At 39.4% G+C, this 72089-nt stretch overlaps 2 protein-coding genes across 4 annotated transcripts; both read right to left on the bottom strand.

Annotated features, from left to right (window-relative positions):
* Positions 1–14877: 14877 nt before the first annotated feature.
* LOC114030693 (squalene monooxygenase-like) lies at positions 14878–49799 on the bottom strand. Its single transcript, XM_027845564.1, has 11 exons — positions 49426–49799; positions 32137–32389; positions 26660–26840; positions 24502–24598; positions 23398–23511; positions 23140–23311; positions 20002–20097; positions 18520–18662; positions 18015–18111; positions 16221–16308; positions 14878–15397 (listed from the first exon to the last, which is right to left on the bottom strand). The coding sequence occupies exons 1-11, from the start codon at positions 49714–49716 to the stop codon at positions 15208–15210; spliced, it is 1722 nt and encodes a 573-aa protein (XP_027701365.1). The 5' UTR covers positions 49717–49799; the 3' UTR covers positions 14878–15207.
* Positions 49800–61807: 12008 nt separating this feature from the next.
* LOC114030619 (zinc finger protein 572-like) lies at positions 61808–68248 on the bottom strand. Of its 3 annotated transcripts, XR_003567643.1 has the most exons (4): positions 68115–68248; positions 65452–65565; positions 62999–64772; positions 61808–61966 (listed from the first exon to the last, which is right to left on the bottom strand). XR_003567643.1 is itself a non-coding variant. In XM_027845471.1 (3 exons), exons 2-3 carry the CDS (start codon positions 65528–65530, stop codon positions 63310–63312), a joined length of 1542 nt encoding a protein of 513 aa, XP_027701272.1. In that variant the 5' UTR covers positions 65531–65565; positions 68115–68248; the 3' UTR covers positions 61808–63309. The 3 variants fall into 3 exon arrangements, 2 of the variants coding, with proteins under 2 accessions (XP_027701272.1, XP_027701273.1); XM_027845471.1 differs by having other exon boundaries at positions 61808–64772; XM_027845472.1 differs by lacking the exon at positions 68115–68248 and adding an exon at positions 66917–67745 and having other exon boundaries at positions 61808–64772.
* Positions 68249–72089: the final 3841 nt, after the last annotated feature.

The raw sequence follows: 72089 nt of genomic DNA, 5'->3' as shown, positions 1-72089 counted from the left end.
TCAGCTCTATAGTCCCACCTTCTGCAAGAGTCCTCTTCTAGTCTTCCTTTATCTTAGTGCCTTCAACTCTGAGATTATCTCCAATTTATCCTGTATATATCTTCCTTGTTCATAGTGGTTTGCATGTTGCCTTCCCCATTAATTGGTGCAGCTAGAAGTGCCAGGCCTGGAGTCAGAAAGACTCATCTTCCTGAGTTCAAATCTGGCCTGAGACACTTACTAGCTGTGTGATCCTGGGCAAGTCACTTAACCCTGTTTGCCTCAGTTTCCTTATCTGTAAAATGAGCTGAAGAAGTAAATGACAAACCACTGTAATATCTCTGCAAAGAAAAACCCAAATGGGGTCATGAAGAGTCAGACATAACTGAAAAACAACTTAACAATAACAACAATGTATATTTGTCACAAGGATTTTGTTTTTCCTTTTTTGATGGTAGAAGGGAGAAGAGATAGGAGGGAGAAAAGATGGATTTTCATTCACTGAAAAAAAAATGAAGTACATTTAAAAAACAACAAAAACTATTTGCGATTGGTTAAAAAACAGAAAAACAAAGGAATAGAATAGAGTAGATAACCAAAACTTAGAAGCAAACAGATACAGCCTGAGGTCTCATTAACGCAAGGACACAAAACACGTGGAAAAGAATTATTCGACAAAAATTATTGGGAATATTAGCAAGCAGTTTGGCAGAAAATAGGTTTAGAGAAGACTAATATCTTATATTCCACAAAATATTCCAAGTGGATAAATTATCTAAATATGAAAAAAATCACATCTTAAAAAAGAAAAAACTTACAGAAGAGTGGAAGGTTGTTTTTGTTTGTTTGTTTGTTTGTTTTACAACGTTGGTTAGTGGGAGAATTTACACCCAGACAAGGTATAAAGGCAAAAGACAAACCATTTTGATTACATAAAATTTTAAATCTTTGCATGAATGATTCCATGCATCCAGAATAAAAAGAGAAGTTATAAATGGGGAAAAGATTTTTAAATTAAGCATCTCTGATAAAAGTATGACATGCAAAATCTTTAAGAAATTGACACAAATCTCTAAATCTAAAAGCCATTCCCCAAAAGATAAGGGATCACAAGCATTTATTAAGTCCATACTATGGGACAGGTACTATGCAAAGTGCTTTACAAATATCTCAATTGATTTTCACAACAACCCTGGAAGGCAGGTGCTCTCATCCCCATTTTTACAGCAGAGGAAATTGAGGCAGACAGATTAAATGACTGACCCAGGGTCACACAGCTAGATAAGTGATTCAAAGATATGAATCAACAGTTTTCAAAAGAAGAAATGCAAACTGTCAACAATATTTAAAAAATACTCCAAATAGTTAAGCCCCAATTAAAATCCAACCTGATACAGAAAACTTTCCCCCAATCCCTCTTAATTCTACTGCCTTCCCTCTGTTAATTATTTCCTATTTATCCTGTATATAGTTTGCTTTGTATATTTTGCTTACATGTTATCTCCTCAATTAGATTGTAAGCTCCTTGAGGGCAGGGACTGTCTTTTGCCTCTTTTGTGTATGTCTCTACTGCTTAGCACAGTGCCTGGCACATAGTAGGCAATTAATAAATGTTTATTAATTGATTATTAATAAGATGAATACAAATTAAACCAATTCTGAGATATCATCTCACATTCATCAAATTGGTAAAAATGGTAAAAGATGAAAATATTCACTGGTGGAGAGACTGTGGGAAGATGGCATACTAATATAGTCAGTGTTCTTGGAGATATGAATTGATAGTGTTGAAGTTCAAGGCAGGTTTTAAGGTTGTCTCAAAAGAATTCACAGATTCAGACCATCTCAAAACCAAGAAAAAGCATCTATTGAGAATTATGCCTCTCAGAAAGAGGGCTGTGCTCCAAGAAGAAACAGGCCCCTTGGCAGAATAGGATAGGGAATTTTACAGAATGAATGAAGCTAATTACATAACAGAATATATGAATATGCATTGCAGAATATATGATTATTAAAATAGAAGAAGAGTTTATTAAAATGAGGAAGGGTCCTCACCTTAGTGAAACAGTACACATCATTACCCATAAGGCATAGAAAAACCCATTGCAGAGTGGGGGGACACATTTATGTATGATAATGGTATTATGATAAACCTTTCTAGGTCATAAGTTCACCTTAAGACAATTCTTTGCTAGTACTGTGCAATGTCCACTTAGGCTGTGATTTAGTGGTCAAACATCCTGGTCCATGTCCTGTTGGTGTTGCTTTCTGATAGGCTGGCTATTGTGGTGCTGTCTGAGGCTAAGTAGATGATGTGTTTGAGAACATGGGCACACCTGCTATTCTAGTGAGGCAGTGAGGCATATGAGAAAGTTGTAATATTGAGTCTGGGGGCAGTGGCTAGGATTCTATCACTCTCCCCTCAAAGAGCTGGGGTCCAAATTCATTAGGAAAAGGGATAAAGGTCTCGGCTTCTGTAGCGTCTTCAAACTGACAAGGAGCATAGAGATGTCCCTGCCTCAGCGATCCCAAAGGGGATGGGGAAGACGGGTGTAAACTGCACATGAGCCATGTCAAGGGGATGTATTATCGCAATCGGGGGCTCAGGTTTCTCCTGCTGCTTGTCTGGAAGTTGAAGAGGTCAGGCTGGAGAAGACAAAGCAGACCAAGAGATTTAATATACAAGGGCCAAATAGTAAAAGGAGGAAAAGAATGAGAAGGGAAGTTAAAAAGGGAGATAGAATAGAAAGTAACCAAGAGCCCCAGGTGGAGGTGGTGCCACCAGAGATTAGGTCATGATGCAGTTCCTTCATCCTTCCTGGCTTCTCACGTATTTTTTCAGTCCTGAGCTCAACCTGATATGAATTATTGAAGCACAGACAACAAGATGCATTAGCAACAGCACAGACTCCTCCTTCAGAGGCCAAAAGATAATCTAGGGCCATTTGATTGTCAAGGACCACATTGACCAGAGAATTAAGAGATTCCTAGAGCTCAAGGAGTGACTGAGAGGTCTCCCTGACCATATTTCCAAGTGTCTGGGTGATATTAGCAAGTTCCTCCTCATGATCTAGAAAAATTGCAAAGCCTTTAAGAAAAGGTGGAGTAGAGGCAGGTAGGTGGTGCAGTGAATAGAGCGCTGGTCTTAGAGTCAGGAGGACCTGAATTCAAATCTGGCCTCAGACCAAACACTTGACACTTACTAGCTGTGTGACCCTGGGCAAGTCACTTAACCCCGATTGCCTCACCAAAAAAAACAAAACAAAACCAGAAAGAGTGAATCTGGTGAATCACTTACCAATCAGAACAGCAGGATCTCCAGGACAAGAGTTTCTCAGTTAAAAGGGTTAAACTGTAATAATTTAAATAATGAACAGGGACTGCTTTCCCTTCAGTGCTCCAGGCTCAGCCTGAAATGGGAGACATGAATATGCTTTTTCTTTACTTGATCTCAATCCACATATTCCTCTTTAAAGGTAGCTAGGTAGCTCAGTGGATAGAGTGTTGTTCCAGAAGTCAAAAGACCTGAGTTCAAATTCAGCCTCAGACACTTCTAGCTATGTAACCCTGAACAAGCCACTTTCCCTCCATCTGCCTCAGTTTCCTCAGCTTCAAAATGAGGATCATAATAGCACCTACCTCCTGGAGCTGTTGTATCAAATAAAATAATGTTTGTAAAGTATACTTGGCTTGGTACCTGGCATATAGTAGGTGTTTAATAAATGCTTATTCCCTTCCCCCTTTTAGTATGCTCATCTTGCCATTGAGTACCATTCTAGAATCTTTTCTTCTACTCACTGACAGTCTATCCATTCTGCTTAAGTAATGAGAAGGGACAGCCTCAGTTGGCCTTCCTAATATGCCTGGTCAGGTAGAAGGCCCCACCCTTACTCCTGTTTCCTTTGACTTCCTTGTGCCCCATCTGGCTTTGTTGAGAAGAAAGAAGAAACAGTTCTCTAGTGGCGTGATCACAGTTTAATATAGTCACATGTCTTTGTGAAGCACTTTCTAAGGTATTTTTCATCTTGGTGTTTTCTTAAAGGGGAAGGGAGGAGCTGGGACCAGCCCCGGGATTTCATCTGGGGAGGGGGCACCTGAGGAGCAGCCTCGTCTACCAAAATGGGTAATCATTTTCTCTGGGACTCGTGGAGAGCTGCCTGGGGTTTGTGAAAAACAAAATCTACCTTCAGTTGTCTCCACTGTCGGTGTCTCAAAGCTTCTCGTTTTACTGTGTGACGGTTCAGTGTGTTTCAGAGCTGAATTGTCAGTTTTTCTGCCAACTAATTTTTTAACTGCACTGGCTTTCTTCTATTTGAGTAAAAGTCCTGGTTCTCTCCTCTCTCAACAATTTAGCTGTGTATGTGAAAAACACAAACATTCAGTTCTTTCTGTAGCAGCCATCTCAGATCCATCGGCTCTCAGACTCAGACTGCCTTGTTTTAAAGAGACCCTACTCCCTTTTCAGTTTTAACTGTTGAAGGACACTTCGTGGGCCATTCTGGAGCATTTCAGGGATTTTCAAGGGTAATTTTGACTTATTACACAGAGTCTGCTCCTTGGGCACTGACTTTAGAACCTGACCCTTACATAGGATAGGATTCCACTGCAGAGGATCATGGGATATGGGATTAGAGCTGAAAGAGCCCTCAAAAGAGAAGGAAACTGAAACCCAGAGAGTGTGACTGTCCAAGGTCATGCAGGTAGTAAACAGCAGAGCCTGGATTTGAACCCAGGACGTCTGACTCCAAATTCAGCATTATCTCTACCATACCACACTGACAGAAAGGTGCCATATATAACTAAATATTCAGAGCAGCACTCCAGTAGCAAGACCATCGACTGGGGGAATGGCTGATTATGACACAAGAATATGATGCAATGTAATTGTGTCATAAGAAATTGTATGAGGATTTGTAGCAACCTGTGAAGACTATTAAATAATGCAGGTCAGAGAAACGCAGGAAACCTGCTGAATAAATGGCTATTTTTTAAAAAAAAAGCTACTATGTGCTAGGCACTATGCTAAGCAAGGCCACATGAAAAAAAGTAAGACACAAATTAGAAATTCTGAAAACCAAAGGAGAGATTAATAAAATTGAAATTATGAAAACTATTGAACTAATAAATAAAACTCAGAGCTGGTTTTATGAAAAAAGTAAAACAGCCCCTGTCCTATCCTTCAGGTGTTTGTATTCTTATGATATCTAGGGGGCTGGGTGCTAGGGAAGGGAATTTGGGTCTGTGGAGTCTTAGAATATGAGTGGAGAAGTAGGCTATTACATTTTTTTTGAGTGAAGATTTGTATTTAACATGTTGCAAATTTAAGTAAAAAAACAAAACAACAAACAACAAAGCTCATGTCATCTGAATCTGCATATTTTTCTTTCTTTTCCTGCTTGGCAGCTACATTAGCAATCTCCTCAGCAGGGGCAGCATCAGCTACTAGACAGGTCTTGCAACTTTGACATTACAGATGAGAATTTCAGTGTTGACATTGGACAGGGTCCTTGCAAATAAACCAGGTCAGAATGGTTTGACATTTACATCTGCTGCTCTAATGCTGGAATTAATTTTATCCTCCAGCACTGTGACCTCAATGCCAATATGAAGGATGAGGGCGGAGTGGATTCAGGCAAATTGGCCATTTCACATTCTGAGCAAAGGTTAACTGTTGCTTAGTGCTAGATACCTAGCCCAATGGGACCTTAGTTTCCAAGGAAGAACTGAGCGCCTTGCAGGCAAATGAAGAGAACACATACCCTTTCCAGAAGCAATGCTAGAAACTATTTGATTACTATTGCCAAAGCAAGAATCGGCAAGCACTTTTATAACAGTAAAAAAGTGGAAACAAAAGAAGTGCCCATCAGTTGGGGAATGGCTGGACAAACTGTGATAAATGAACAGTAACAGAATTTTATCATCCTCTAAGGAATATGAAATATGATGAATTCAGAGAAACAATCACAAGACTGATTTTTTAAGAAATGCCTACCACATCTGACAGAAAAGTAATGGACTCATGCAGATCATGAAATATACATTTTCAGAGCTGGTCACTATATTGACTTTTCCCCTAGGCTGTATATATTTGTTACCAGGCGAAGGCTGAGTGGTGTAGATGTAGGTGGAGACTGGAGTTCAACAAAGTTGGAGACATAGATCTGGTAGTCATACAAATAAAGAGGATAATTGAATCTATAAGTACTGCCGATAAGGTCGTTAAGGGAGAGTGGTTTTAGAGAAAGACCAATAGCCAGGAGTGACCCCTATGGTTAAAGGATGCATCATTGACGATGATACAGAAAGAGACTGTGGAGTGGTAGGCATGAGTAATAATGATAATAATAATAATAATGATAAGCTTATATAGTGCTTTATATGCTATACATATGTGTAATTAAAAATAAGGGAAGAAAAGAATATAGAATTCTTTTATCATCATTTACTGACCTTTCATCTCTCCTATGCCTCATTGACCCTCACCGTCCACCCCACCCTATTCTTCCAGGCCATCACTGCTACTCTGATATCACTTTCTTCCCTTGACAATCTAACTCTATACTTAATCATTTCAATTATATATGTATATATGTGTGTGTGTATATATAGATAATCTATATAGATACATGTACCTATATAGATTATAGACATATATCTATTGATTTGCTTGTAATATATAGATTATAGATATTGATTTGCTTGTAACACAGATTTACTTGTATTATATAGATTATAGATATATCTGGTATAATTATAATATTCTATATATTAGATATACAGACATATATAGGTATATATATATATATAATCTATAGAGATATACAGATACAGATCAATCGATTTGCCTATCCTCTTCCCCTACTATTATCCACTTCAATACTGGATTACCCCCAAAATCTGCCTTCTCCACTCCTGCTGCACAACTGCTAAGCCCTCCTGGTGCTGCTCATACCTTGCTAACTTGGTTCACTACAAATTGACGTTATAGAATCTCATCTGTGAGCTCACTGCTACATGGCAGTCCTTTTATTCTTCCTGGATTGACCCCTGAAGAAATGAAATTGATTCTCAATCTCACACCCCTCAGCAGTTTTTCAAAACCTTTTCTTCTCTCTTTAAGTCAACAGCAACAGCTCCTCAAACCATTCCAGATGAGTGCGTTCTACTGCACTGATAATGGAGTATTTATTGTGAGCTTCCTCATCTCCCCTACTCCACACCTCAAAATTCCTCAACATTTATTTTAGAGTAGAATCCTCCTTTCCTGTTGTGTATGAGGAAGAAATTACTGCACTCCTTACAAAGGCCAACAAACCCTCTGCTTGTGCCTCTATTTGGGGGAGCACCTGAGTCAGCATGCTCACTGCTCTCTAAGTTCCTCTCCCAACTTGCTGGACTTCTCCCTCTTACCCTTTTATAGGTACCTCCTCCATCCTGCCTGTATCTGATCATCATCTTCCCTTCTAGAATGTAAGCTCCTTGAGGGTGGGGACTGTCTTTCATTTTGCTGGTATTTGTATCCCAAGCATTAACAAATGCTCGCTCTACCTATCTATCTATCTATCAATTTATCTACCTATATTCCTTTCTTTTTTCTTTCTTTACCTTCCTTCCTTTCTATCTCTTTCCCTCCTTCTTTTTCTTTCTTTCCCCTTAATCCCATCCCCTCTCGTATTTTCCCATTTTCTCCAAAAACTTGCCCCATTTATCATCACTTCTTTCTCATTTTTACCTGTATCATTGTTAATCCTGGCAAGTATGCTAAGGTCTACCCCATCCTTTAAAAACGTTCACTTGACCATGCCAGCCCCTCAAGCTATTACCTTATATTTTTCTTTTCCTTTTACTCTTTTCTCTTCTGTTTCTACAGTCTCTCCCTTGATCACCCCATTCACACACTTACACTACCACAAGCACCATCAGCAGCAGCAGCAGCAGCAGCAGCAGCACCTGCAGCAGCAACAACCCTTAATCTCTCTCCTGAACTCCAGCCCCATATTGTCATCAACTGCAGAATATTTCCTCCTGAATACCTGGTAGGAGGGATCTCAGACTCAACATATTCAAAATGATTCATTATCATCCTATTTAAATCATCCCTTCATTCAAATTTTCCTTTATCTAATGGGAGTACCACCTTACCAGACACCCATGCACATAACTTGGAGTAATCCTTGACTCTTTCTTCTCTTTCACCTCCATATCCAATATGTCAGGGTCTTTTGGTCAGTCCTACTTCCATAACAAACATCTCTTACATCTATCCCTTTTTCTCTACTCAACCATCAACCTTAGTTCATGCCCTCATCACTTTTCCTTTTTTAAATTGTCTCTTTGATTTATTCTTTAATTGTGCTTTATTTAACTAAAACACTCCCAAAAAGAGCACCTCCATATACACAGAGGAACATAAAAAGAGGATTCTATATAAAACCATGAATCTCCATTTCATACCACTTGCTAAAAAAATTATGTAATAAATTGTACACATTACTTTCAAAACTACCCTGCTTGCCTTACCACTTTTCACCTGTATAATAGTCTACTAATTGATCTTTCTGCTTCTAGTTTCTTCTGTCTCCAATCCATCTTGCACACAGGGGCCAAAGTTAGCACATGTCTGACCATGTCATTCACCTCTAAAACCTTCACTAGCTCCCTATTGCATCAGATAAAATAGATATCTCAGTCCAAAATTTAAGACCTTCCACATTCTCACTACCACCTTCCCTTTCCCATTTGATGTCATACTTGTCAGAATTGCTCTATCCATTGTGCCACCTAGCTGCCCAACTTTCCTGAGAGTCACTAACAAATGATGTCCATCTGACTGAACAGTTATAACATTTGCTTTTCCCTCCTTTTATCCTCACACAAACACTCTGTTGGTGTTTCCATGCCCCTCTTTCAGATTTTTGGATTTTGACAGATAAATACCTAATATTATCAGGCTTAAATGTGATAATGTATGTAAAGTGCTTTGCAAACCTTAAAGGATTCTAATGATTTATTCTTCTTTTGAACAGGTATACCCTTTCCATGGGGGCCACCTTCCAGTGATTCTGATCTATATCTTGCCACTGGACCCAGATGGCTCCAGAGGAGAAAGTGAGGCTGGTGACTTTGCACAGCCCTGTCTCACATAAAGGCAATTCACGTACAAGTCAAGACACCATCCTCCTGTTGTCATTAGCCCTCTTTGAGAAGGAAGGGCAAACAACAACAGCCTTTCCATTGCCATATGTAAGTCATGAGTCACCATTTCACTAACTTTCTCTTTTTCCATTAAAATCTCAAGTCTACTTTATTTTCCTTATTTGGAATGTAGGGGTGTGTGTGTGTGTGTGTGTGTGTAAATGCATTTAGATCTTGAAGTATTGTTCTCAAACATTTAATAAGCACCTACTGTGTGCCAGGTACTGTGCTAAGCACTAAGACGGAAGAAAGGTAAAAGACAGTCCTGCCCTGGAGGAGCTCACATTCTCATGGGGGAAACATGTAAATAATTATGTATAAACAAGCTATAGACAGGATAGATTGGAAATAATCCACAGAGAGAAGGAACTAGAATTAAGAGGAATAAAGACTTCTTTTTTAAAAAATTAGTTTATTTTGATTTATCAATAATCACTTCCATATGCTTTTGAGTTTAAAATTTTTCTCCCATTTCCTCCTCACCACCCTCCCCAAGACAGCACACAATCTGAAATAGGCTATACATTTACATTCTTCTTAAACATATTTTCACATTAGTGATGTTGTAAGTGAAAATTAAAACCAATAGGAGGAACCATCAGAAAGAGGAAACAAAACTCAACAGAAGAGAAAAAAAATAGCAATTCAACTTCCATAGTTTTTTCTTTGGATGTGGACAGCATTTTTCATCATGAGGCCTCTGGAGATGTCTTAGATCCTTGTATTGCTGGAAAGAGTTAAGTTTATCACTATTAGTCATCACACAACGTAGCTGTTATTGTGTACAACAGTCAGTTCACTCAGTACCAGATCATACAAGTCGAGAAAGACTTCTTGTAGAAGGTGGGATTTTAGCTGTGACTTCAGGTAAGCCAGGAAGCGGAGATGAGGAGGTAAAGAATTCTATGCGAGGGGGACAGCCAGTCCAGAATCAGGAGATGGAATGTCTTGTTTGAGGAATAGTAGGGAGGCCAGTGTCACTGAATCGAAGATCATGTAAAGGAGCATAAGGTATAAGAAGACTGGAAAGGGGGGGACGTTAGGTTATGAAGGGCTTTGAATGTCAGGTTTTATATTTGTTTCTAGAGGTGCTAGGAAGCCATTGGAGTTTATTGAGTGGGAGCAAAGGGGAAGAGGTGATGAAGTAAACATGCTCTGTTTGAAGATCACCTTGTCAGCTGAGTGGAGGATGGGTTGGAATGGGGAGAGAACTTGTGGTGGGCAGACTAATCAGTAGGCTATTACAATAAGTAGTCCAGGCATGAAATGATGAGGGCCTGCACCAGGGCAGTGGTAGTTTCAGAGGAAAGAAAGGAATGTATGCAAGAGATATTACAAAGCTAGAACCAGCAGAGATAGGACCTGGCAGCAGATTGGATATAGGGGGTGACGAGATAATGAGGAGTCAAGGATGACACCTAGGTTGTGAGCTTGGGGGAGGACTTGGAGGATGGTGGTGCCCTTGATAGGTACAGGGAAGTTCGGAAGCAGGGAGGGTTTGGGTAGAAAGATGATGAGTTCAGTTTTGGACGTGTTGAGTTTAAGATGTCTACTAGATATCCAATTTGAGTTGTCCAATAGGCAGCTGGAGAGGTCAACAGAGAGGTTAGGGCTGGATAAGTAGTGTTGAGAATCACTAACATAGAGATGATAATTGGTTTTTTAAAAATTAAAAAAAAAAATTTTTAAATTAAAAAAATTTTTTCTCAATTATATGCAAACAAAAACTAACATTTGTTCCTCAAAATTTTGAGTTCCAAATTCTCTCCCTCTCTGAGAAAGCGAGCAATTTGATACAGATTATACATGTACTCATGCAAAACATTTCCATACTAGTCATCTTGCAAAAGAAGTCAGACCAAAAAAAAGAATAATGAAGTTTTTAAAGTTTATGCAAAATCTGCATTCAGATTCTTCAGAAATATAATTGGGGCAGCTAGGTGGCACAGTGGATAGAGCACTGGCCCTGAAGTCAGGAGGACCTGAGTTCAAATCCGACCTCAGACCAAACACTTGACACTTACTAGCTGTGTGACCCTGGGCAAGTCACTTAACCCCAACTGCCTAAGCAAAAAAAAAAAAAAAAAGAGAGAGAAATAATATAATTAATTCTTTAGAGATAATAATTGAATCCATGAGAAGCAATGAGATCGCTAAGTGAAATAGCATTGAGGGAAAAGAGGACCCAGGTCAGAGCCCTGTGGGACATTCGTGGGTACTGGGTGTGACCTGGATGAGAATTCAGCAAAGGAGACTGAGAAGGAATGGTCAGACGGGTAAAAAGAAGATCAGGAGAGAGTAGTGTCCCAAAGATCCAGGGAGAAGAGAGTTATCAATGAGAGTGATCAACAATGTCAAAGGCTGCAGAGAGGTCAAGAAGGATGAGGATTGAGAAGAGGTCATTAGATCTGGCAATTAGGAGATCATTAGTGATTTTGGAGAGAGTGGTTTCGGTGGAATGATGTCAGAAGCAGACTATAGAGTTAAGGAGAAAGGAATGGAGAGGAAGTGGAGACATCTACTGTAGTTGGTCTAAAGTGTAACCACAAAAGGAAAGAGAGACATGGGGCAAGTTAGAAATGGAAGGATCAAGTGAGGGTTTTTTCTTTTTTTTGAGGATGGGGAGACATTGGCATGTTTGTAGGCAGTAAAGAAGAAGCCAGTAGACAGGGATAGACTGAAGATAAGTGTGAGAGTGGGGATGACAGAAGGGGCAATTTACTGGAGGAGACAGGATGGAATGGGATCATCTGTGCATGTGGACCTTGGCAAGGAGGAGGGCCGCCTCTTCATGTGAGACAGAGGTGAATAAGACAGACAGAAAACATCTGGTTGGTGTGAGATGAAGAAGGGAGGAGCTCTCAAAAATGGTTTCACTTTTTTTTTTCCAGTAAAATATGAGGAAAGGTTCTTTACCTCTCTTTATACCATTCTTTTTTTTCCTGTGAATACTAGGCATTTCTTTCACTGCTATTCACATATAATCAGAGGATTATATATTTAGAGTTTAAAGAGAACTCAAAGTTCATCTAGCTTAAGCCTCTTATTTTGGGAGGCAGCTAGATGGCACAGTGGATAGATAAAGAGTCCTGGGCTTAGAATCAGGAAAACTCAGTTTAAATTCAGCCTCAGATTCTAACTTGCTGTGTGACCCGGGATGAATCACTTAACCCTGTTTGCCTGAGTTTCCTCATCCGTAAAATGAGCAGAAGGAAATGGCAAATCACTCCAGTATCTTTGCCACGAAAACCCCAAATGGGGTCACGAAGAGTTGGACATGACTGAACAAGTGTCTTATTTTACAGATAAATGAAGGCCATGAAGATTAAATAACCTGCCCAAAGTCACTTTGGCAGAGATGAATTTGAACTCCCATCCCTGGATTCCAAATCTAGGACTCTTCATTCTACTCCATTGTGATGGACTCTGTTTTGTAAGATTTGTAGATCTTGGAATTAGAAAGGACCTCAGAGACCATCTTATCCAACCCTCCCACTCCACATTTCTCATTCTAATCATGTTATTCAACATTTATTAAGCCTTAAGAGTAAGGCCTGAAAAATGGGGACCCTACCCTCAAGTTTACATTCAACAGGGGAGGGATATAATTTGGTAGCACCTGAGGCACCCTGAAAAACAACCTTAGGTTCAAAGTATTTTGTGGGCCTGCATCTACTTCAAAACAGCTGTGATGCCTGACGTGTTCACTTTGATGCATCAAGAGGACACGATTGTTTCAAAATGAAATAGTTCAGTGCAATAGCAAAGTAAAAATAGAATACCTACCCCATGCACTCGGGGCACATTCCCTCTCCAATGAACACACTATCAATGAGATGAGTGTATGTGCAAAGGGCTCACCCACGCTGGGGCAGGAGTTTTGAAGGGGCACCCATGCAAAGAGCACACGAGGATGAGACACACACAAGTAGAGGTCATTTGCCTCTAACAGGTGCTGTATAGCCTTGCATCCTGAAGGCCTGGCTTCAGGTCTGTTTCTTCTCTCTCCTGGCCTTCCTCACTCTGGTACACAGAAGCCTCAGCTGAGGTGCTACCTTTATTCCTCTTTAACTCTTTTAAAAGGCAGACCTTCACATACAGCTGTCAGATTAAGAAAGACTGACTGCACATTTTGGGAAAGACAAGGCTAAAATGGTGGCCCAGCTCTAGGTCAAATGATGGGAGTCAATGGAGATTAGTAAGACAGAGGCTTGGGACAGATACTGTATTTCCTAGAAGGTAGGAGTTCTAAGGCTAACAAAGTTTAAGCTCTCATTAGATGAAACGCAATTCTGTGTCCCAAAAGAGCTCAGAATCTAGAGGTCGAGACACTAGAGGCTTCCAGATGAAAATGACAGATGATGGTAAGATCAAGGGTAGTATGATCATCCCTATGCATAGTTGAGATGGGGTAGAAAAGAAGTTCATGACTAGGGGATATTAGGGTGTTCTAAGGAATATTAACATGTATGTTGAAATCCCCTGAATAAGGACAGGAGCTGGGATGGAGAAGCCTAAGCCTAGCAGTAACTCATTGAGAAAGGAGGAAGTATCTTAGGGGCCAGTATCTATTGGGTGAAAATAGTAAACACTGAAGGACAGGTATGCTGAGTAACAGAAATTCATCAGCGGGCATTTAAGCATTTATTATGTATCAGGCACTGGACTAGGTGGTGGGAACAGAAATACAAAAGTCAAACAATCTTAATCTTCAAAGATTGCATGGACCTATGTAAATATAGACCAAATACACATAACACAAACACAAGGTATTTGGATCAAGAAGTGGCAAAGGGTTTTCTGACACCCCCTGTGGGACCAATGGGTCAGGGGTTAGGAGAAAAGGATGACCAGGGATGCAGTGTCACCTGGGGCATCCAGAAGGCTACAAAAAAGTGATGTAATTATTTCCAATTTATCCTCTTTGTACACGGTTGTTTGCATGTTGTCTTCCCTATGGGACAGTGAGCTCTATGAGAGCAGGGACTGTCTTTCTTTGCAGGCCCAGAGCTTAGCACAGGGTTGGAACATAGTAGGTGCTTAAGAGTTGCTCACTGGGGACTTATCAATATGGATGTGTAGGGAAGTGAGGAGGGTGGGTCTTCCGTCTTAGTCTCCTAAAGGTAATGGCTAATAGTGAACAAAGGATATGAAAACCTTAACAACTTTTCTCATAGAATTCCAAATTGTCTTCCAGAACAGTTGGATCAATTCAGTTTTACTCACAGTGTGTCACTGTGTCTGCCTTCCCCAAACCTCCGCAACATTATTCTCATCTCTATAGTGTCCAGAATGATGCCATAGTGTCCCTGGCTGTTCTCTCCCTACTGCCCTGTTCCTATCTGCCATGACACAATTGAGTCAAATATGTTTAAACACATATTTACAGTTACTCAATGATACAGCAAATGTAAAAATAAATAAACAACTGAAATAGTCCCACAAATAATTATTTCTTCCATTTTTCAAACTTTTTTTCTTAAAATGACCGACATCACTAAGTTTGGCTATAATGCCAAACTAAATGAACTGGATTGCAGTTTAATCCTAAAATTGCTTGCTCATCCTTTTTTTCAATGTTTCTCTACAAGAGTTCTCAGGGATCTCCAATTTTATACTTTTTAGAATCTATGGAAAACATTATTTTTCCATTTTCTTGAGGCTTAGATGTAAATGCCAACCAAAAGAAGCAAAGCCATAAGATTTCAATCATCATTTAGTTTATTTGCATAGTTTTCACATACTAAACATAATGGATCCCAAAAGAAAACATGTTTTCGCTATCAGGACTTAAAACTGATTTGTGATTTAACAACCATTTCTCTTTAGATATCTAACAGTCTTCATTTTAATTCCAAAAGCAAAACATTTATTTACAACTGTTTACACACATAGAAGGTCAAAAACAAATTAATCCCCATCTTGCCCATGTGTCTGTGTGTTAGTATAGCATTCAGCAGTACAAGTCCTCCCAAAGTCTCTTAAGGCCTGATGAATTCCATGTACTCATTCTCCAATGGGCTTCCCTTAAGTTTAACGTAAGTATTTCATTTCTGAATAAATGAGAGGAAATATAACAGAGCAAGCCTTGTAAAAGACAGCACCACTGCTGAAAAAGGCTCGTGGTTTTGTAATCCAGGGTTCTGTCTTAAAACAAAAGTAAACAGCATACAAAGCTACTGCAAAAAAATGTCCAAGTAGAGTCATGGGATTAGGCGACAATCTATAACGAAAAAAATTACATATTAGAAAGACCTAGTCATTTAAACATTATTAAAAATTCAATAGGGTATCAATTATGATTGCATCTTTTAAATTAAACAGCTATTCTCCCAATTCAAAGGAGTTTTAGCACTTATTTTTTCCAAGCTTAATGATAATAACCTGGTTTGTTTTGGGAAACCTGATTTTAAAAAACACTGCAGCTCTTTTATAGTTTAAATAATTCTTTGATTCCCAGCTTCTATAACCCCCGACAGCTGGATGGAGAACAAATCCTCCTGAAGACTTGTACCTAGACCAGCTAAGTGGTATAGAACCTCAAAGATAACTTTTTCTGTAACAACTTTATATAAACTGTAACATATATAAACTTAAGACAAATTTTTTAATCAGTGAAAAAGGCCTAATAGTTTCATTTTCCAGCCAATTTTTTAGGAACATATTCTTAGAAATACCTGAACTTTAAATATTCCTAATGTTTTTTATGATTCCACCCATTTGTTAAAATTAACTCTAAAAATATCTAATTACAATGGTAACAACAGAATGGATAGTATGGATTAAACCTCAAATAATCAAAAACTTTCATCTCAGTCACAGGTTTTATTTAAAAACCTCTACCACAATAGTTGCTCACAGATTTTCTCTCAATGTTCTTGCCCATCTCCTGATGAAGATGCTAGTGAGCAAAAAATACAGCCAAAAGGTATCAGCAAGGAAAACTGGACATCACGAATAATTCATAGTAAACATTACTGTCTAGTCAAACTAACCATAAGATGTTTGATTAATTTGTGTGGTAAGTTTAAATTTACACAACTTACACAGAGAGCAACCCAACAGGACCAGCAATACATCGTCCTCCAAGCTTGAAGTAACAGAAACATGCTCTTCTTAACTGATGCAGGGTCTCTATAATATGATTTTAAAATTATCTTTAATCAAAATATTCATGTATTGATCAACACAATAGCAATATTCAAAAGCTAAAGATAAGCCAGAATTCCTTATTAGAATGTAATCTAATTATAATCAAAACTTGTAGATAGAAAAATTTTCCTAATCTCAATTTTACTAACCCATTCTTCCTGCAAATGTTATAGTCTACGTTATCCAGACAAGAATTAGTAAAAAATGCATTTACTGCTCATCAAAATAAACTCTCCTTCCATTCCAAGATCATTTGAATGTAATTGCTATGTAAGAAGCCACTTACTTTTCTAAAGAATTATTTATGAAGTTGATTTTCTTATATAATCCATACAATGCTACTAGGAGGAAAAAAAACTTAGATTTGAGGTGTGACATGCCCCGCTGGCAACTGAGAAACTGAATAAACACTGAGTTGTAGATACACTACTCTGTATGTGGATAGTTTCTGAGGAAAGACAAAGCCTGAAAATGTGACTTCCGCAGAAAGTGGAGACCATGATCTCAGATGTAAGGATGGCTGCCCCTACTGGAAGAGTGGAGTGGAAAAGGATGGAAATATAAGGAAATGGGTACTTACAGAAAACAATGGTTTCAGAACAGAGAAGAAAATAAGATGAGCAGAAGAATGAAGGCCTTAAATTACTGCTTCATAGAAAAGCAGGGAAAGGAAGAACAGAAGAATAAGCAGATCTAGGAATTTCTGGGGTTACTGTCAAGGTTCAGAGTAATTTTGACTTGAACCTGAGAAACAAACTTAGGGCCCTAAGTGAAAAGAGCTTGATTCTTCCAAGAAGGTGGGGGGAGAGGGGTGAAAGAAGAGAAGAGAGGAAAGAAATGAGAAGACAGAGACAGACAGACACAGAGACAGAGAAGGAAAATATGCAGCTTTAAAGGGGTTAACCTACCAAGGAAAGTTGTGACCCCAAGAATAAGGGCCATCTGGGAGGATGTTGAAAATTACAGTTTCTGTAGGCAACTGATTAATGTTCAAAACTGATGCAAATTTATCATACAGAATATTTGTAATTTACCTAATGTGTTCATAGTTTGTGTTCAAAGGCTCCTCACTGTAGGTAAAATGCTTATGTGCTTTAATGAAAAGCATTTGCTGTCTTGCAGTGGACAAGGTGGGGAAAAGGTACCCCAAGAGAAGGGGGAAAAGTAAAACCCAGAGACTCAGACTTTGAAGAGAAATTTCCTCTTTTTTCAAATTAGCAAACATTTTTCAAGTGCCTACTATATACAAGACACTATGTTAAGTACTTCGGACACAATTACAAAACCAAAAATAGTCCCTGCCCTTAAGAAGCTTACATTCTACTTTTCCTCTGAGGATAATCACAGAGTTACAGAAAAGGGGCAGCAATAACATAATATGGTGGCCCGCTATTGGGTCTGCCCTTTCATTATAATCACACAGCACCATTTTATATTAGGATACCTGATTTAGCCCACAATATATAAAATCTGTAGAATAATAGGGTTTTTCTCCATATCCCCTATACTCACCAAAGGACTGATGCTAAGTATATTGTGGAAAAAACACACTTCACTGGTAGCTAAGACTCTGTTGCCATTTCTTAGCTATAGGTGGTCTCTACTTACACATCCGTAAAATGAGGCATGTAGTAGAGCTCTAAAGCTCTTTCACTTCTAACACTCCATGATTACAATCCCTCACTTACCATCTGTGCCAGAAAACAATTCATACAGAGCCTGAGCAAGAACATTCACAACAAATGAATGGGACTTTCTTCTTGACTGATAGAATGAATCTTGGGCCTAAAAAAAGAAAAAAGTAGATCTTTTACAATGTAAGAATGAAGAAGAAAAGTAAATTTTCCTAGTGATATTTCTAATTCCCCCAAACTGAGGTTATGTTGCTCATCTCTGACTAATGGCACAATGGACTTAGCCCCAGTGACCTCTAGAGCCGGAGTAATTCCCTTAGCTTGAATTTATATGCTTTATTAGATGAAAGCGTTCTATACAACTAAGTATAAAACCCAATGTCCTGATACAGAAATTAGAGTCCTTGAAGAATTAAAGGTTACACCAAAGCAGAACTTTCAGGCCCCACAAATCTCCTTTATCACGGAGCAGAGAACATACAGCACAGATCACACAACGAGCTGCTTCAGATGTCCAGGACAGGCAAGTTCCTCTGAAGACTAGGATGAAATAGCTTACCTGCAGAAGTGCTCTCTCATCACAGAGGTCAGGAATGCTCTTTAGCAGGCTCCTCCATATTTTTATGTCATTGAAAACAACACTCATTCCCCCACCAGTAAGAGGATGTCGGATGTTATAGGCATCTCCCAAAATTAGAACACCTGCCCCAAGAAACAAAGAAATGACTATTTGTAGCATCCTTTCATTATCACTACTCTGTTCATTGTTATTAACTGGTGTTAATAAAGAATAACAGAATAAGATAAAGTTAATAAAGAAGAATAGGAGACAAGACTATAGAGGAAAAAAATTAAGAAAAAATAATTACAAGTGAAATTTTCCTCTAGTGAACCTTCAAGAATCTAAAATCAGGTTATTATTTTATGCTAAACATTTTTGCAATCAAATGTACAAAGTAGAGTAGGACCTCTATCAAAATTCAATAATGAACTTTAATAAATGAAAACTACAATAATACCTTAAGTCAAACAATATTAAGAGTATTTTGGCTCATTTAAGTTTATTATGAACCCATTTATACAATCAGACTCCTGAACACGAGGATATGCCTGTCCTTTCTTGTGGGGACCTGTGCCTCATAATAATAAGGACTTTTAATTATAGATTTTTAGAACTAACGATAACAGCACTTTAGCAGCCAAGGATCTTCAAATAATTCAAAGTCAATAGTCTTTGAAAGAGGCCTCCTAAAAATAAGACATTAAAGCTAGATATCATACCCTAAAAGAGGAAAATAAAGTCTCCCCCCAAATCTTTACTCTGATTATAGTAGGCTAACAATATTGTGAGGTAAGATGAAATTTTAAGTTAAGTTTGATTAGAAATGCTGAGCTAGAGAGGAAGTAGTTTGGAAAACAATGGGGTAACTAAAAATATTTATTTAAATACTTAATAACAAAATTTAAATCAAGTTACCTCTGGATAACTGAATAAACAGAATAAACCTGGACTGAATCCAAGCTGAATTTTTCTCCTTCCCTAAGGTAACCTACACTGGCACCTCCACCTTGTTATAAAAGAGTCCTCAAATTATTAATATTCTTCTTACATTGGTCAGGGAACATCCACAATCACTGCTTGCTATTTCCTCTTTTCCTTCCTAATTGCTGCCTAAAATGCCACCCACTTCTGCTTCTCACTTTGTCCTAAGAAGAGGAGGAGGCAGTAGGAAAAGCCACGAGAGAAGGCGGTACTAGAAACGAAGATAAAAAAGAGAGGGAAGTGGAGAAAGACAGGGGTTGTGGGGCACTGCTGGAATCCATAAGGCTTTATTTTATCTCCCAATTTCATACTCCTCATCGCTGCTTCCCCTGCAACCTCTTTACTGTATGAATGTTAAACTAATTTTAGAGGTAATGAGTAACTGCAGTTCAATAGTACTTAATTATTTAATACATTTGAGTAATTTGGTAGATAAACGGGCATTAATCCCATGTAGTCATGTGACTACTTTCTAAAATCTCTTTTATTAAATTCTACCTCTTTTATTTACTGGTGAAGGAGGAAGGAAACTTGCGGGCATAGACCTTAAACGATCATTCTGAATTCCCTCTAGGAAAGGTTCTTTTATATGATCTGCAATGAAACACAGAAAGACATATTTACACCAATTAAAACGTTTCATTTTCAAATGATCATACTTCTTACCAAATAATTCCCGAAACCATATATGACTGTCACAAAACACCTTGTATAGACCCCAAAGGAAGAATCAAATCTACCCACAACAAAACCTCGGAATCAAAGCTTCAAAAATCCATTCAAATTGAAGCATTAATGATGATGCAGAACCTGAGAAGAACTCTTGCATTCTGCATAAATGGCATTTAAAAAAGTTTCTAGAGGTTTAGTCTACATATAGTCCCTCTGAGTTGTCATCTAGCCCTAACTTGAGTCTCTAGACACTTATGTGATTTTCCTAAGGTGGTAACCAGTTTTCAAAACCAGACCCTAATTCAAAATCCTGTGATAGCCACACCATGATAGTAACAAATGATCTTTAATAGAGAGGGGGCAGTAGGATTGGGGGAGGGGAAATTCAGAGAAAGATGCTACAGTACTTGCAGTAAGTACAACAGCAAAGATTAAGGAAGTATAACAGACTAAGTGATGAAGAGGCAAGATCTACAGTTTTTAGATCAAAGGAAAATCACTGTAAGCAATCAGAAAAAAAGAGACTGAGTACCAAGAAGCCATAGTCAGGATCATACAAGACCTTGCAGCTACCACTACATAGAAGAGGAGAGCTTAAATACAATATTCCAGACGGCAAAAGATAAACATATATACCTAATAAAACTGAATATAATCCTACAGGCGGAAAAATGGACCTTCACTGAAAGAGAGGATTTTCAAGCACTGCTGATGAAATGATCAGAGCTTAGGAGAAACTCTGAAGAGCAAACAGAAGTCAAGTAAAACACAAAGAGGCAAATATGTTTGAGCAATTGGAACTAAACAAGAATGAAATATTTACATCTCAATAAGGGAAGAAGAGACGAATATCTTCTCCAAACCCTGTCATCAAAGAGCACAGAGGAAACTAAATAAAACAGAGAGTCTAGAACGTCCTGGGTTATATTTGATGATCTTAAGAGAAAAAAAAAGGGAGGGGGAAAAGGAGTACACTAGAGAAGAAAGAGGATTGAATTTATTATCTCATATAATCGAGGCGTTCAAGAAGACTTAAAACATGGACAAAGGGATAGTGAGCAGGAATCACTTGAAACTCACTTGCATTTGAACCAAAGGAGTACAGAATAAACACACACAATGGGTTTGGTGTAGAAATACATTCAACTCAAGAAGGAAACAGGAGAGAACCGGGGGAAAGGAGGCGGTAGAACAAAAGGGAAATTAGACTCAGAAAAGGGTTAGGCATAACCAAAACAAATTTCAGCGTTGGAGAGTGGATCAAGGAAAAAAATGGTCTAAGAACCTGTGACTGGGAAAAGAGGTGACTTGGATGAAGATCCAGCAAAGGAGACTGAGAAGGACTAATATTCTATTAGTGTCAGAAAAAACAACGAACTAAAGGCAGCATAATACAGAATAATGAAATGCAAACGACAACCAAATTCTAGTTTGGCCTCTCCTTTTGATTAGGTGGCTCCTCCCAGAATCTGATCAGTACAATGGCCAAACCACACACGCTAACCACCTCCTGACAGAGAGGTGGTACAATCTGGGTGCAGAATGAGACATATTTTTGGGAAATGGCCAATGTAGGAATTAGCTTTGCTTAAGTATGCATATTTTAGATTTTTGGCTTAGTTTTGAGTTTTCCCTCAATAATTAGGAGAAGGGAGAAGAAAAAAAGGATTTTTGTTAATTGAAAATCTTTAAATTTTTTGAAGTCTATATACATGCATGCATATTTAGAAATGTACAGAGAATGAGAATTACATAATCCTTGGGAAATTATATACGGGCAACATAAGCACCATGTCGCATCAAGTTTTAAACAGTCACTATACTAATACAACTGTGAAAGGTTTCCAAATAAAGGTCACATTACTAAAATAAGATTGCTTTAAAAAAAAAAGACAAATAATCATAGGCTGTGCTCTTTTCATATATGTAAAAATATAAGGGGAAAGATGAACATCACATTTCATATGTTTTTTTTAAATGTAAGTAAAAACTATCTGGCAACAGGAGACATTAAAACTAAATTTTTAACACAATAACTAGAACAAAAGCAAACATTATCTATTAGGGATTTTATTTTTATAACAAATGGAAAACAGGCTCGGTGCAAATCCCAGACCTGCTCCTTGGGTACTGTCATTTCATCCCTCTGATCCTCAGTTTCCTTCCCTGGAAAGCAGGGGATAATCTCTAAGCTTCTTTCTAGCCTTAAATCCTATGAAAAATCTTAAACTCATTCACTTAAGTTTCCCCTAAGGAAACCCATTCCCTTGAAAAGTTTTAGTTCTAAAAGGTAAAGTCGCTTTTAGTTAATTAGTTTATAAAGATTTTTTACATGTTTAGGTATTTATAAAATTGTATTTTTTCCTGTAAAAAACTCAGAACTAACTGATTTAAAGAACATTTATTCAAAACTAACAACAAGTTTGGCTTCTGTTTCCTGCTTCATAAAGAGTCCTTGCAGATAAATGTTCTCTTATTTTTTTCCTGTGTTTCCCAAATCAAAAACTTTTGAATGAAATAGGCACTAAATAGGCCCGAAGGTACAGTTTCAAGCAAGCAGAGAAAACAGTACTCTGGAGAACTATGAATACTGAGCATGTCTAATAACTTTAATAATAATACTAATAATAAGTCAGTGAAATAAGAGCAAATGAAAATGACAATTTAATTATAACAGCACTATCTGTTAGTAGGTAGAAATAATTTTTATTACAAACTTTTCTCTAGTTACTTGGTTAAACGAGTTTTAAGTTATAGATCTGGACAAAATAATGAAACGTCTCAACAAATTTTTCATGATTTGCTCATGTGTTTAGCATTGTTTGGACACAATGTGATTAAGAAACGGAGCCAGGGAAGTAGGAAAACAACAAATCCAATAATAGTAGCTGACATTCATGTAATTCTTTGGCTGTGACATTCTACCCCCAAACTGTAATAAAAGAAAGAAAATCCTTTTCTTACCAGGTAACTGTGGATAAATGTTCTCTACCATATAATCTCTTAAGTCTCTTGGCAATTCTCCACGAATATCAACGAGAACCCGAGTTTCCTGAGAGGAAATCTGATAGATAAGAATTGGACCAGGGTCTGCTAAAATGAGTTCAGCATGGTTTGCTTTAAATTGTGGCACATCCTGGGGAAAACAAACAATGACCTTTTAATTGTTTTCTCAAACTCCAAACTAGTACTATTTCTCCTCTAGATACATTTTTACATTACCTTCATAAGGAAGCCAACAAAATGGGATGTGACAGACACTGTACTGGTGACCAGGTTTTTCCTGAACTTGGAGAAAAGCCCATCTGCAACAACTGTCAATGGTGCACGGAGCTCCTATAACATAAATTAATGTTTGTCAGCCTAAAATGACACCAAATGTACAGTAAACATGTTTAAAATTAAAATGCAAACCCCTATTATTTACATATGTACATTTCATATAAAAAGATTGCTATTAAACAGGTTGTTTTGTCTAGCTAAAAAGATTAAGGATCTTTCTTTTCTAAGTATTTATCCTATCAAACCATCTTGGAATCCAAAAGTCATGGGATATTCTGCTTTCTGTAACTGCAACATTTAAACCATGCAGGTCCTAAAACAAATACTGACCATCTCAGGATTACTGGAAGATACGGGTCAAATTCGGTTACAAATTACAAGAAAACTCACAATTCTTTTCTCTCAAAACTTTGTGTTTCAATAGGCCCACTGTCTATTTTGTTGTTATAAAGACATCTGGCCTAAATACTTTTACTTCCTCCAATATGAGTAAGAAGAACCTCGAGAAATCTCCCACTGAACTATAACAATCCTAAGAAAAAAAAGGGAGACTTGGCAACAAGTACGTCTAAAAAGAAGTGAGGAAAGGACCACCGGATCAGGAGCGCTCCCTCTCTCTTTTTCTCTCTCTTCCCAAAGGAACTGACATCAGAGTATTTCAGGACCTACTTAATGGTGTTATTCTATCAGAGACTCTAATTAAGCTAACATTCATTCTTCCTTCACATTTTCTTTCCTTCTTTTTTTTCTAATCCAGTTCTCCCTACTCCTCTACTACAGTTCATTACTGATCTCAGATTCACTATCATTATAAAATCTTGTTTCAAGAGCTTTTTAAGCCTTGTAATTTTAGATGGAAAGATACAGATGGTACAAGTTTAATATGCTTCAAATTAAAATCTGTTCTTTTCTTGTGCCTAGCACCCTCTAGTGCTCAAAGAACACTAAAAGTAAATAATAAAAATCTGAAGTGAATAAAAAACTAGTTTTTTTGATAATAAAAAGTATCTACCATCTTTTATGAAGAGTTTGATAAAATCTCACCTTGATATTTCCAGTTTCTTTTTCTCTGTACTGAACTCCCATCACAACATCATCTTCCTCTAACAATTTCAACACAACTCCTTCAATGTACTTTGTACTAAAGAAAGAACAGGAAGAGAATAAAAATGAAAAGATTCTTACTGTTTTAAAACAATGAAACTCTAAGAAACTTGGGTCAGTCTTGATAAATTCCTTTTTACTTTCCCATTTTAACTTACTAGAACCTAATTTTATTTATATACATGTACTTCAATTTGGAATCATGGACATAAGAAGCAACATAATTTATTTCACTCAACCTTTCTAAAGAAAAATATAAAAATGATTTCTTTTAACCAAAACCTTTTTTCCAATCTAGTATCTAGTTATTAGAAAATAAATGATATAGAGTATGAAAATTAGTTAAGAACTTAGTTCATATGGTTTTTGTCTAATATCATATATCTCACATTTTCAAGTTTCATAGTTAACATTCAAGTTTTTAAGAAAATAACTTATTCTAAAGTTTCAAGATTAGCCATACAGATCAGCACCAGCATCTGGCATACCCCAGGGCCTACTGCTTCAGTGACAGTCTCAGACCACAAACTGATGACCTGAGAACCAAGCAGCACCATCAGAGGCATGGTGGGGAAATAAGGACCTTCTCCATCTCTACCTCCAGCCTGCCAACTAGTTGTAGTAGCTCTAAGGGAATCTTTCTCTTTTCCTTTCTTAGTAGAAGCTAATTTCCACCCTCTCCCCCTGCTCCCCAATCCCCACCTATGCCCAGAGATAACCCAAAACCCCTCTGTGCCCCAAGTCTTGGGACCAACAATCATCCATATGTCCTGCTACTTTGCTTACTAGTCCCCAAGTACCAACCTGGCCCTTCCATCTGCCTTGAAGCTGCACCCTCCTTTATGTGATACCTCCGTTAGTTAAAATGTGAACTTCTTGACAACAAGGACTGTCTTACTCTTCTATTTGTATTCCCAGCACTCAGCACAATGCCTGGCACATATAAAAGCTTAATAAACGCTTTTATATTACATTGCATAATCAAGGTTTAATTTATTTTAGATAGCATCTGTTGAGGGTCAGCAGTGAGGCTAGGTTGACATACATTGTGGCCCTGTAGTCTATAGATATGGATAGGGTTAGGACTGGACCTATTCATTGGTACGGGGAAATATCTAGGTGAGGAAATGACCACTACCAATGAAATTCAGCCACTCAGAATCTTAGATAGCTGCATAAATAGTCACTGAGAATTTAAGTGACTTGCCCAGGGTCACCCTGCCAGGATATGTCAGAGGTGGGACTTGAACCCAGGTCTTCCTGGTTTCAGGGACAACTCTCTATCCACTACATCATATATGTCGTGGATGTTGACACTATAACATCCACAAATCTAAGTATCCAACTGAACGCATAATGACTTTGAGCCTTGGTCAACGCATCATGTAGCAATAAGTGCACAGAACCTGTAAGAGACCAGAGTTCAAATTCTCATTTCAACATTTACTAGTTGAATCATTATGGGTAAGTGACTTAACCTTTCTCAATCTGCTTTCTTATCTATAAAATTGGAATAATGATACCTGTACTACCTCCCTCATAGGTGTGTTGGGGAAAAGCCATTAAATTTGAGCTATTATTGGTCCAAAGAAAATTTCTATGCTATGCCTTCAAAAGCAAGTCACAGACTCCCTGGTCTCAGTTTCCTCCTCTGTGAAATGAATTGGTTGTATTAAGTAGCTTCTGAGATCCTTTCCATATCTAGATCTATGAATAGGTGAAATGCCCTGAAAATTAAATTACACCATACTTAATGTGTTATATATTTTAAGTAGCCCAAATGATACACTGGTAGCTCTCAGATATTAAAAGAACCAAAAGAAGTTCTTTAGCACACTGGGTAGATGGCTACTCAATAGGGGATTTATAAAAAGACACAAGAATCACATAGGATAAAAAGGCCTAGAAGAGCTGTGATCTTCACTCGTAGAGGAAATATCCACACTTTTGATGTCATGGATCTACTAAATTCTAATATTTGCCATAGAAATCACTCAGGAAAATTCACTTAATATTTGTACTAAAGCGAAAGGATTGTCAGACATCATTAGCAGTAGGTAGTAGTCTTTACAACGTTGCAAGCTGGAGTCTGTCTTACTTTGGCTCTGCCATAGCTGCCTTTCGGAGATTCACAATGAACCGTCCATGATGGAACGCTCGGCCGCTCAGCACCTGGCTGCTTGCCGTACATGGGAATGGGACTTCAACTTCTTCCGTGCACCCCTGGTTATGGACCACATAGCCATGAATAACGTGGGCATCAAGACCTTCCACTGCACCTGCAAAGCAACACCATTCAACACATTCAACTGTGCCCATGAGTTTACAAATAAAACTTAAGACATTCTCTGTCCTCAAAGAGCTGCAATCCAAAGAGTAAAGCAGGACACAGACTATAATGCTGATGGAACATCTACAAATGCTCAGATGGATCTGTCATCTCACTGATGTGATGTTTGCTGGAATCATGCAGACACTGAGATGCACACAGGCCTGTCCACTGCACAGGGGGTGCACCAAAGTGCTAGAGGCCTTCCTCACTTTCTCCTGATATTTCAATGACGCCGACGCAGCAATGAGGTTATCCACTTACTATGTCTATCGGCTCTTGCCATGGGACCAGCCAATGAGCTTTTTAGCTCACATATTTCTGTAATGACACCCTTTACTCCTGCTCTTTCAGGTTTCTTTCTTGTTGTTATAAGCTACTCAAACCCACCATGAACCTCTCCACTGCCCTCCATGGGACACATATTTTTAATTTCTTAGAAATGGTAGTGCTCTAAGCCCTTTATCATACAACAGCGATGGAATGTTGGCACTTACAAACTCGGCCTTTGTTTCTGGAAGAAGTCTGAGATCATTAGAAGAACTTCACCAATGTCCAAAGGCAATGCAGCCCTTTCTTCCTCTTGTATGTTTCAAGGACTGACTCATTCACCAGTTTTTACATATTTTATACACAGAAAGGGCAGTTAGGGGGCGCAGTGGACAGAGTACTAAGCCTGGAGTCAAAAATACATCGTCCTGAGTTCAAATAGGCCTCAGACACTTACTAGCTGTGTGACTGACCCTGGCAAGTCACTTAACCCTATTTGCCTTAGTTTCTTCATCTGTAAAATGAGTTAGAGAAGAAAAAGGCAAACTACTACAGTACCACTGCCAAGAAAACACCAAAGAGTTGGACACAACTGAACAACAAATACACATAACTGAACAACAACAAATATACATAAAGGTTGAAAAGTTCTAAAAATTGTCATCTGACTACATTGTAATAATCTGGGCAACAGAGTCTTTATCCATCTACTTGAGTTTTTCTTGTGAGGAGTTAGGCCAAATTCTTCTGAGTGGTTATAGATCTCTTCCAGGAGACTGCAATGTTCTAGGGCTTGATGTAACCAGAATGATGTCATCCACAAAAACTGGAGCTTCTTGAGAAACTCACTATCCACAAGGAATTCTCTTCAACTTAAGATTCTGTATAGGATCTCCTCTATCACCATAATGATGATCTTCGAAAAACATCTATCTCAATCAATTAAGAAACATTTATTAAGCACAAATTATGTGCCAGATATTGGGCTAGGCTCTGGGGATACAAAGATGAAAAGGAAACAGTCCCTGACCTTGAGGAAGACAATACACACATGTTAAATAGGTAAATGAAAAACATTGTACAGGCAAATACAAATGTTTATACTAAACAGATGTATGGTTACATGGGGGATAGGGAAGAAGTCTTTTTTTTTTTAATGCCTTCTCTGATACTTATGACAAGATCAAACAAGATTTTCTGTTATACCTTTCAAATAAATTTGAATAACACTGATATGGGAGATATCTTGCCAGAAAACAGTCAAGGCAGAAATGTGCTCTTCGGAATTCAGAAGCTTTTTAATATTAACGAGCACAGTGAGATCTTGTATTCTCTACATCTTTCGGTCAATTGTTTAATAATAAAGATGTGGTCTTCTCCAGATTATTGCTTGCAAAATCTTCCCTCTCCTCTACCAATACCCTCACTGAGAATGCCCTTGATGCATGTACAGATAATTCTTATAAAAATTTTATGTGGATGGGAAAAGTAGTATATAAGGTTAGCAATTAATGTTTTCTCAGTCACCTTTTTTAGGAATTAATAAGTTTCAAGATTTTTTCTAGGACTGTGGCATCATCTTGTCCCTTCGGATACTCTGTAAATCAATTTCTCAATGCCTTTATAATTGTGCCTCCTCTAGCAGAGATCTACTCTCTGTACACTTGACCTAATTCAGCTCCTTTTTTCCCCCTTGTTTTCTTTAGTGCCATTTCTACCTACTCTCTAAGCAAACACATTTGGGACTGTGATGGAGGACTTCAAGCGTGTTAGCTCTACCTTCCTTGATGATGAAAAGAGCTTTATTATAAAAATCTTTTCAAATCCTTTCCATTTTTCTTCTGATTGTTTTTTCCTTCCAAGTTTCATTCTTCAACGAAGGATGAGTTTTTAGGACGACTTTGTTCATTTAGGTCTCTTGTCAAGCTCTCTTTAAATTTGTTTTGCTCTTCACAACTTTTCTCTTGTTTTATGAGGATATACTGCACATAATTTTCCAGATAGCTCTATAATATTCTCTAAACACATACATATTATTCATGTGCTGCCTTTGTGATGTTTCACAAATCTAAAGTGCTTTTTAGTTTCTTTTAGTATTCTTGTTAAGATAACTGACTTTCATTGGTTAAACTTCTGTATGAAATTGGTCTCTGCATATGTCCTTCTATCGATTACTCAGTTTTTTATCATCATTCTGATCCTTGCTCTAAAAAGTCAGTGGTCTGTACACATGCAACAGATTCAGGGATGACTCCCATATAAGTGACAAATAGTTTACTGTCTATTAAAATATAATCACTTTCAATTTTTGTGATGTTATTCAATGAATTCCATGTCTTTTAATGTCTGACTATTTTTCTTAGAGAAAGTACTCATTATTCATAGGCATGAGGCTTCTGTGTAACCAACAAGTCTTTGTCCTTTTGTTCCTAGGCAAAAGACAGTTCCTGTCCTCCAGGAGCTCACAATCTAATGGGGAAGACAGCAAGCAAGCAACTATGGGCAAATAAACTACATACAGGATAAATAGGAAACAGTCAGCAAAGAGGGAAGGCAGTAGAATTGAGACTGAGAGAGGACTCCTGTGGAAGGTAGGATTTTAGCTGGGGCTTGAACGAATGTTAGTTCATAATCTGAAATTATTTTGATGATGGTCAGTCTTTAAATACATATCCTGACCTCTTATAAAATGGTTTTTTTAAAAAAATTATTGTTTTTGGACATATGATAAAAATAATTCCACCAACTCAGAGAATCTAAGAATTTAAAGGGACCTCAGCAGTCATCTTATTCCTCTACATGGAGAACCTGTGAACCAAACTTCCATTTAGCTACAACATCCATTTGTTTGCTTATTTCATAGAGTGAAAATGTCAAGATTGATTTAATTCAGTTCTCCCAGTAGTATTCTCCCAGTAGTATATCCACTTATGTGTCAATGGCCAAGGATCTCACATTTAGAGTATCAAGAATCCAGTTCAAGTTTATGGACTATCTAAAAAGTGTGATTCTTAGTAGCCTCTGCTCCCTTTTCTAGCACTGTGCCATTGTCACTGCAGAAGTGAAAGGGCTGAGAATCATTTTCTATTTTTTTTTTTTGTAGCCCAACAATTTTCACCAAATGGTCAACCTACTGGGATATGTCAAAAACACATATCCTAACTTTTTTAAAAAGTTAATTAGTAGCATAGAAATCACTGCTACATTTTTGGGAGCAAATTTACTCAATGGAAGATCATAGGTCATTTAATTTCACATTGCTTATCTTTCCAAGATCAGGTGTACATTTTCTGGTACTTAAAAATCTTTAATGGTTTCTTTGTTTTTAAGTGAAGTGGCAGATTTGCTGACCCCAGCAATGTTCTATATGAGGCAAATACATCTGATTCCTGAAGCACCAAAATATAATACAGTTTAAAATCAGGTCAAAGCAGAAAACAAACAATATGAGCGCTCCATAAACCAGATCAAGTTCAGGAACATTATCTTCTAATTTTCACATACACAATAAATTTAATTCTTTCTATACAGAAAGGACATTGAAGATTGCAAATTTGGATAGACTATTAAAATTGCTCTCTTTAAATCTTACTGGATCCAGGAACAAATTTTATGACCAAGACTTAACCCTGCAGCAAAAATCTGACACTTTCTGCTTTTAATCTGATCCCAAGTGTTAACCACTTTTCTGCCCTACTCTCTTACCTTTCAAGATTATTTTTCTTCATGATGCCTCCAGTTAAAATCTCTTCTTAAAGAGGAGGAAATGGTGGCAAAATCCCTGCACTTGAGAGTTAAGGGATCTGAGTTTTTGGGTTTTTTTTTTGGCAAGGCAATTGGGGTTAAATGACCTGCCCAGGGTCACACAGCTAGTAAGTGCCAAGTGCCTGAGGCCATATTTGAGCTCAGGTCCTCCTGACACCAGGGCCGTTGCTCTATCCAAGGGATCTGGTTTTGAATTTGGGTTCTATTACTTACTACCTATGTGACCATGAGCACATTTCTTCACCCTTCGAGGCCTGTTTCTTCATGAGGAAGAGGTGAAACAGATAAAACTTTTGCAGTCCCTTCCAGATCTCAATCCTGTGATTTCAAGTTAGTTATTTTTATATAAACTGACCAAAAGATAGCACAGAACCCTAAGCCTCAGTCTTTTATTCAGCCCACTGTGTTCCATGGCAAAATTCTATCATTATAAATATTCACATCCCTTCTACAGACTGAGAAAACATCTGCAGAAAATCTATTCACTACTCTAGTAAATTTTCAAATTGAGTTTTCCATGTTTGATATTACATAGGCTATTTTAATGCCACAATCAGAGTTGGCTCATTAGCACCTTTGGAAATCCTAAAAAGTATGAGTACAAAAGACGTCCCCTCAAGATAAGTTATCTCAGGATAAGCATATAAATAAACCTAGTTTGAGATGGTTTTCAAACTTTTTTCCTACATCAAAATCCAGTGTCTCCTTAAAAATACATACGGTAGGTCTTTGGCAGTGTATATCTTCTGAAAAGCAGGTATACCAGTATCTTTCTATTTTGTTTTTTTTTTCCCACTTCTACCTATATTATTAGTTTTAATGTCTATATGAGACCTAAAAGCCATCACTACGTAATAATTCTATTTGCACAGTATCCCTGATGTCTCTTTCTATCCTCCACTACAAAATTTGGCATCTAGAACATTTTTCTACTGAAAAGAAGCTAGACAGTAGTATCTTCAAGTCATTCTATCAAAAACTTCTGGCCATCTCCCCAAACTAATCAGCCCCTTTGTGTTACCATTATGTTCTGTTTTCAGTCAAGCTGAAAGTTAATGAATTCAATGAGCTTCCAGAGACATAAACTGAAATAAGAGATGTACGTTTAATTGAGTTAAAGAAGTTTTGTATGAAGCAGCTATACACAGAAATTTTGTATGTCACCAAATAGCAATGAAAAAAGTTAGAATCTTGGCATTATATATACCTACCTTCAAGACCCAGGTCTTTAAGAGCACAAAAGCCTCCTGGCTGTAACAACTCTCCAAGTATCCTGTCAGGTTCTTTTAAATCTCTCTCAATTACTGTCACCTTTCTTCCATCTCTGGCAAGTACTGTAGCTAAAGTAGACCCAAGTACACCTGATCCTACAATAATAACTTCTGGGTCACACTCAGAAGTCACTAATGCAGATACAACTGTTCCTTGTAGAGTTGACTCTGGAGCATCCACTTCCTTTTTGCCCTGTGTAAGAAAAGAGATAACACTGAATTTTAATTCTTTTTCTCTCTCACTTAGTCACTCTGATAAACAACTGACATTTAAATATGTGTCAAAGCACTTGCCTATAAAAATAATAGCATTATATCCTCTGACATTTAAAAACAACAGATTTGTTGGCAATAAATTGCTGTGAGCTATGGGAGTTCAATGTTAATGTAAAAACTCCAGAAGTTTTCCTAAGTATCAGGCCATCGTCACTTTAACTTTCCTTTCCTTTTTAATACTACTAAATGCAATTTCCCACCCCTACATGAAATGCTTTTAACTAAAAGAACTTAAGAGTTGCTACCATCATAAAAAATTATTTTTAGTAAAGCATTAGAGGTCAATAAAGAAATTTACTATTCAGCTCTAAAATATAAGTAAATAAATAAAAACACATTCTACATTACAAATATTTACAAATAAATAAAAACATTCTTTTCCCAAAACATATTTTTGGAAATTATTCAGGAGATAAATTGAAGAATTTCTACTCCAGGAAAGACAATGAACTTCATATTGAAAGGGGTTTCCAAAACCTAGTAGGGTACAAATCTTATTTATTCATTCATTCAACAAACATCTGAATGTGTCCAACATACTAGATTATGTGCCAGGCACTATATTCTAAGAAATGCCATTTGCTTTGACAGGAAGCTCTCCAAACCATAAATTATCAGATTTAGAATGATTAGAATCAGTATTAGAGTCAGAGAACCCTAGAATCTAAAAGTTATCCACTCTAAATCCATGTGGAATGATCAACTCCATCCGTAGCATCCCTCTTAATGGGAAACTTCAGTGACAGGGCACTCACCATCTTTCAAAACGGCCCATTCAATTTTCAATAGAAAATGGCATAATATAGGAGAAAGACCATTGCCTCTGGGGTCAGAAGACCTAGGTTCCAGTTCTAGCTCTGCCACTCCTTGTGTGCTCAGGTTATTTCACCTCTTTGAGGCTACTAATTATTAGAAGTCCTTTTGTCAATTGACCCCAAAATTTGCTTCCCTGTAATTGTCATCCATTGGTGCTACTATCCTCTGGTGTCACACAGAATGTCGAATCCCTACTTCTACATGAGGAAACTTCACACAACTGAAGGCAACCACCAGGCCCCATCTTTACTTCTTCAACTTAAACATCCCTAATAATGCCTTTGACTGAACCTCATTTACATAGTTTCCAACTTCCACACTATCTCCTGGATGTACTCTACTTTGTTAATAGCCTCCTTAAAAATGTCACACCTAAAAAAACAGAATAGCACCTAGATGGGACCTAACCAACAATCTCCTTGTCATGTCTGGGATTAAACTTCCATTGCTGTTGTTGAGTCGTTTCAGGTGTGTCTGACTCTTCGTGATCTCATTTCGTGTTTTCTTGGCAAAGTATAGATGAGGAAACTGAGACAAATAGGGTGAAGTTAACTGAGACCAGATTTGAACTCAGGAAGATGAATCTTCCTGACTGCAGGCCCAGCACTCTATCTACTGTGCCACCTAGCTCCCCCCAACTTTCATTACCACAGGCTAAGCAAACATTGCTCCACTAAAGTCCTACTCAGGTGCCTCATTCTAGAACATCAGATTTGGCAGTTAAGAAATCCTTGGTAACTTTGAAGACAGCCAGTTCATTTGAGTGATGAAGATGAAAGCCAGATTGAGAAGGCTTCATCAGTTGACAGCTAGCCTTTGAAAGGCGAATCTCCTTGATCTTAAAGAGCCTGACCCCCTCAAAAGACAGAGTTTATTGATGGACTTGTATGGAAGCACAGACACACTACATTTTTGTTTTTAATACAAGTTTGATGTGGAGTAGAAGATACAACTGGTATTTGAGGTATATCCTTATACATTCTTTTGCTGAATCTGTTGTAGCTGCTTTGCAAGGTATGGTTCTGGGAATTAAGGATATCCAAAATATGAAGTAGAATGTGATTAAGTGCATAAACTAACTATAAACTAGTTGCATTGGAAGTTCAGAGAAGCAAGAGTCACTTCTGTTTGAGGCAATCAGGAAAGGCTGCTTGTAGAAGATGATACATGAGTTGGACTTGGAGGTATTTCAGCAGGTAAAGATGGAGTTTGGGGGAGAGAAAAAGGACATTTTAGGTGCAGGAAACTGTACAAGTATAGATACAGAGGTAGTAGAGTAGAAAATGTTAGGGAGAAGACAAGTAGTCCAGTTTTTTGACTAAAGCGCAGGGATATTAAAAAAAAGGGAAACCATGGAGTAAACCTGATTGTGGAAGCTTTGGATGCCAGACCAAGAAGTTTGGATTTTACAAGGTAAAGGTGGAGCAGGGAGGAATGAGGCCTCTTATCTCACTCACTTTTGAGCAGGGAAGTTACAGAGATTACAGGCAGCAGTGGGTCAGGGAGGCTGACTTGGGAGGCTGGTAAGAGTATCTTGTATTGATCAGGTGAGAAACGATAAAGGCTAGATTTCTAAGAGAAAATGTCATGAAATAGTAAGGGGACATATTGAGTTTGTGCTACAGTACTTAAAGGGATGTGTGATTTCATCTATGTAGATAGTCTCTCCAACAATGCAAATCTCAACCCACCTATGTTAACGCTTGTCCATGCCCTCCCATGAGATGGTTACAAGGAATGCACCCTATGTGCTGGGGTCCTTCCCCATTTTCTCCTGGCATCACAAGATGCCTGGGCCTAGTTTACTGATTATTCCTTACTCTGTGTAACCATTCTATCTTCTTTTCTTGGTCATGATTTTCCTCATGGCATCCTTCTCCCTGCTTTTCTTTTGTAGTTCCTTGTTTGTAACCTGATCCAGCCTATTCTCGTCTACCATATGTTTTTATTTCATTCTCTGGTTGATAATCATTTTTAATTCTTCAGAATTACAGGACTCTGCAACTCAAAGCAGTACAATAATAATACTAGTAGACTACTCATTTTCAAAAGGTAAGCCTTTGTTTCATGGATAAGTTTGGGAGTGTTAAATGCAATCTAGAATGCTGTCCTCCTTCTAATTAATTCTGGGCCCAACTCATTGTCCATTTACCATGTCTGTCCAAGAAATAGCATAGTCTAGCCCCGTGATGTTAAACTCAAATAGAAATGGACCCTTATCTCACATATTGACTTAGAAAACTACAAATTAACATTATTATATCATATTATATTTTTTACTTAATTTACTAAACATTTCCCAATTACATTTTAATCTGGTCTTTTCAGACCAGGGAGGGGCAGTAAGTTTGACATCTCTGGTTTAGGCAATAGGCATTTTTCATCTACTTGAATTTTTTGTGTATGCATGGTTAGGCCAAACTCTGTCAGATTACAGTATTCTGTGAATGGATGAAGCCAATGTCTTCTACAAAAACAGGAATGTTGAGAAGACTTAACTGCTATGGGGAAATTTCTCTTTGACCTGAACCATGCATTGAATCTTCTCCATGACAGTAATGAACATACACTTGAATATGGCATAACTCTGACATATGCCTGGGAGGTACTCTGTTGAAAGACAAAATTTAAGTTGGCATTTTGCTGTGCCAAATCAAATGTTTGCATTTTTTATCGTCTACAGAAAATAAGCAGGGTAGGATATTGTATTTGCTGCCTCTTTCAGTCATTTATGTGATAGTAAAGATGTAGTTCATGTATGTTTACCATCATTTATGAATGCCTGCTAATTTCCTACTATTACCTTCATCAAAGATGCATTCAACATATGGATAGATTATTCTCATCAACATTTTGTATAGATGGAAAATTAAACATACAGTTTGTTCTCTCTGTATCTTGTGCCACCTCCAGCACAGGGACATTTGGTTTAGTCTAGTTACTCTTCCCAAATTTGTTCTCTTCCTCTTCTCCGTGGGTTACCTCCACCGTTCTTGACGCTAAAATCTTTGTAGATCTGTTCTGTCTTTTATTCACTTATTGTCTTTACAATTTGATGCTTAAACTCCTTGAGATGAGTTGACTTTAGTTGGTTTTCTTAGTACCTTCCATTACTTCTTACTTTTTTGAGGTACAACTGTTCATAACTGTCCACTATCCTTCTCCATAAGATTTTCCAGTAAGGTTCATATTCTAAACCACCTTTGTCCCTTTGCTAGGCAAGATTAAGTATTTTTTGGACTAAGGTACATTTTAGGCCCTTTTTTGATTTCTGTTGGTTAAATTTCATTGGTATCTACGTCATTTTTTCCAATTACATTTCATTTTTTGTCTTCAGTGATCTGTTTAGGTGGGTGTTGTGGAGCTTGTTATAACTGACTCATGATTCATTTCATATTGTCTTGTGTTAATAATAGATATTTATTAAACATCTATTATGTGCCTGGAACTGTGCTATGGATACAAATATGAAAAAGAAAGCCATGTCCTCAAGGAACTTACAACTTAACAGGGAAGACAAGACACTGAAAATGAAAAGGGAGAAGAGGAAGGTAGCTGGTATAGGGGCATGATGGAGAAGCCAGGTGGGAAAGAGGGAGACATGGCTACTTTGGGGGCTCTTCTTAAATGACGGTTTGAAGAAGAATTTTTTTCTCCTCTCTCGACTGTAATTTTTATTACCTTTTTAATGATTCATATAATGATTAATTTGCATCTTATAAGTTTATAATTTAAAATTCCATCCTTCTTCTGGGAAACGTCAATGAATTTATATTTCTTGCTAGAGAACAAATGCATGTTCACATATATTTGTATATAGCTGTATTAATTAAAGCCATTCCCCCTTGTAAAGCTCTGTGGGTATTTGGAAGTTTACTCTTCCAACCCCTACGGCTTCTGAGTTAACAATCTTATATAAAATCCAAAAAGATAAGGCAAGGTGTATTGAAGTCAACTCCAACAACTCTCTTTGTTAAATTTGCAATGTGAGCATTTACAGCTTGGAAATCAGCAGCTACAAATCATTAATTGTTTAGGCTTTAAAACATGATGTTTAGCTTCTAATGCCCTACGTAACTTAGCCCCAGTCTATCTTTCTTTACTGGACAGCATTACTTCCCTGCCCATACTCTGTGATCCAACCTGAATTTCTAATTAATTTGTGAAATTATGAAATGGGATAGGCAAACCAGGTTCTTTGGGCTGGGAAAGACCACAATGGCAGCAGGAAGTAAGGTGGCAATTACACTTTAATAAGGCACAGAAGGTACAGGAGAAAATGGCAGACAGTGCAGAGACAAGCAGCAAAAAGGGGTACAGAGGCAGATGGTATGGGGATTGGGGCATAGGGTGATGAAGGAAGGCGGGGAATAGTGGGGAAGAGAATAGGGAGGAGAGGCATAATAATCACTCATGTAACCATGGGTTGGAGTTGGAAGAACTGGTCAGCATGGACCCGATGGAGATGGAATAGCGCTGGGGGTGGGATGTGCGGAGTTTGAAGTATCATTTTTACAGGGTTTTTTGGGGGGACCAGACTAACTCTTATCTGGTGCTACCCTAGGGGTTAGCTCATTAACATATTTAAATAATCTCAAAGTTGTCAGTAAGTGAACATATCCATGTCATCTCAGAGTTACCAGCATCATTTGGAGTTCTGCTGACCTTAATGTGGATGTCTGGAACTTTCCTGAGATGTACAGATCATAGAACCAAAGGCAGACTACGACAAGATACAATTTTAACCCACAGTCAAACTGGCCTTCTGGCTGTTTCTTCCTCACAACGCTCCATTTCCCATCCCTAGGCCTTTGAACTGGCGGTTCCCTATTCCTGGAATTCACTCCCTCCTCGCCTCCAACTCATAGAGCACTTTTTTCCTTTAAGATGCAGCTCAAGCACCATCAGTTGCATGAAGCCTTTCTGATCTTCTTTCCCACAACTGCTAGTGGCTTCCCTACCACAGTACCTTATACTGAACTACTCTGTGTTTTTAGTTTTATATTTATACTATGTATGCATACACACACACACACACATATGTATGTATTGTCTCTCCCATTAAAATATAAATTTGTTGCTGGTCTGGGTAGTTCCATTATTTGTAGTTGCAGCCCCAGACTTGTACAGTGTTTGATGGCACACAGTAAACTTAATACTTTTTATTTGAGTGAAAACAAATGCTCAAGACCTACCAAAGCTTGAAAAGTTGTATTTTCTATCAACGAAAGGAGTATAACAATATAATTGTGTATTGATCTTCCCTTTCTCTATCACATTTAAGTTTCTGTTAATACTATTTTGCTAAAATTTAAGTGCCTATGGAGTAGAGGAAGCTTAAGTTTTCTGTGTTTTTCCTTCTTTCGTGAGTTTGGGCATTCTATTTCTAAAATGTACTACACAAATAAGAAATTCTAGACAACGTAGTAATTATGGGATTTTATAATCGAAAGGGATCTTGGAAATAATCTAGTCCAAATCCTATTTTATTATGAATCAATCTAATCAATCTAATATCAGCATAATCACCACTTGTTTATTATCTCATAATAGACATCTATATAATTTTCCTGTCTCTTTCCACAGGGCTTCAATAGTTTTCTCAAGCTACTTCTGCCATAGTGATGGTACTTGACTTTCTTGGATTTCTGTCCTTAGTATTTCCAGATAACTACACATTTCCTCCCATAGTCATTATTTTGACATTGGCCACAGCAATACTGTTATGTGTAAGTCCTAAAAATGTTTTTATATTTTGTCAGACATTGAGGGAGAACATGTTAATTCATAATGGTTACCAGCTTTTTAAAAATCTAGTCTGTTTTGGCGTAGTTGGTCTACTAGCTATGTGCCATCAAACTCAAAAACGACTTTTCAAAATTCTAGTCTCAGTTGGGGGACGAGATAATCAAAAGCAAACACTTCCGAGGAGGGACAGGGTCAAAAGAGAGAATAGAATAAATGGGGGGTAGGATAGGATGATGGGAAATATACTTAGTTTTTCACAACAGGACTACTATGGAAGTGTTTTACATGACTACACATTTATAACCTGTATTGAGATGCTTGCCTTTTCAATGAGGGTGGGTGGGGAGGGAGGAAGGGAGAAAATCTGTAACCCAAAGTTTTAAAAACACATGTTAAAAATACAAAAAATGAAAAGAAAAAAAAAACAAAAAAAACCCCAAAAAAACAAAATTCTAGTCTTACTATTCTTATCTATTTTCCAAACTTGTTCAAGTCATCAGCATGTTTCCTATTTGTGTTATTATTTGGTGGCATTTCTAGAGTTTGTATCACGTGCAGATTTTCAAGGCCTTCAAGTTCAACTTGTCCCTTTTCAGATTTAAGCAACTCCTCAATCCCTACTCTTATTTTTATCTAAACTGGACTTAGAAATGAAGCTTTTTCTTAGGGTTGTCCTACAATAATCTCTAATACATAGTTGTGAAATCTGAAGCTAAGGATACCATTAACAAAGGGCAGTATGAAATACTTGCCTATACCAAATATGATTTGTTTCCAATTTTGTTACTATGTAATATAGGCACATAATAAATGATTCATATCTGCAACTCATTTCATGTTCACTCAGTTTGCCTGCTTTAGTGATCAGCACCATCTAAAAATCTGGGGGGGGGGGGGGGCGTTGGGTAGTCTGATTTCTGCTGAGGTACCTTGGATCCTTGTGGTACCACAGCACAAAGGACCACAACTTATTCTGCTATCCGTCATGGACAGGCTGGTCATCATGACAGCTCCAAGGCAGCCAGCAAGTTTACACTACCCTGTCTATTTCTCAGATTTATAGGAGTGGTTGTATGACAATGGCTGGGATGCTAAACCCATCGGTGGAGTCACCAGGGTCCAGTCGACAATGTTTCAGAGTTCCTTCTAGGCCTTCACAGTGACTGTAGCAGTCTTAAAGCACACAAAGACATTTGTTATCAAGTGAATTTTATTAACGACTTGAATAAAAGTATAGGTGGTATACTCAGCAAATGTGCAGACAACACAAAGCTAGGATGGGTAACTCACACAGTTCCTAAAGGATCTTGACAGGATGGAGCACTGGGATGAAACTACTAAAATGAAATTCAAAAGAAATAAGTGTAAAGTCTTACACAGGTTTAGAAAAATCCATTTTCAAAGTATAAGATGGGGGAGGTACGGCTAGTCAGCATTCTAAAAAAAAAAATATGGGCTTTAGAGGCCTGCAACTTCAGTGAGTCAACAGTGTAATATGACAGCCAAAAAAAGCTATTGAGATTTGGGGCTGCATTTAGAGGGGCAGAGCTTTCAAGAACAGAGAGATGACAGCCTCACTCTGCTGCTCATGCTAGATCTTATCTGGAGTACTGTGGTCAATTCTAGAATTACAGTTTAAGAAGGGCACTGATAAGCCAGAGAGGATCCAGAGGGGGTTGGCAATCAGGATAGCAAAGAGCCCTGAGGCTATGTTATATGAAGAAAGCATAGACATTTAGCTTGAAGACTGGGCGAGGACATAAAAGTTGTATCCAAATACTAAGTATTTGGAGGGCTGTCACATAGAGGAGGAGGTTAGACTTGTTTAGCAAAGGATGGAAACTGGAAAATTTAGATTTGATCTCACAAAAAACTGAGTAACAAGTTGAACTGCCTCAAAATTGGATGAGCTGCCCGGAGGGGTGGCAGGTTCCCTTTCGCTGAGCTCAAGGGCTAGATAACCACTTATTGGGTATGTGATAGTTGTGACTCCTTTTGGAAATGGCTGTTGAGGTCCCTCTTCCAATACTCAAAATTCTATGATTTTGTGAAAGACTTGTCTTACCACCACCTCCCTCCACCCCACATGAAGTAAACAACAGGTTGGGCTTTGAGGGGTTTCACTTCTAGCTTAAAAAATTTTTTCCTCATCGTGTTCAATAGAGTTCAGATAGAAACAGTCCTGAGGCAAAATAATACCTTATTCTTTTGTATTTAATGTTCCGTGGACTTTGCACAGATAAATTAAATAACTGCCATTTGTGGATGAACTAAAGTATTAAGGATTTAAGTTCATCTTCTGTAGGTTCACTGAAAAGTCTCCCATAATTGCTATTGTTATGTTTACTTGAAATAATAAGGAGGCAGAGTAGGCAGCTAGGTGGGCAGTGGCTAGATTAGTGGACTGGGAATTAGGAAGACCTGAGTTTATCCTGTCTTATAATTACTATCTCTGTGATCTTGGGCAAGTCACTCAACCTGTTTTAGTCTCAATTTCCTCATCTGTAAAATGGGGATAATAACAGCACTTACTCTCACAGGCTGTTGTAAGAAACAAAGGAGATAACATGTAGAACACTTTGCAAATTTTAAAGCACTCTATAATGCTGGTTATTATTATTATTCAATGTTCTATAGTGGTTACAGAACCAGCCTCTTAGAAACTCCCTAAACCAATAATCCCAGATCTAGTGTCCAATTCTGCATCTGGTGCAATGGATCTCTGGGAGCCAAAACGTTCAAAAAAGCAAATAATTTAATACAAATATATTTATCAAGGAGGTTAAGTGCAACCTGCTAGGAGGGCTCCGGGGGTTTTAGAAGTTATCTGCCCAAGTCCTAAAAACTGTTCTATACTCTTCTTCACCAAAAGGTCCACAGTTGGGTTCTAGATCAATCCACCCTCAGGGCAAAGTTAAACCTAGTATGCCCCAGGTTTGCACCACAACCTCCTGTTCTCAACAGTCCCAGATGATGTTGTGGGAGTTGGGAGGGAGGGAGGAGGATGGCTAATTCACATCTCTTCTAGTCCATCAGTATCTTGGTCCATCCAGTGTTTTAAAAATAGTGATAATTGTTTTAAGTTTAAAACATGCGCCAATGATAATAACATCAGGAATATCTGGTAGAAAATGTGGCATTTTTAAGAAAGACAGTTAAAACCCATTATGATTCTGTCTAGTCTTAAGCCCATTACAATCTCAGAACTAAGTAAAATTCCAAGTTAAAGAAGGAATCAAGTCAAAAGATCAAGCTATATGGCTCCACCAAAAAAAACAAACAAACAACCCCCTCCCCCCCAAAAAATTTCAAAGGGCTCTTCTATCTCAAGGAATCTTTCTCCAATGACATCAAAGTGTCATTTAGACTGGAAAAATATAAAATTCTTCACTTAAGTCAACAGCAGACTGGCATTTTGGAATAAGAGCTGAATGTCAAGAACACATTTAAAGCAATTAACATCTATGTAATGTCGGTCCATGCATACCTCTGGAATGGAAAAATGGACAGAACAGATCTGGAAAGCATTTTAATAAAAAACACATACAATATCAGTGAAATGAAGGCCTTTTCCACTCTAGGTCAACTATCACTTCCTTGCCAAGAAAAAAAAAGGAGAGGGAAGATTGATAGTCTTAAGACTACAAGAAAAACAGGTTAAAAACCTGAAGAAATATTTCTGGAACAAGCAGAAATAACTTCACTAAGTAAGAGTAAGGCTGCTTACAGACACACACCATTGGATGTGTCAAACACAACTGAATGTGGTTTACTTCCCCAGTAGAGCCTATAAAATGAATGAATGAAAGAAAAAGCATTTATTAAACACTTACCAAGTATAAAGCACTGTGCTGAGATCCAAGAATGGAATCAAAGGCCCTCTACTGAAGACACCCAAATCAACTGAGTCAACAAAATGCTTACAAAGCATTGAACAATGGCTGGATTGGTTTGTGGAAACAGAGGAGAAGCAATTCAGGACCTGCCACTGCCACCAAAAATTACAGAAGGGTTATCCTGAAGGAACCCAATTTTAATGAACAATGTAGGTTATACAAAGAAATAGTAGAAACTATACAACATGTCACTGAAGAACAATATATTTTTACCTAGGAAAACATGATCGGTGGCAAGAGTTTTACCTCCAAAGCTTAATGTCATTCATGGACTGATAAAATGACAGATACTCACACTACAAATACAGACTTCAAAATATCCTGGAGAATTTGACCAATTAACTTCACTGGAACTGGAATACAGACTGGTCCATAAAAACAAGTCCATTTTTAATAAATGTCACTGTACTAAATATCCACTATCCAAACTACATGGAAATGGAAATCTTTCCAAATTTAACACTCTAGCAAAGAAAGGAACAAGATGAGGTTTCTTTTCATCTCAACTGTGATGTCTACCACAAGAATTGTACCAAGGGTGATTTTGGTGTGTCTGCCAAGGATGAATGTATATCTGAATCCCCTCACTCAACTACAAAAAGCAGTTATTTTGTCCATCTGTCCAATAGTCCAGAAAATACAGAAGACTAATATAGGATAGTGACTTGTCCCAGGACTGTTTCTATCTGAACCCCATCAAAAAAGAGAAGATGAATGAAATGATAATAAAATACAGGAGTATGGCACAGTGGATGGAGGAACTTCTGCCTCAAACACTTACTGGCTATAAAACCATAGGCTAGTCACTTAACCAATTAGTACCTGAAAGGAAGCTTCCATACAGGATTAGATGAGGGAACTGAGTATTTTCAGCCTGAAGACAAGACCCAGAGGACATGAATGTTGTCTTTTGTTTGGCCCCAGCAAGCAGAACCAGGAACAACAGTGGAAGTTACAAAGAGGAAAATGTAGGCTTCATATCAGGTAAGTTTACTGAACTATAGATGGACTCTTCTGGGGTTATGGGCTGGATTAAGCTGCTGAGGCCCATTCCACCTGAAAATTCTGTATTCTTTATCACCCCCAAGTTCAGTCCTGTATTTCCAACTGCTGCTTGATCTCTCTTCCTTGATTTCTTCTAGCACCTCAAATTCACATATCCAAGACCAAATTCATTTCCCTTATGCCCCAAATCTGCCTCTCCTCACAACTCTCTTTTTAAAAAATTTATTTTATTTTTAATTTATGGAATAAAACATGCATTTCCACAACATAGTATAATAAAAAAGATGACTGCAAAACAAGGGAGAATGTTTTCCTGAGCTTGATGCATCTGTAGAGGGAGCTCTGATAGGGAGATAACACCTATCATCAAAGATCTAGCAATTTAAAAAGGAGGAAGAAGGGCACAAGAGGGGTTTGTGGGGTTCCACCACAATGTGTTGGCTAGCAATAGAGGGTTTAAGTCACTTGCTTAGATAAATCTATGACTCTGAGGGAAAAACATAGGTGACTTGAATGAGCAGGTAGTTGGAGAAGCTTTACTGAAAATGAGAAACAACCAAAATGACCACAAAATGATCTGATCTGAAACTGAAGTAGTGAGTTAAGGATGAAGAGGAAGGTCACACAAGACAATTCCTTTACTTTGAAACTGTTCTCCAGAGTTACCAGTGGACTCTTCATTGCCAAACACGATGGACTTTTCTCAATCATTCTTCTTAACAGCTGGGCTGCAAACAGCACTGCTGACCACTCCACCTCTTCTCCTGGATCTTTTCCTCTCTGGGTTTTTATGCTCCCTTCTGGTTCATTCTCAGTCTCCTGTGTGGGTTCAGTGGGTCCTTTTCTCTTATCTCTCTGTACTCTTACTTAGTGAACTCATTGGTTCTCATAGGTTTTAAAATATCAGCTCTATGCAAATGTCTCAAGGATCTACATATCCACCCCAAGCCTCTTTCCTGAGATCCAGTCCTGCATCACCAAATGCCTACTGAACATTTTAAACTGTCTCTTAAATACCTCAAATTCAAGCATGCCCCAAACAGAACCTTTTTCCTGAAACCAACTGCTCTTCCAAACTTCTCTATTAGTGTCAGAGGCACTACCATCCTTCCAGTCGCCCAAGTTTGTAACTGGAGTGTTAGATTCAACTCTTCATTCTCACTCATGCCATATATCCAATCAGCTGATAAATCCTCCTGTTTCTCCCTCCCCAACACCTCTTGCATTCATTCCCTTCTGACTCCTTATAAAGCCACCATCTTAGTTCAGATCCACATCACTTCTCATCTGGACTACTGCAACAGCCTCCTCACTAGTCTTCCTACTTCAGGTCTTCTAGTTTCAATCTATTATCCACACACCTAGCAAAATTATTTTCCTTAAGCACTATTCTGATCATGTCACCTCTCTATTCAATTAATTCTACTGGCTCCCAATTGTCTCCAGAATAAAACACAACCTCCTCAGTTTGCCATTTAAAAATCCTTCACCACCTAGCCCCAGCCCTTTTCCAGTCTCATCCCACATTATTCCCCTTCCTGTACTCGATGCTCAACTCAAACTATCCCGCTCACTGTTCCTCACACATAACACTTAATATCTTCAGTCTCCATGTCTCTGCACTGGCTGCCCTCCATGCCTGGAAGACATACACTCCCCTTCCCTTGGGACTCAGTGAATTCCTAGGTCCCTCAAGATTCAGCTCAAGCTGAATCTAGGAAGTTAGGTGGCTAAGTGGATAGTGATAGGACCGGAGAGAGGAAAATTTGAGTTCAGCTACTTAACTAGTTGTGTCACTAGGCAAGTCATTTAACTTCTCTGAGTCTTAGTTTCCTCATCAGTAAAATGGGGATAATCACAGCATCTACCTCCTAGGTTTGTGGTGAAGATCAAACAAGATATTTGTAAAGTGCTTAGCACAGTGCCTGACACATAAAGCATTTATTAAATGCTTGTTTCCTACTCTGAGGTTTCCTCTCATACCCTGCAAATTGGTATAGATAACAAAAAAATACGGCAATACTCAGTGCTGGAGGGGTTGAAGGCATACTAATATACTCTCAGTGGAGCTGACAAGTGTAAGAACCTTTTTGGAAAGCAATTTGGAATCATGCAAATAAAATGACTCAAATGTCCATACAGAGATTTCATTACTAGGTTGATATCCCAAGGAAGCCACCGATAAGAAGAAAGTTTCTATATACACCGAAATATTTATAACAGCATTTTTTTGTGATAGCAAAGAATTGGAAACAAAAGTAGATGCTCATAGATTTAGGGAATGACCAAATAATACTATTACATATTTAAATGACATGTAAATAAAATTATTACATGTAACATAATATATGAATGTAACGTAATATTACTATGCTGTAAGAAATGATGATTGTGATGAATACAGAGAAGCACGGAAAGACCTACATGAAGTGATTACAGAGGGAAGTAAGCAGAATCAAGACAATATACACAATGCCTACACCAATGTAAATGGAACGATCATACACAAAAAAATCAAAAGCAAATATAGCAAAATCATAAAGATCAGGCATGACTGGAATGAAAAGATGAGAAGACACCACCAATCTACTCCTTCATTGAGGTGGGAGGTCCAGAAGTGTTGCACATTAAACATGTTTTCAAATTTTTTTCAACATACTGATTTTTTCCCTCTTCTTTTTTCTTTTCTTTGTCTTTAAAAATACTATTTGTTATATGGGATGAGCCTTTTAGAAGGGAGAGAGGAAGGAATACTGGGGAAAACTATGATGACGTAAAAAACAGAAGCCACTAATACAAACTTATTTTTAAAAATTCTTGTTTCTTTCTTCATGCTTTAGCTTCTACGTGAATCCTTTCCTGATACCTCCCATTTACTTGTATCCTCCTCAAACTACAATGTATTTATCTTGTATTTATTATCCACATACTCATATACTCATATGTATTGTCTCACTTGATAGAATTAAGCTCCTAAACAGAGACTTTTATTTCTGTCTTTATATCCCCAAGACAGTTGAGTACAATACCCAACACAAAATGTCTGTTGACTGGTTTTAATATTAGGCAAGTGGAATGGGTTTCAAGTTCTTCTCACAAAACAGATAAAGAAACTAATTTTTCAACCATCTTACTTTCAGAAATCTAAACTCAAAGGAGAGAAGAATTTTAAGTCTACTGGGCAGAAGCTGGAAAAGGAATCAAACAAATATTCACTACATGTCTACTACGTGTAAAAGACTATTGTTGTTCAGTCTAGTCTGACTCTTTGTGAACCCAAGTGGGGTTTCTCGGCAAAGAGCATGGCTTGCATTTCCTTCTCCAGCTCATTTTACAGATAAGGAAACTGGAGCAAACAGGGTAAGTGACTTACCTAAGGTCACACAGCTAATATGTGTCTGAGGCCACATTTGAACTCAGAAAGATGACTCCACTGTGACTCCAGGCCCAGCACTCTATCTACTGTGCCACCTAGCTGCCTCACCATTAAGTAAGTAGGTCTGTGCCAAATACAAAGAAGTATAAAAGTCTGGGTTCCTGTCCCCAAGGAACTTAATGGTCTATCATTTTGATAAATATTTATTGAGTTTCTACTCTTCACTGTGCTAAGGTAAGGGTGGAGGGAGATACAAATTTGAGTAAGACACAGATTCAGAACTCAGGAAATAATCTAGCAGGAGGTACACAGAAATATGTAATATAAAATGTGAAGAGGCAATGTAATTGCGCTGACAGAGGATAAACGCTGGAGTCACAAAGACCTGGGTTCAGCTCTAGCCTCGTGGTCATATGGTCATACCAACTCTGCATGACCATGGACACAATCACTCAACCTCTCACTGTCCCAGGACATTATCTTATACTCTTAATTTTATGGTTACCCATGAGTTTCCTCACAGCACGAGGACAGAAGAAAGGGTCAGGAGATGAGGGACCAGGAATGGAGATGCATTTGTCCAAGATCATGAAGGGCAGAGAGGATTTCAACTGTTAGAATTATGGGAGTTAGAGAACTTTAGGTAAGAACAGCGCGAGCAAAAAGGCAACAGAAGCTGGAAGGGGTACAAGGAACAAATCAGCCCATGAACCAACAAGCTCAAATGCATTCTCTATAACACTAATCCCTAATATAAAGATGCAGAGGTCGTAGATAGTATCATATTTGAGGAATAGAATGGCCAGTCTGACGGGCATGTACAATATTTGGGGGGAAGGTGTTAACAAGGTTGGAAAGGTAGGATTGTGAAGGGGTTTTAAAAGCCAAACAGAGAATTTATATATATCCTACAGGTAAGAGGGAGCCTCACGAGATCATTTAGTAGACATGGTTACACTTGTGGCTTAGAAAAATCACTTCCGTGGCTCCAGGAGAGTAGCCCAGTATGGATGCAATGCACAGCCAGAGCAGGAGAGAAATAAAGCTGAAAAAAATAATTTGGAGCCAGATCCTGGCCAAGCTTAAAAAATTTAAAAAAAGAAAAAGGCCTAATTTATTCAAAAGCAAAAAGGAACGATGACAATAGTGTGGGAATGTGATCAGATTTATCTACTATGAAAATAAATATGAAGCAGTTGATATTTCCTGTAAATTGGTATAGCTTTTGACGAAGTTTTACATAAAGTTTCCCAACTTCACATACTTTAGCTCAGTCAAATTCTTTCCCTTATATTAAAAACGTAGACCACACACACTCTTTCCCAAGAAAAAGTTGCGCAACATATTGGACTTTAACTTCTGTCCCATCTGAGATTTCCGATGATCAAGTGAATATTCAAGGGCTGAAAGTGAATTTAAGATGTTTGGATTTAGGAGTAAATCAGGAATGCCACCACTTTCTTTCAAAGAATTTTAAAACTGAAGGAAAAGGCCTTAACCACCACCTACTCCTTTCCCATTCCCCATCTCCCACCCCCATTTTAGAGGAGCCACAAGAAGTGTACAAATTATTTGTAGATTTACTGGAGATCTACAGGATTCCTTTTCAGGCATCGGTGGGACTATCTCTGAAGCCCGTTGGAACTGAGAGATTCACTCAGTGAAATTCAAGGAATCTAAAATAATGGCCTCCTATAAAACCTTTAAATCTTTTTATTTCATTCCATTCAATCACTTCATAAGACGAGGTCCCAAACGTCGCTAACACCAGTAATAAGCAAGTAAGCAGTATTAATATTTCACTTGTTCCACTTTTCTTAAGTTAATGTACACACACTTGTCCCAGGACTTTTCTGACAAGAACAAACTTTTCTGGCACGTTAAATGACTCAAGATGACTTCAGGAGCTCTCCACGGCTTTAGAGTCAAAAGAAAATGAAGTTGAATAAAAGAGAAAAGAGGTTTGTGTCCGTTTTAAATCACCATCACCAAAAGATAACCAGCATTAATCTTAACCCCAAAACATTTTCCTACTTTAAAAATGCAGGAAAAAATGGTAAAGTGGTAACGGTAAAGATACTCGTCCACTCGCCAAACCTGAATTTAACTCACCTTCCTGGATTTTAGTTGCTCCTTCTGTGCGGAACCTGATGGCGATTTTGTCCAGAAAAAGCCAACAAATGGCAAAGACGAAAGAATGTCAGAGAAGAGCCCAAATTGAGACTTTTTTGGCTGGTGCCTATGGAGTCCTCCATTCCGATAATGGTATCGGTAAGACAGCACCATACCCAAAGAAAAAAACACTAGCACACACAAGAACAACTCCTTGTTGGCATAAGTTAGAAAGTCCCCACATTTCTTATAAAAATAGGTGAAAGTGGCAATCCCTAGAAAAGTCCACATGGCAGACGGCTGTCTGGGGCTTCGGCTGGGGAGGGCAGTCTCCGTGGCGCTTCTCCTCGCTACTAGCAGCCTGGTCTGCACATTCAGGCGCCTCCGGACACAAGGAGCCCCGGTCAAGTGTCCCTGCGATACGCGTGCCCTAAACTCCCAAGCACCGGCTATAATTCAGATAAAGATAAAATGTTTGGTGAAAGCACCCACTCGGCCGAGGGGTTGGTGGGAAAGCTCAGCACCCGCGCCAAAGGGCGGCACGCCTCGGACCGGCCCCTCGCCCACGGGTGAGGTGGGGGTGGGGTGGGTGGGGTCCGTGGGGGACCGTCCCGAGAGGGAGGCGGCTCCCGAAGCAACGGGAGCTCAGCGTGCCGGCCACGCACGGGCCGGGCAGAGGCAGCGGGCGTGCTGGGTCGCGGGAGGGAGGACACCACAGGGACGCAGCCCGGGCATCCCAGCCGGGCTCGGACGCTGAGGCGGCCGCCGGATGTCACCGGGGGAGTCGGCACACCTGGACGGCGGGGAGCCGCGGGAGTCCTCTCAGGTTCGGCTCGGGACCCGCGCACGCTGGAGCATCCTGGTCGAGTGCCAAGGGGGCTGGCGGAAGGGTTACGAGCCGCCCACCTTCTCTTGCTGAGGGCCGCCAACGCTCCGGGATTGGCGTCCAGGCGGCCGTGAGTCGTCTCTTCCGTCGGCGCGGGGGAGGCGGTGGAGCCGGGGGGGGGGGGGGGGCCCTGGAGGCGCTTCCCGGTAACCAGAGTAACCGAGGGCTCCGGGTGCGCTCCCGCGCCCGCCCCACCCCTCTCGCGCCCGCCCCAGCTCCCGGGCGGCCAATGGCGAGACGCAGCGCACGTAGGCCGACATGGCGCTATGGCGGCAGTGGCCAATAAGAGGCGGAGGGCCCGGTCCGGAGACGCCCGGTGGCCCTAGGGAGAGGTGGCGTGTGTCCCGGGAGGCGGGGAGGGATGCGGGCTGCGCGGCGCTCTCCGCGTGCGAGGGGGTGGATCTGTCTGTGATGGCTGCCGGGGAGGGGAACGGGATGCCCGCCATGGTGGACCTGGCGCGCCAGCCTCCGGCAGTCCTCGCGTTGGGCCTCCTTGTTCCGGTCCTCCCCCCCCCCCCAGCTCGCCCAGCTGGAAGAGCGGGCGAGGAGGCGGCCGCGGGCCTGTGCCCTCGTGGGCAGAGACAGAGCGCGGGGGCGGCGGGCGCACTTCTCACTTCGCCCGTGTGTAAAACGATGATGGCGATGGCCTAGACGGCCTCATTGGTTCCGTCAAGTTGCCAAATCCATGATCTAACACAGAGCAAGAGGAAGGAACTCATTGATGAGTCACCTCTTAACCCAAGACCTGCAAGTTTATAGTTGAGGAAACCGAGGCGGGTTGACTTGCCCAGGGAAGAACCTGAATTTCATTCGTGGTTGGAGACATTTAAGGGGTGTTGTCCATTTCCATTTCTGTAATTGCTACTTGAATAATATTAACTACTAAGAATAAGAATGCCATTTAATACCTGGAGGTTTGCAAAGATCTTTACAGATTTTCTCTCATTTTACAACACCCCTCGGAGGCAGGTGCTGTATTATTATTCCTGTTTTACAGAGAAGGAAACTGTGGCTGAACCAGGTTAAGTGACTTAAAAAAGGTCCCTTCTCTCTAGGAACTTTTAGTCTAATGGGGGAGACAATGGTGAGAACAACTATTTAACAACAAGACATATACAGGATAAATTGGAGATAATTTACTGAGGAGGGAAATTACCATTAAGGATAGGGGAGAGGCTTCTTGCCAAAGGTGAGAGTTAGCTGCCACTTGAAGGAAGCAAGAAGCAAGGAGGCCAAGATGAGGAAGGAGAGTATTCCATTCATTAGGGACAGCCAAGGAAAATGCCCCAACTTGGGAGGTGGAATGTCTCGTTCAAAGAACAACATGGCAGTTCCACTGTCACTAGATGTCAGAATATATGGGGGAACAATGATCCTGGGGGCAGCTCTCAGATGCAGGGGCTGCTGTGTTGCTTGTTTTGGTTTAACTGTTTTGTCTGTTTTACAAAGGAAGGATGGGGAAAGAATCGTTTCAAAACAAAAGGGAACAATAAAATGTTTCTTAAGTTTAAAAAAAACAAAATATATATATATATATATATACATATCTTGATATGAGCTTCACGTCTCTACGTACTGATTCCATTGTAAAATAAGGTTACTGAATCAAAGTCCTTTCCAGTTCTGTAATTTTATAATTATGTAGTATACACAGCATCGTACTAAGCATTCTGCAGGACATAAGAAGGATAAAGTGCCTGTTCTATTGTTGATGTTTGCTCCAAACATTTTCTGTTCCACTTTCACCTTGCCATACCGAAAGAAAAGTTTTTTCCCTCTAAAACAAAAATAAAACCCGGAACCCTAACAAGGTTTAAGTGATTCCTTGAGATTTTTCCCTAATTGAATGAACTCTCTGTGAAAGCTTCAAAGACCTGATGCTAGGAGAAAGAAAAGTGTAAATCACTCAGACCGGACATTTGCCCTGAGTCCTAGCTGCAGGCAATGTCTTTACCTCAGTTTTCTATCTCTTCTCGTTTTTTCAGTCGTGTCCAACTCTTTCTGACCTGGCCCATACTGCCCATGGGGTTTTCTTGGCAAAGATACTATAGTGGTTTGCCATTTACTTCTTTAATGGATAAAGGCAAACCCAGGTTCAGTGACTTCCCTGGGGTCACACAGCTAGTAAGTGTCTGAGGCTGGATTTGAACTCCAGCCAATCTAGATCAGGCATCTTGCCATCTACCATACTGTTGCTGTAGATGTATCACACCCAGCCCCTTAACTCCAATCTATTTTCCAACTCTTGCTCAGAGGATGATAATCAAATCATTATTACTAACACTACTAAATTGGGGTAGTGACATTCTACTACCCTATAGCTACTTCACTCACAAGTCCTGTAACTCTCTAAAGCTCCCTTCTTTGGCTACAACTCTCTAGTAAGTGCTATAAAATGTAAACTCATTGAGGGCAGAGGCTCTGGCCTTTCTCTCATCTTTGTATGAGCAGAGCGCCTGGCACATAGAAAACACTTAACAGTAATTGATAGGTTGATTTCCAACACATTAAAACATAAAAATTATACATTTTTGAAGGAAAAAAATGGACAAAAAAAAGAGAGAGACTCCATCTGGGCAATGTTTGGAAGGTTACAAATATTTCTTTTTCCCATGGATTTATGACCCTGTGTTGTATAAGGCAAGTCTCAGTGTTGCATAATTAGTCCAGACACATGATTAACCATTAAAATGCTTAGTATCCCTCAGAGTAAAAGAAAAAAGAAAAGAAAAGAATACTATTTATAAGCTATGGTTAAGCTGAACTGAGATATGGAGGAAAAAAGGGATGTTCTAAGAATCTGGTGCATTTTGAGAAAAGAGTAAAAGAAGCATTGTAGTTTCACTATTAAGTCCAGCAAGAGGGAGGAGCCCTTTGTGGATTTAACTTAAGATGAAAAAGGGGATCATGTGGTGGGAATGGGAAACATTTGACTGTGACCTTCATTTCCTTGACCCCTCAGTTCTCTCCCAGGCCATTTCCTCTGTACTAGCAGCTCTCTCCTCTTTTCCCCATCTCAAACCCTTGGTGAACCAATTCAACTCTATACCGTCATCTCAAAACTTTTCCAGAGTCCTGGGAAAAGCCTTTTGGAAAGGTTGGTGATAAGTTGAGGCCAAAAGAGACTTGTCTTAAGGAAATGGACCAGGGGTGGGGAACCTGTGCCTCTAGGCCACAAGTGGCCTTCTACATCCTAGGGTGCAGCCTTTTGACTGAGTCCAAGTTTTACAGAAACAAATCCTTTTATTAAGGGGATTTGTTCTCTGAAGTCTGGATTCAGTCAAAGGGCTGTATTTGAGGACTTAACAGGGCCACATGTCCTCAATGCCCCAGTTTCCCTACTCCTGGATTAAGCTAATGATTTTTGTTATTGTTGTTCAACTCTGTCCAACTCTTTGTGACTCCATTTGGGGTTTTCTTGGCAAAAATACTGGAGTGGTTTGCCATTTCCTTCTCCAGCTTATTTTTACAGATGAGGAAAACTGGGGCAAACAGGGTTAAGTGACTTGCCCAGGGTCACACAGTAAGCATCTGAGACTGAATTTGAATTCATGAAGATGAGTCTTCCTGATTCCAAGCCCAGTGCTCTATCCACTGCACCATCTAGCTGCCTGAGCTTCCTTTTAACAAAAAGGAGTTCTTGGCTTTGCCTTTGTTTATATCATTGCCTTGTCTGTTTGTATCAAGGTCACCCCAAATGCCTGAAGGATTAGCCCTAATACACCCCTCCTCCCCCTTTACCACTGAGAAAATTTATTGAAATCTATCAAATTCCTTGAGGGGAATGGCCTTTTCTTCCTTAGAATTGATATGTTAGGCCTACTAACCATGGGTATTCCACAGGACTCTGTCCTGGGCATCTTCTCTTTTCCATCTATACTATTTCACTTGTTGATCTCTCTTGGATTAAATTATCATCTCTATGTGGATGATTCTCAATTCTCCTCATCTAGCCCTAACCTCTACCTCTTTGACCTCCAGTCTTGCATTATGAACTGCCTTTTGGTCATTTAAAACTGAATGTTTGAAGGGCAGGCCAGTTTGGACATCTTTGTCTTAAAGCTAGAAATGGTTGGATGTCAGATTAATATTAAATAAAATTGTTTTTGGCAAACTTGAGCCTAAAAACCTGGAGTATTAGTATTTTTTGGGGGGGTATGAGAGATGATCTCTGAGAATCTCTCGGGAATAAAGCCTTCTCAGGGAGTTAATAGCTTCTTGTTCTGTTCAAACACTTGCAGCCAGTTGACCTTGTAAAGAAACATCCTTTTCAACACTTCTTGTACTTTATCAGACTTCCTCCTCCCTTTCTAAAACTATTGCTTGAAAAAGAAAACCTCCTGCCTTTCCCTGTCTCCAGGCAAGTTGTAAAAGTGTCTTTTGTTCTTTGTTGCTGGGGTAGATTGCCGGGAATAGCCCTGAGGAGGGGGGAGAGGGGATTGCGACTAGGACCTATGTAACCTGTTGTTCTGAACACACCTTCCTGCTCTTCAGTCGGCGCCATTTTTTTTTGGTGCCCTGATTCATTGATAAGGGTTTCTGTACCCCATGGGGGAAGGGGGGGGAAAGAGGTTTGTTAGGCAGTGGGGTTAAGTGACTTGCCTAGGGTCACACAGCTATTAAGTGTCAAGTGTCTGAGGCTGAATTTGAACTCAGGTCCTCCTAACTTCAGTTCTAGTGCTCTATCCACTGCACCACCTAGCTGCTCTGAATATTATTATTAATATTTTTTCAACGCCACAGAATTAAAAAATGTATGAGTGACGGGGCTCGGGCCCAAGCTGAGACCTTAGACTCTTACCCCAAAAGGAACTTGGGTCCCAATTGTCTACTGGCCTTAGAAAACCCCACCTTGGACTCTGCTTGAACTCTCCCACTTGGTCAAGGAAGTCTCTAGTGCTCGCCTGAGGCTATAATCCTATCAACTGGCCTTTCATTATCACCTATGCCCAATCTCAGTTACCCTTAACCAAGCCCATCCTTCATTGTCTGCTATTTCCCTATCACTCAGGCTACTTCCCACCCTTGATCCTATCTAGATCCTATTCTCAACCTCTCAGTCACTCCTATTAAGATCTTCCCTAGACCGCTCCTCCAGTCACCCCAGCCTGTTAGCCACTCCCATCAAGATCCTCCCTAGACCCCTTCTCCCAGACTCCTCCAGTCACCCCAAAATACTTGGCCACTCCTAGATCCCTCCAACAGTCTTTCTGTATATACGATCCATCTTGTTTCCATTAAGGTGCTCAGATTCTTTAAAATCTGGCCTACTTGCATTAGCGGTGCAAATGCTCAGATTCTTTAAGTCTAGCCAAGTGCTCAGATTCTTAGTATCTAGCCAATGACTGAGATTTCTTCTAGCCTGATTGTCAATACAAACATCACAAATGTTCCTTAAGAGTCTGACTAATATGGTGAATCTTTAATAAACCTTGTCTTTGGCTGAAAGAAGGCTGGGGTCAAATTTATTGGGGTAGGACCTGTGTGTCACTATTTTGGGGTCCCAGCACCCCTAAACCTAAACCTCAACATTAGGAATGCCACAGTATAATTTGTATTCGTGAACTATTTTACACTCTGCTTTCTAACAATCTAGTTTATTCCCCTTTGAAAATCCCATTCAATCAACATTTGTCTCCTGTATAAAGTTTTTAATTTCAATCAGTTCATAACTCCATAATTTTTTCTACTTTTACACCATTAAATATACAGTTTTTTCCAAAAACTCTGCACTATTATGTTTTTACTTTTTTGTGTATGTTGGCCTCAACTGTAAGGTCAACAACAGAGGTTGGCCATGACATATATTTCTTTCTTTCTATACATTTTTCATTTTAGTATAGTACTTTGCGTACAATGGATATTCAGTCAAAAAGTTCTTGACTTGGTAATGAGGCAATCATATACAGTTGGGACAACCAGGGGAATTATTCTTCAGCAGTCTTTGATGTGGTGGGCAGCTAGGTGGCACAGTGTCAGGCCTGGAGTCAAGAATACTCATCTTCCTGAGTTCAAATCTGGCCTCAGATACTCACTAGCTGTGTGACCCTCGGTGAGTCACTTACCCGTGTCTGCCTTAGTTTCTTCATCTGTAAAATGAGCTGGAGAAGAAAATGACAAACCACTCCAGTATTTCTGCCAAGAAAACTCTCCCAAAAAAAAGACGTGTTAAAAAAAAAAGAAATCACTTAAAATAGCTTACATTTACACAGTGCCGGTTTGTTCTGAACAATTTGATTTCAAAATGTGTCATCTTACATTTGTCCCTTCATCCATGACTCAGGACTGTTACTGGTTCAGAACTAATCCTGACTACCTGAGCCAATGCTGTTCCCATTCCCATTCCTCACTTTATGCCAAATCACTGTGGCACTAAAGGTGATGATATTATCCATTAGCTTTTCCAGCTACTGCTTCTCCTGCCTCTCAGCTTGATACTGGAGCTGCCCACCACTCTCATGACAGCCAGGTCCTCTGTTCCAAACTGTGTTTCAGCCAAGTTCCCCACTTAGACTGTACTCTACCAAGGCGAGGCTTAGCTGCTCTGGCCCCCAGCCTTGGCCTAGTTCCAACTTCAGTAAAACAAAAAAGTGAGAATTAAGTTGAAGAGAAAGGAGGGAAAAGCCTGAGAAAGGTAGGAAAAGTTAATGCTAAGAAAAACTAAGTGAAAAACTGAAGTAGAAGGTAAGGAAACATTAAAACAATTTCAGTAATTGTTCAGTTGTTTCATTTGTATCCTCTTTGTGATCCCATTTGGGGTTTTCTTGGCATAGAAACTGGAGTGATTTGCTATTTCCTTCTCTGGCTCATTTTCCAGAAGAGGAAACTGAGGCAAACAGAGTCAAGTGACTTGTCCAGGATCAAACAGCTGGGAAACGTCCGAGACTGGATTTGAACCTCGGTCTTGTTCACTGGAGGTCTAGCACTCTATCCACTGCACCACTTAGCTGCCCCAATTACAATAATAGTTTCTAGCTTTTTATGTTCACCTTTCATATATAATTGATTTTAAGTCATTTAATAAATGTTAGTTGCATTGTAATCATAATTTATTATTGATATTAACATTATTTGCTATTAACATTATTTGCATATATACTCACTGTGAACATCTTAGAATATGTTCCTGCCTTCTCAAGTTCACAGAGCAAAGGCTGTCCAGAAGTATTGTCATTTGTATGTTCTCTGAGGCTGTTAAACACCCACACCTCTAAATTCATGGTTTTATATTGAATCTATTTTAATGCTGTTCTGTGTACATGGAAATGTTCTTTTATCTTTTTGTGTCTAAGTTCAAAATGAATAAAAATTGAAAGAAGGCCAAAAAAAGGGGGAAAAGGCTACTTCCCTTGAAACACACACACACACCCCACCTTTCGTAATTTCGTGATTTTGAAAGTCTCACTCACTCTAGGAAAGAGCCAATTCAAGATCTTCGAGGAAGCTTCATTATGGACTTATGATCCAAACCCAAGAGGCTATTAAGATTACTGAGGTCAATCTAGAGCTACTTACAACCTTCCCAGGCAGCTCCAAAAACTCTAAAACCAATTTAGGCTCTCTCTTCTTGGGCTGAGCATCCCAGTGGCCTTGACATTCACTAGAATTTCCTGAAAGAGCACACTGGGAAATTCTATAGTAAATAACATTCATTCAACACTTTTTTTTTTTGGCTTTTTGGTGAGGCGATTGGGGTTAAGTGACTTGCCCATGGTCACACAGCTAGTAAGTGTTAAGTGTCTGAGGCTGGATTTGAACACAGGTCTTCCTGACTCCAAGGTCAGAGCTGTATTCACTGTGCCACCTAGCTGCCCCCATTCAACACATTTTTACTAAGTGCTTATTTACATTTTTTTTTAAATGAAGTACATTCATGGTACCTCCTGAGCCTTCTCTTTTCCCTCTGGGTTGACTCATTAATCCACTATCTATATCTATATCTATATCTATATATAGATATATATATATGTGTATATGTCTATATATATATACATATATACATATACATACATATACATATACACACACACACACATGTGTGTGTGTGTATCTGTCCTCATTCTGATAGGAATGGGTGGCCACTATGCTATAAGTCATTTTCAGGGGCCTAGGAGTAACCCTGGAGTGTGAGGATGAGAATATACTCCCACTACTCACAACTATACCTCCTAACTCCTAACCAGGGTGCTTATTAATCTAGAAATCATTGAAGGTGACTTAAATGACTCTTAAACACTTACCAAACAGAAGGTAGAGCAAGAATAATTAAAACATAAAATTCCACCCATAAACCTATGACACACTCTCCTACCAGTCCACAGTATCTGTGGGGGAAAATGGGCAGATACTAACAAAGTCATAGCATGGAGCCACAAGAATAGAGGACACGTATCCACAGCAGCTCACAACTCTGGCTTTGATGTTGTTCTCCCTCCCGAGCAGTCTGCAAATCATTGACAGGCTGGCCACTCTTTCTGAGCTTCTCTACTCTCTTGCTTGGCATGGCCACTTCAACTGGCTGCTTTTCTTGGACTACTCTTCTGGGCTGCCAAGTCAGTGTAAAACTCTTTCAACATAAGTACCCCCAAGGCTGGGATCTGCAGAGTTTTTCCAGGTTTTCTCCCTTGACTGGGCTCTGGGGTGTGTATGTGTGTGTGTGGGGGGGGGGGAGGTTGGTTTTACTTCTCAGGAAGTAGGAAGCAATACAGAGAAAGGTAAAAGTAGATATCATCTTCCTCCAACCAACAAAGCTTTCCCCTCCAATTTAACTCTTCTAAGCAACAAAGGTTTTCTTTCAATCAGCTGGAAACTTGGGTCTTCTCACGATGCAGATTTGAGGACTGTTCTCAGACACACTTGGAGGTCTGGTTTTGACAAACCCTACTAACTTCTTTATGCGAAAGGACTGACATCTCTCTTACGGGAAACAAAAACCCACATTTCTGTTAGCCAAGACACAAATATTTATGTAAGACATACACACATACACAATTACCCTATAGCTACCTAATTGTTCTAAGTATCAGCATTTCCCGGCTTTTTAATCTTAAAGGTTTCATGTCAGTCATGTTTAAAGTATATGCTAGGATATCAGATACTTTAGCCATCATTACTCTGAGTTTCTTTTTTCTATGGGGCTACTTTTTCAGATTTTTTTCATATAACTATCTGTTTCTGTTCTCTTTTAATCAATAATATTGTCCCAGTTAGAAAGGAATATTACTTTACATTTATTATGAACTTAATGATCATGCCTGCCTCCTTAAGAACAAAAAAGAGTTAAAGCAGAAACTGATCATTGGTATTTCAAATTCAGAAGGTTTGGGGCCACAGTAACTTTGGATTTGAAATATGTAGCATCCACTCTTTTCTCATTGCGCCTTTAACCTTTTCACGTTTCTGCCTTCAGCACTACAATAAGCTAAACAATTTTCAAATGCTGACTTTTTGGATTATTAAAGGAGAAGTACATTTAATCTATGTACGGTTTTCGAAAACCATAGAGACTTTGGCACAGGGAGAGAGATGGGGAGTCAATAGGTAACAACAGGATTTTTTTTAGGATCTCTTTTTTACAGCACTTTGCCAATCTCCATGATTATGTCACATATGTGCCACTGGGGACTGAGGTGTAAAATTTAATGCATTTCTAGAATAAAACCCAGTGGCGAATTATGTGTTATTAACACAGTGGCAAAACATGTAGCTACAACACTGTTAATATAAGGCTTGTAGCCATGTTTTCATACAGAAGTGAACAATTTTAATTGAAATGGAAATTTACAGTGTTTTTAATATTCTGGCTTTAGTTCTGTAAGGATTAATCCCATTGTTGAAAAGCATGTAAATAAGGTTGGAGGTGGTGGTGGAATTTTTAATAGTGCTATTTGTTGCTAAAGATTTGTTTTTACAAAATAAAAATTCAGGGTGTTAGATGTGTATACAGCTTTTACAAATCAACAGGGATGATTGTATAGGAATGTAACTTTTCAGACTAACTGGGTTTAAGATTATATGCAGTTATCATGGTATATGGTGTGAGATATTGGTCTATACCAAGTTTCTGCCACATTTTTCCAGTTTTCCCAGCAGTTTTTGTCAAATAATGAGTTGTTGTTCCAAAAGTTTAGATCTTTTCCTGTTTTGCATTTAAGTTTTAGTATTTCAGTTTAAATAAATTTTAATAAAAAAATAAGAAAATAGCATATTCATGTCAGGTCTTTGCCTTTGAGAAACTTTGTCCACCAGACTCTGCTTGGCAATGCTTATCATTTGTTCCTCCGAGTCGCTCTGAATAATGATTTTTTTCCTTCTATTTCTCTAATTTGCTTTTTTAAAATCCTTTTTAAGCTCCTCCAGGAATTCCTTTTGGGTCTGAGCCCAAACTAGATTTTTCTTTGAGGCTTCGCATGTAGCAATTTTGACACTATTGTCCTCTTCTAAGGTTATGCTTTGATCCTCCCTATAACCATAGTAACTTTCTATAATTAGGCTCTTTTTTTGTTTTTTGCTCATCTTTTCTGCCTTTTTATTTGTGTGTGTGATTTGGTGTTTTTATGTGAGAGTTAGGCTCTGGTCTTGTACTGTCCTAAGTTTTTTGTGCTAGGGCTCTGGGTCTCACTGCTGGCTTTCACTGGGCTTTCAGGCTTAGTTGCTTGCTTTCTCTGGAGGAGATGCTTCTCTTCTGGCTTGTACTGGGGGGTGGGGCCTCCCTGTATATGGGGTTTAGCTGCTGGCCTCTTCCGAGGGTGGGGCCCTGCTGTTGGGCTGCTATGTAAACAAGGTCTCTTGGGGGTGGTAGGCCCCCGGGATGGGTCTCACTGTTGGCCAGTCCTGGGGTGGGATTTCACTACTGGTCAGCAGTGAGGTTAAGGACTACTTGGTGTTTGTGCTGAGGATGGGGCCTTGCTGCATTACACAAACTGCTCACTTCCATACAGAGCTGCTGGCTTGCAGGAGGATAGGGCCTCACTGGTAGATTGCCCCAGGCTTGGAGCCTTGCTGCAAGGCCCCTCCTATGAGGCTGGCTGCTGCTGCTGCTCTTGGACCTTGCTTCCCCTCCCACTCCAGTGAGAGACCTTTCCTGCTGGGCTGGTAAGCTGTTTCCTGGCTCCTAAATCAATTCTGAGCTGGCTTCCTAGTTGTTTGGAGGAGAATTTGGGAGGGCTCCAGAGGGTTCCTTCCTCACTCTGCCATCTTGGCACCAGAAGCCATGCTGAGAGCAATTTGGAACTATGCCCAAAGGGCATAAGACTGTGAATACTCTTTGATCTAGCAATACCACTGCTAGGTCTATATCCCAAAGACACCCCCCAAAAAAGGGAAAAGGACAATTTGGACAACTTCTGGGTAATAGGTCTGAACAGCCCTACTAGCCCTAAAGCTAAGGTAGAGGGAAGGAGTAGATCATGGGAAGTGAGGAAATTGTTCATTTCCACCAATACTTCCCCATCCCACGCAAGGCAGCAAATTTACCAAAAAGAAACATGTCTTAAATATCTTTATTTGACTGGTTTTCGCTACAGTTTTCATCATTTAACAATAGAAAATCATAATACAGTCACTACCCAGTATCAACTGCATCTCAGTGAGAGGGGAGGATGCAACAATTCCAGTCCAACTCAGTTGCCCCCATGGGACTGTTCCATTTCAACACTGCAAGAGGAATGGTTTCTTTGGGAATGCTACAGTTCAATTCCCTTCTGCCAAATTTAAAATTTTCACCTCAATCCTTTTTAAATATATTGGGAAATCCTAAGACATAAACTGGGGGCCCCTTACCTACATTTCTCTTTTACTCATTTGCAACAGATGAGCAAGCATTTAGAGAAGAGAGTACTTAATAATTTCTACAAAGTCCCTATTTAGGACAAGGAAGAATATGGGAAAATATTAGGTTCTCTGCTTCGTCCCTGAGAAGGCCAAAAATAAAAGCACTATTAGGACCTGACTCAAGTAATATTTACTCTAATACTAATGGAATTCTGTCCATTTGACACTAAGTCATTGAGCTGGCTACAAGAACCTAGTTCCCAATTTCACTGAATCCCTACATAATAGGAAAACCAAGGCACACAGATGGGGAAAAACTAGTTACTAATTACTTAGTTTACAAGAACAGAATTCAGTAGCCCTGGCTCCTAATCTTGCTTCTTTTATGGTAGGGATACTAGGGCATAGTGGCAAGGGGATCTCAATAGGTTATAGGTTAATGACCCAATTGACTAAAAATACCCTGAAATATCTTGCCTCAAAATCCATTGTTTTCCAACACTCTCTTACACTGCTGCTCTAGACTGTTTGATCTAGAAGAGGACAAAACCCTTAGTTCTAGATCTCTTACAGCCTTGTGACAACTCTTTACTGGTCAAATAAGATTTACCTAGTGCTCACTTATGATTCACTTTGTGCCACACTCTACAAGAGTTAATTTTCAAGGAAGAAGACTGCTCAAGTTTAAACTGTTGTTTTTTGCCTCAGCTCGTTCCCTCACAAAAAGCCAGGGCCACCACACTATTCTTCAGCAGGATCATTTTATCTCCAAGCTATCTGGGACAAATAGTTTGCCTATACCTAAAATAGCAAGAGAAAATTGCAAACTTAACAAAAGGTCTAGCTGCAAGATTTTAGGTTTATTTTTTCATTAAAATTTATTCTTAGGATTAATCTGAACTATTCCTGTCTTACCTTAAATAAAAAATTCTGTTTTCTTTCCATCCTTGGTGCTGTTTTTCACTGGGAAGATCCATGACCTGGTTGGTTTGAGTCTTTTCATCTTCCAAGCACAGTGACCTTAGCTCTTTTGTCCAGAGGTATTGATGATAAACCAAAGAAATTCAACAGCAAACTGATTTTACAAGACCCTAATTGTGATGGGTCAATAAAAGGAAAAGTTTACAACAAACTTCCTCTCATGAGAAAACAGATTTGGGAATTGGAAATGAGTAAATTAAGTCCACATGTCCCTCAGCCTCCCCCCCACCCCATCCCAGGCTTTTCTAGGTCCATTCATGGGTAAATTTTTTCTCAATTTCAGGGAACTGAAAGAGTTTTTCTCTTATGTGTTTTTTCTGATGCTGACTGAGGTAGGCACTACGACTGAAAGATTTCTCACAGTCAGTACATTTATAAGGTTTTTCTCCTATGTGGGTCCTTCGGTGCCTGATAAGGTTAAAGCTTTGACTGAAACTTTCCCCACAGTCAGGACATTTATATGGTTTCTCTCCTGTATGAATTCTCTGGTGGATCACCAGTGTGGAGCTTTGACTGAAAGTTTTCCAGCACTCAGGACATCTATAGGGTTTTTCTCCTGTGTGTATTCTCTGGTGTCTAATAAGGTGTGAACTAAGGTTGAAACTTTTCCCACATTCACAACACTTATATGTTTTTCCTCCTGGCTGAGTTCTCTGGCATTCTACTGAGTTACAACTGTGATTTAACTTTACTCCAAATTCTGTACTCTCATAGGATTTCTCTCTCATGTGTGTTTTTTGGTGTGTAATAAGGTTTGAGTTGCGGCTAAAATTCTTCCCACATTCTGGGCATTTATATGGTTTTTCTCCTGTGTGAATTCTCTGATGCTTTAGGAGGGTAGAGTTACAACCAAAGCTTTTTCCACACTCAAGACATTTGTACGGTTTCTCACCAGTATGTGTGCGCTGATGGCGAATAAGGCTGGAACTCTGACTAAATCTTTTCCCACAGTCAAGACATTTATAGGGCTTTTCTCCTGTGTGGGTCCTTTGATGCTCAATTAGGACATAGCTGTGACTGAAGCATTTCCCACACACAGGGCATTCATAAGGTTTCTCTCCTGTATGAGATCTGTGATGCTGAATAAGATGCGAGCTACTACTGAAACTCTTCCCACATTCTGGACACTTATAGGGCTTCTCTCCTGTGTGAGTTCTCTCATGGATAATAAGGTGCGAGGTATTGCTAAAGCTTTTCCCACATTCATTACATTGATAGGGCTTCTCTCCTGTGTGAGTTCTCTGATGCTGAATCAAATGGGAGCTGTTACTAAAGCATTTCTCACACTCTGAACATTGGTAAGGCTTTTCTCCTGTGTGAGTCCTTAGATGAGTTCGAAGGTGAGAGCTGTTATTGAAGCTCTTCTGACATTCAAGACATTTATGGGATTTGTCTCTTTTGGGTAGTGTCTGATGGGCAGTAATGTCAATGTTTTTTCTGGAGCCCCATTTCCAGGAAATAGATTTACTCTGTTCTTTTCCCATAGGTTTCCCCCACTGAGTTCCTGTCCTGCAGTTATTCTCATGAGTATCTTTCCACTCAAGACTCCAGAACCTGACCCCTTTGTTCCTTCCTAATGGAATTTCTTTAGTATCCTCATGTTCAATGTTTGGGGGAACATCTTTCTCAAACCACTCTGATGGTATATCCTTAGGTTCCTCATCCTTAGGGTATTTCTGGTCAAGAGTTTCCAAATTGTTCTTACTCTCTGAAAGAATAGAAAATATAAAGAGAGTCTCTGTCTTGGATTAAAAACACAATAAACATCAATTAAGCACCTACTGAATGCAGAGCACCGTGCTAAGTGCCAGTGGGAGCTGGGAAGGAGTAAGGAGGCATTAGTAGTTAGAGAAGTGAGAAAAGGCTTTGTGTAGAAAATAATGCTTGAGCTGATTCTTGAAGGAAATGTGAGCTATTACTGTTAATCTAGTAAATTACAACTAAAGAGGTACCATGGAATAGTGGACAGGGCAGCTTTGGAGTCAGGAAAATCTGGGTTCAATTCCTGCCTCTGATATACACTAGCTATATGATATGAGCAATGGGAAATCACTTTTCGGTATTCCAGGGAACTAGGATTAAAAATTACAAGAGTTGCTGACCTGTATGAGTAAGACGTTCCCCACATTCCCCATCATAGATCTGGACAAAAAAAGGGCAACAACTCCTGCTGGTTCTGCTGGTATAAAACCAGATTCATACATCGCCCCAAAGCACAGAAGAGGGGCAACATCTATTAACAACAACAGGGCTCACTGTGAAGCCACAGTCATACCTACTATGAAAATAATAGTCATTCAAACTAGTTAATAGTTTTAGCAAAATTCAAAATGAAAAATCTCACAGAGGTTGTTCTGGGGACTGAGACCATCCTCTATGTCCCTCACCTGTATAAGAGCTTCTCAAAATCTCTTTCTCCTTGGAGCCCTCAAGATTTGGTGCCAACAACTCTTCCCCTTGCTCCATCAGGGAGATCACAACCAGCTGAGAGATCTGAAATCCTGTGAAAGAAGACAGGGAACATCTGCAGAAAATTATGCAAGTTTATCCCTGTACCTTCCCTTGCTCAAAACTGTTAACATTATCAATCACTTAAAATATATTGTGTCCTACACTGAAATTATCAGAAATACTTTCTCTGCTTCCAGGAGACCACTCAAGAAAAGCTTAATCCTTCTAAAAATGTTTAGATCCTAATAACTTGATTTTAAAAATTAATTTGAATTACATGAAATGTTCTAGATTTTCATACATGGTACCTGGAATTAGGGACAAAGGAGGGCATGGAAGAGATTTTTGTAGTTGTACTTCCTCTAGAAATAAGAGGATTATAAACAGTTCCTTTAGAAATTGGAGTATTAAATACACACACACACACACACAAAACACCTCAACAAGAAATTGGAGTATTAGAAAACAACCAAATCTCAGAGCTGGAAGGGATTTCAGAGTCTATCTGATACAATCTGTAGCTGAACAGGACTCTCTTCTTAAAGGTTTTCAACAAGTGATCATCTAGTCTCTTGCTTGAAGACCTCTAGGGATGAGGAATTGTCTACTACCCTAAAGCAAGTTATCCTATTTTTGAACTGCACAAATCATGGCTGTTTTTCCATATATTAAAACTAAATTTACTTTTCTAGAAAAAGTTTCATCTCTATTTCAGATGAAAGTTTTTCAAAGAACTGAAAACCATAATGTCCGACTAAGTTTTCTGTTCAGTAAACATTCCCAGTTCCTAAAGAAAAATCTTCCTATTCCATGGTTCCTGTCCCCTCACCAAAGTCGTCACCCTATTCAGGATGCTCCAGCTTATCACTGGCCTTCCTAAAACGTGGTACCTAGAAACTAGACTCAATACTACAGATATAGTCTGTCTCAAGTGAAGTACAGTTGGATTACCTGTCCAGGTCACTATGTTTCTCTCATGCAGCCTAATATTGCATTTTAGCTTTTTTGGCTGCTATGTAGCACTCTTGCCTTCTAATGATTTTGTAATCAATTAAAACTCCCAGAGTTTTTTCATATGAACTTTTTTATTGTCTTTTTTTCCTACTTTGTACTTATTAAAATAATTTGTCTGAATCTACGTAGGCCTTGACATTTATTTCTATGAAATTAAGTCCACTGTTTTGGATCAGAGCAAGTTTTCTCATTTCCCTTCTATGATCCAAATTATGTGTCACTATGGACCACCAGAGTTCTACTTCAAAATCTCCACATGGCATGGAAGTGCCCTCAGATTCTCAAAGGTCATGTCAACACAGCATAACATCTGGCAGGTTATAGGATAGAAAGGATTTGAGAGTAAGTCAAAGGACCAATTGTACATTTATCTTCCAGAGAACCAACCTTCATTACTGAAGGGCTATCCAAGAGGTGATTTTTTTTTCAGACACTGAAAGTCCTTAAACTCCTGAAACTGCCTGGAGTTCTGATCTGTGTCACTGGAAGGAATACCCAGATTCGTGAAATTAATTGCATCTTAAAGTATGCAAAGTCACCCTATTAACATGGGAAAAAAATTTAACTGCCATGTGAGTTACATAGTTCTAGTAAAATAGTATGCAATTGGAACAAATAATAATACCGACAGTCCTATAGGGTAGGTAGGCACTGTTATTATTCCCATTTTACAAGTTTAGTGACTTGCCCAGTGTCACACAGCTGAAGCAGGATTCAAACTCAAGTACAACATTCTATCCCACTATAACATCTAGCTGCCCTAAGCCATCCCTTGATGAGCTGTTAATTGGAAAGCTAAGAAGTACAAGAGTTTATGCATTGGTTCATTTATTCAATAAACATTTATTCAGCACCTAGCCATGCAAGTGGAAATATAGACAATCAAAACTTTGGGCAAGTCACTTAAGCTTTCTAGATCTTAGTTGCCTCAACAGTAAAATTAAGGGTTTGGTCTAGAACGTCCTTTGACAGTTCATATGAAGTTATAGCTTGTTGGGCTGTGCTGGCCAGAGTTGGAAATGGCCTCCGAGATTATTTAGAACTGTTTCTTTGGAGCTCTAAAGGTCATGATTCTAGATCTAAATCTGACAGTTTGGCAAGGCATTCTAAGAAGGCGGTTTGGGCCACACCCTCCGCCCACAACCAAGGACAGCGAAGGCCACGCTCCGTTTCCCGGCTGCGGATGGGCGGTGTGGGAGCACGCGGATCAGGCCGGAGAGCCATAATCCCGGGGACCGCGCGCAGCCTGCACCCGGTGCTGAGACAGCGTCCCACGGGCCTAAGGCTGGTCTCCGTGGCCGCGCGGCTGCGGAGGAGGATGTGGCGGCGGCACGGAGAGGTCGGGATGACCTCCGCCGTAGTCTGGCCCCTGGGAGGGTGGAGCTCTGGAGACTGAAAAGCACCAGGACCTAAAATCGCTTTAAACCGCTCCGGGTGGAAGAAGGCCGGGCGAGGCCCTTCTTCCACGCTCCAGCCAGCTCCCGACTCTACGCCTGTCCTCGGGGCCGCCCCGGAAAGCCTCAGCGAGGCTTCTCCCTCAGGCCGGCCCCTCCCTGCCATCCCTTCCCCCGATCCAGACACTCACTGCTCCGGGGGCAGCGCCCTGGGCTCTCTGTTGCCCCACCGGGTGCGCGGACATCGCGGGGGTAAGGGAGCAGAGAGAAAGGAGCGAGCCCGTTACCCCCGAGCAAGTCCAAAGCCGAGGTAAGGGCGGAGAAAGGCGAGCACCAGGAACCGGAAGTGACGGTAGGCCCCGCCCCCGGCGAGAGTTTGACGGAGCCTCTCTAGGAGGCCGGCATGATTCACGTCTCGTTTTCACTGCTCCGCACCTGTGCTAACTCTGGGTGCTTTTGTCTCTGTCTTCTCTCTCAGTTCTCTGCGGAGCCTGAGCTGTGCAATCATAGCTGATCACTAAACGATTATCAGAGCATCAGCATCCGTGTATCCATTGCTGAACCAGACCAAACCCCTCATGTACAGATGGGGAAACTGAGGCCCAGGGACGTTAAGCGACTTACCCTGGGTCACGAGCAATAAATACCAGTCTTATCAATAAATACTAGCTGATGTTCATAAAAGAACAGGGCTGTGGTTTCAGGCAGCAGTGAACAAGCATTTATTAAGTGCTTCCTAAGTGCCAGGAGGCAGCTAGGTGACTCAGTGAATAGAACGCTGAGCCTGGAGTCAGGAAGACCTGAGTTCAAATCTAGTCTCAGGCATTCACTAGCTATGTGACCCTGTGCAAATCATTTAATCCTGTTTGCCTCAGTTTCCTCATCTGTAAAATGAGCTGGAGAAGGAATGTCAAAGAACTCCAGTATCTTTGCCAAGGAAACCCCAAAAAGGAATGACAAAGAATCTGACATAACTGAACAAGAAAAAAAGTACCAGGCACTGTGGTAGGGACTTTGTCCCCATAAAAGTGGGGACACAAAATTTTCATTTGTGGGGACACAAAAAAAAGTAAAAACATGGTCCGTGCCCTCCAGTAGCCCACACTCAAATAGAAAAAACTGCTTCAGATAACTACCCATAAGACACATAGAGTGTAAAAGGATGATCACCTCAGAGGGGGCACTGGGAAAAGGAGTCCAGCAGAAAGGGGCATTGGAGCTGAGTGGCATGGAACCTCTTGTGCAAGGAACAGTAAGGAGGCCAGTGTCACCAGATTTTGGAGCATGTAGAGGGAAGTCAAGCTTAAAAAGATGCAGTATTGAGAAGGAGTCAGGTTAGGAAGGGCCTTTCTTGCCCAACAGAGAATTTTCTATTTGATCCTAGAGGTAACAGGAAGGTGACATGCTCAGACCTGCCATTTAGGACAATCACTCCAGTATCTGGGTAGAGAATGGACTAGAATGAGGAGAGACTTGAGGCAGGCAGACCCACCAGGATGTGGAGCAGGGACACTCCTCACAGTTCCAGGGCAGAAAAGAGTGTGTGTGTTCACTCACAGACCAGAACACAGGCCAGGAGAGCAGTAAACACACCTCTTCTTAGATCATACCACCTTGGAAGAACTGAAACCTTACAAGTCCCTGCAAGTATCTCTGAAAACAGCTGCAGAAAAGCCCTGAAGCTTGAGATAGTGTGCTCTCCACTCTGGAAGCAGAGCCTTACTTTAACAAAGAGTTAAAAGTAAACACATAGACTGGCAAAATGAGCAAACAACAGGAAAAAAAAACTGTGACTATTAAAGTTACTATGGTGACAAGGAAGATCAAAATACACACTCAGAAGATAAAGGCAAAGTTCCTACATCCAAAGCCTCCCAGAAAAATATGACTCGGTCTCAGGCTATGGAAGAGCTCAAAAAGGATTTTGAAAATCAAGTAAGAGAGGTAGAGGAAAAAATAGGAAGAGAGATGAGAGTAATGCAAGAAAATCATGAAAAAAACGAGTCAACAGCTTGGTAAAGGAGGCCCAAAAAAATACTGAAGAAAATAACACCTTAAAAAACAGACTAGGCCAAATGGTAAAAGAGGTACAAAAAGCAGATAAGGAGAAGAATGCCTTAAAAAGCAGAATTGGCCAACTGGAAAAAGAGGCACAAAAATTCACTGAAGAAAAAACTCCTTAAAAAGTAGAATTGGCCAAGTAGAAAAGGAGGTACAAAAGCTCACTAAAGAAAACAATTCCTTAAAAATTAGAATTGAGCAAATGGAAGCTAATGACTTTATGAGAAATCAAGAAATAATAAAATAAAACCAAAAGAATGAAAAAAATATATAGAAGACAATGTGAAATATCCCACTGAAAAAACAACTGACCTGGAAAATAGATCCAGGAGAAATCATTTCAAAATTATTGAACTACCTGAAAGTCATGATCAAAACAAGAGCCTAGACATCATCTTTCAAGAAATTATCAGGGCAGCTAGGTGGTGCAGTGGATAGAGCACCGGCCCTGAAGTCAGGAGGATCTGAGTTCAAATCCGGCCTCAGACCAAACACTTGACACTTACTAGTTGTGTGACCCTGCACAAGTCACTTAATCCCAATTGCCTAAAAAGAAAGAAAGAAAGAAAGAAATCAAGGAAAACTGCCCTGATATTCTAGAACCAGAGGGTAAAATAGAAATTGAAAGAATCCACCAATCACCTCCTGAAAGAGATCCCAAAATGAAAACTCCCAGGAATATCATAGCCAAATTCCAGAGCTCCCAGGTCAAGGAGAAAATAGTGCAATTAGACAGAAAGAAACAATTCACATATCGTGGAGCCACAGTCAAGATAACACAAAATTTAGCAACTTCTACATTAAAGGATCAGAGGACTTGGAATATGATGTTACAGAGGGCAAAGAAGCTAGAATTACAACCAAGAATCACCTACCCAACAAAACTGAGTATAATCATTCGAAGGAAAAATGGACATTCAATGAAGTAGAGGACTTTGAAGCATTCTTGATGAAAAGACCAGAGCTGAATAGAAAATTTGACTTTCAAATATAGGACTCAAAGAGAACCATAAAAAGATAAACAGGAAAGGGAAGTCATAAGGGACTTAAGGTTAAACTGTTAATATTCCTACATGGGAAGATGATACTTGTAACCCATAAGAATTTTCTCATTATTAGGACAGTTAGAAGGAGTATATATAGACAGACGGCAGAGGTATGAGTTGACTATGAAGGGATAATATCTAAAAAAATTAAAATTAAGGGATGAGAGAGAGGAATGTACTGGGAAAAAAGGAAAGGGAGAGGTAGAATGGGATAAATTATCTAAAAGAGGCAAGAAATGCTTTTACAGTGGTAAATCATTCCAGTATCTTTGCCAAGATAACCCCAAAGGGAGTCATGAAGAATTGGGTTACTGAACAACAATTAATGTGTCAGGCACAGTGCTAATTGCTTGAGATACAAAAAGAGGCAACATTCAGTCCCTGCCCTCAAGCAGCTTACAATCTAATGGAGGAAAAAACACCTCTAATGGAAGAGAGAAGCTGGAAAGTGAAGGGTGGAGGGAAGGTTATCTGTCCACCTCTCATCTTTTCCAATCAGACAGTGAGGGGGCAAGAGGGTGCTGAAGAAGTATGATTAAAGAATTTATTAAAGAATAATGAGTTTCCAGAAATGCTCAAGTCCAGGAAAGTATTTTCCTGGAGATGATGAGAATTCCTTGGGCGTCTTCCTTAAATGGAGGAAGATCAGGGAGGAGTTCCCAGATATCCATCTCCAACTTCTTCAACCTCAGGGAGGAAGGTACCCCAGGGGCAGGAGGTGCAGAGGAGATGTAAGTTTTCCATTTGATTTTATCTTGCAGCGTGATGAATTTCTGGAGATGATGAAGTCCAGGAAAGAAGGAACACAGGTGATATTTTCACCATTGCTGTCTGGGTTTCGGGAGAAAAGAAGAGTTAGGAAGTTTAAAAAAATTGGTTAAGGAGATGATTGTTAAAATGGAATTTTAATTTCTAACAGGTTTTTGGACAGAAATGAAGTGTACTTAACTAGGGCTGGTAAGAATGCATTTGTATTGAATGAACCCGAGGAAGAAAATAAGCATTTCTTAAGTGCCTGCTATTTGCCAGGCACTGTGCTAAGAGCTTTACAAATATTAT

The sequence above is a fragment of the Vombatus ursinus genome, unplaced genomic scaffold (assembly GCF_900497805.2).
Source record: "Vombatus ursinus unplaced genomic scaffold, bare-nosed wombat genome assembly UNPS02014973.1, whole genome shotgun sequence".
NCBI lineage: Eukaryota > Metazoa > Chordata > Mammalia > Diprotodontia > Vombatidae > Vombatus > Vombatus ursinus.
This window is presented reverse-complemented; position numbering and strand designations above follow the sequence as displayed.

Bases quoted from the DNA above. Each gene is read 5' to 3' on its own strand.
- LOC114030619 (XM_027845471.1), bottom strand. From the start codon at position 65,530: ATGGAGCAAGGGGAAGAGTTGTTGGCACCAAATCTTGAGGGCTCCAAG. The intron at 64,773-65,451 runs GTGAGGGACATA...CTATTCTTTCAG, and splicing joins TTTGAGAAGCTCTTATACAG to AGAGTAAGAACAATTTGGAA.
- LOC114030693 (XM_027845564.1), bottom strand. From the start codon at position 49,716: ATGTGGACTTTTCTAGGGATTGCCACTTTCACCTATTTTTATAAGAAA. The intron at 18,663-20,001 runs GTAGAATTTAAT...TTCTTGGGGCAG, and splicing joins TTCACCAGTAAATAAAAGAG to GTGTTCTAATTTTGGGAGAT. The intron at 18,112-18,519 runs GTAAGCTATTTC...TTCTTTTTTTAG, and splicing joins ATGAGAGAGCACTTCTGCAG to GCCCAAGATTCATTCTATCA.